General features: G+C 41.8%; 1 protein-coding gene across 1 annotated transcript; it reads left to right on the top strand.

The window, feature by feature from the left end:
- Positions 1-25,871: 25,871 nt before the first annotated feature.
- ATP12A (ATPase, H+/K+ transporting, nongastric, alpha polypeptide) lies at positions 25,872-46,673 on the top strand. Its single transcript, XM_009585794.1, has 23 exons — positions 25,872-26,114; positions 28,118-28,264; positions 29,773-29,832; positions 30,735-30,938; positions 31,527-31,640; positions 31,798-31,932; positions 32,472-32,589; positions 33,220-33,488; positions 34,343-34,541; positions 35,028-35,137; positions 35,884-36,018; positions 36,287-36,479; positions 36,967-37,142; positions 38,199-38,335; positions 39,048-39,198; positions 41,196-41,364; positions 42,043-42,197; positions 42,823-42,946; positions 43,274-43,419; positions 44,059-44,192; positions 45,133-45,234; positions 45,883-45,974; positions 46,156-46,673. The coding sequence occupies exons 1-23, from the start codon at positions 26,106-26,108 to the stop codon at positions 46,182-46,184; spliced, it is 3,108 nt and encodes a 1,035-aa protein (XP_009584089.1). The 5' UTR covers positions 25,872-26,105; the 3' UTR covers positions 46,185-46,673.
- The last annotated feature ends 9,871 nt before the right edge of the window (positions 46,674-56,544 follow it).

Below are 56,544 nucleotides of genomic sequence, written 5' to 3'. Positions count from 1 at the left end.
AAGCCAAGGGGGGAGAGCGGGGGAGGGTTATCCATGCGGGGTCACGGAGAGGCCTCTGCCTCGGATGAGTTTAATACTAATGTTTGCACAGCTCCGAAGGTCACAGTTGGAAATACTGGGAAATCCTCTCTCCTCGTGTTCCAGCCTGATTCCCAGGAGGTTAATGCCAGCAGCAGGCTGGGCTTTCTCTTCTTGGACTGGGGCCACCATGCCCTAAAGGGCTTTTCCAACTCTGAAGGTCACAGTGGACAGAGAGGGGAAAAATGAAGTGCTTGTTAAATGTGCTCCCTCTTTTTAAAGCACCTGCTCTGATGTCAGCTCAATAAACAGCACAATCTATTGAATTAAACCTGCCCTATCCCACCAGAGAACGACAAGCGAGCAACTCACACTGCCAAAACTCAGAGCGCAGACGGCGAGACCCACCCAAACAGGGAAATGCGCAGCCATCAGAACGCACCAGCTTTGAGCCCTTCAGCTGTACACGGACTCTCAGCCGGGCACAACACTGCCGGCAGTGGTCACTACCACAGCCCTATGGCCTCCCGGCACTGCCTGGCGCTGGGGGCTTGGTGCTAAGGGCACACACACACACACACACACGCAGTCTGCTCCCTACAGTGCTCAAGTGAAGCAGGCACAGAACAAAGACAGCCAACGCTTTTCCTAGACATCATCTAATCATGTTTGTATCAGCAAGCTGCATTCATCATCTGCCAATAACCACGTACAGAGCAACTGCCTCCACATCACCCTTTATAGCCTACTGTGACAACTCTAAGTAATTCCTAACTAAGGGCATCTTCCTAATTCCTTGTTCTGCTTCATTTTACTGACTGGACAGGTTACTCTGCCCTGTTCCAACCCACGTCTGGCTGTGACCCCCAAAACCTTTGCATCCCTGAAGTATTACAGCAGGGACTGACCAAAGCCACAACAGTCCATACACGCTGGCCGTCAGGTTTCACTTGCTGCCCCCTCTGCTCCTAGCCTGCTTTGGGTTACTGTGCCCTCCCACCAGCAAACTAATGAAAGAAAACACCTATTTAATGTATCTCCAGGAGCCAGGTGTGACTATGGAGACCAACAGCTTGCGAGTCAGTGGCCTGCAGATGCTAGCAACACACTTCCAATTCCCCCCTTCGAAGCCATCCGTCATGAATATCCAAATCATAAAATCTGACTTTTCTCCACAGGAAGATAAAATGGCAGCCACAATACCCAGAGACAATGGAAGAATGTACCTCCTACATCAAGCCATTTGCTTTTCTCCCACTGCCCCTTGCTATATTCACAACAACTCAGCAAAGGGAAGGGCAGGCTAAGCCACAGGATTTGCTCCTAACTCTTCTGGAACAATCCAGCCTGTGTGTGGCAGATGAGTGCTGATGGTGGGGTTTTTTATAGACACAGGAACTACTGGACAATGTCCTTGGCTATCTCATTTGACAACCACCTGTTTCATGAAATACAGTGGAAATCACATCTGTTCTCAGGAAGCCAGGTGCACTGCCAGAAAACACAGAACATGGATCAGCAGAGCGATACTGTTTGTGCTACGGCTGCTCCAATTACATCTATTATGGAGAATCCTGCCAGGGAGGAGAGAGAGGGTCTGAGAGCATTAAGAGGAAGAAGCAGCTCTACAAGGCTGATTTGGTCAGCAGACGCTGACTGACCCTTCACCCTTTCTACTCCTTTCTTAGCACAGCCCTGCTGTCAGGTGCCTTGGTGCTCCCCCAGGTAGAACCAGAAGCCTTTTTCTCCTCTAACCCCAGGCACTCCCGAACTCACCTGCCAACCCATTTAAATTACAGTGACAAAAATTTATCCTAAAAAAGTAATGAATTGTCCCTCAGAATCGCTCATGCACAGACTTCAAGCACTTCATGCTAGATCGGTGTTCTAGCTGCTATTTAAAGAAGGGAAATTGGGCCCAGAAGTGAAGAAAATCTCTGAGGAAACTGGACTTGGATTTGGGTGGATTGTAACAGAAAAAGCCACAGGTCAGGGAAGCAAATGGAAATCACACCCTCTCCCTCAGCTCTGGAGAAGTTTATTCTTCACCTAGAGCACGCTCCATGTACTACACACAAAACCAAAGGTGATTTGAAATGAATACGTGTAGTCAGTCTAGTTTATTAAACTGCCAGAACCTGTGTTGGGTTTTTTAAAACAAACACGCACACAGAAAAACTTCTCTGACTTATTCAGGGATACTGTACGTTTTTAGAATGAAAGGATAAGATACTTTCATTTTTGCTATGATCTGGGCTTAGCTGGGAACCACTCCAATGTCTCCATGTGCCTGTTTTCAACAGGCAACAAAGACGGCCCAGCCCTCTTCACGAAAACTCACAAATAAACGGGATGCCACATCAGAAGCCTGTTTCAATTTTCAGCCCTGGTGCGTTGCGAAAGAGATGGAGAGTACATACTCTTCAAACCCCATCCAATGCAAGGATGCACAGCTGCTCCTTCTTGCCCTAACACAGCCCTGATGCCTCCAGTGAACAGGCTGGAGGACAGGTGGAACCCTTAGGGCGCAGGATGCTCGGCACCACAAAGCTCTCGGCCATTTTGGCACTCCAGGGGAAATGGTGAAGGGAACTGAATGTTGAGAGAGAGAAATCTTGAATGCTGCAAGAAGCAGCACAACTTATTATGCGGGGGTTGCTATGGCAACCCACCCAGTTAATGCTTCACAGGAAAAAAAAAAAAAAGGAAAAAAGAAAAAAGGCTGGCACTTTTGCACAGGCACAACAAGGCGAGGAGATAAAAATAATGTCAGCCCCCTGCTCCCGCTAATCCCTCACTCTTATGGTCCCCGAGACAGGCTATGGGAGCGGGAACACAAAACCTGCGTGTCTGGCCTCCCTGTGACAGCCATCTCGGCAGCTTCCTCTGCCATCCACAATCACATCAGCTCGCTTCAGTGCAAATATTCTCTTTATTGTGCAGCTAAACATCAGCAAAGGTGTTCCTTGCACAGCCCCTCCTGACTGCCAGGAGCCAATACATACCTACCACTGGGATCAACAACCATCCCAACCCTCAAAGCCGCCAGAGCTGTGCAACAACCAAATAACAGCAGCGCAATCCCCTGATGCACACATGCTGGAAGAAAGAGCACGAAAAGGAAGAGAGCACCCTTTACACTTGCTCACTGCTGCTCTCACAGAGCAACCTCTAGGCGGTATAAAACCAGTAACGGTTTGCAGAAAAGTCACACAGGATAACGTATACCAATTTTAAAATGTTTAATTTAACAGATGCAGGCAACCTTCCCACGCACTTTAAAAACCATTCTACAGAAATCTATAGCAAGGGAAGACTTCTCTAGTTGCCTTTACAGAGTGCCTGGGGGGTTATAAAAGCTCATTCAGTTTTGCCTTTTTCACACTCAAGTTTTAAAATGCATTCTCCATGTACCTGCCAACATCTGGATCCCCGTCATATACACTACAGACAACTCCAGCTATACTCTTCAGACATCTTTCCATCTGTAGACCTACATTTCCAGTTGATGCACATTTCCCAATGCTGGGGACTAGGTCTGCAGCGTTCAGGTGCACCCAGCCCCAGCTGCATGCCCTTCTCATCCCCCGCATATTCAAGAAGGTAAGTCCCCAGAGTGACTGTGCTATCTTACATGTTCTCTCTATTCAAATACCTGCCTGCATTTGCATTGCATCATATTTTGCCAGATCCATTTCCCCATGCACATACCCCTACGATTCCTGAAAACTATGTTCCATACTGAACAACCGCTCTGTTTTCTGTCACATACATGCTGCAGAACCTCTTTCCACTATATACAGACTGTGTGTGTTCTTGATTTACTACTGCTACCTGAGCTTGGCTTAGCTTGCTTCTTACCTGCAGAAGAGGCCAACTGATTTCCAAGGCCTCTGTTCTGGACGGGCAATATTCTGACCCTTTCCTGCTGGCTGCTTTCCCTTTCTGCTTTCACCGAGGACCCACAAGGCACAACTCCTTTGCCATCCTTATCTCCCAGAGAAAACACAGGCTGTTCAACATGCCTCTATTTATCCTTAGCTCTGAGAATTGTTTTCCTTTCAGGACTAAGAATGAGAAGGGACTGGATATTAGAGAGTCCTCCCCTCTGTGAACAACAAGTAACTGCCCTGGCAAGCAGACTACCTGAGCTGTTTGTGAGCCTTTAATGCTTTTCATAGCGGTGCTCCCTGTCAGAGAAATACTCCCTCAAATGCACAACAGTGTTGCATAAGCCAAAGCCTGCGCATGCACAGAGGACTGGCAGGGCCTGGGGACTTGGATCCCTTCGAGCAGCAGGTGCGCTCTGAAGGCTGGGTTGAAAATTCTCCCCTCTGTGTCCAAGAAACACACTGAGCTACATTCCTGCACGCTGCTAACACTTTGTGGTCAGCAACTAAATAAACACGTTTTTTCAGACCTTTAATACTTCAATATTTAGAGGTGTGTTATTGTACACATCCTGGAAATCCTAAGCCCTGGTGTTGGTCCAGGTACTTTTGGGGTACTGTTTTCTGGGACTCAATGCCAATAAAATCAAGTAGTGCATATGCACATAGGCAAGCCTTTGTGTGCTGTAACTGAAACGATGTTTTACAAATCTGCAGTCTATTGAGGTGGCACTTTCATAGACAGGCTTTTAGGTCTCTCCTCAGCTCATTCACTTCAGCAGTGGATGAAAATCCATTAGCGTGTCAGATTGCCACACAGTCATTCACATTTGCCCATTTAATTTCTGAATTCTTACTGCTAGTAAAATACACCAATGCATCAATTATTTTAGCACCATGCAACGATTGAATTTTTGTAAGGAAAAGCTTGTTCAGCAAGCGTTACTGTCTTACCTTGGCTGGATTGAAGTGCCAGCTGCTGCTTTTTTCCTTAAACAAGGCTGAATCTCCTCCCAGCTGTCAATGAACACGGGCATACAGCTTTAAGTTCGTTTCCAAGTCCCCTAGAAGAAAGCTCTGGGCTACTTCTCAAATGTGGTTTGTTTTCACAGGAGTCCAGGAAATACGAAGGATTCCAAGAGACCTTTTTCTTACAGGAGATGTTTGGTTGGATATACTTACTATCTTGCAGAATCAAGTCTCCCATTGTGAAAGAGAAACTTTTTTGGTCTTTGACTATGTTCTACACCTTCCATCTGTGGGTTTCCAACTTTCTGTTCCTAGTAGCACAGCTGTCATCATCTTTCATCTAAAACAAGAAGCACCTATGTAATACATTAGACATCACACGAGAGAAAGGAGAAACAGTTTTTCCAGCTTCAATATGACAGAATTGAAAGGTCTTTTGTCTTCTGACAGTGAGGAACATCTCCCTGGTCAAATTCAAAGGCACTGTGTAAAACAGCAGAAGTTACGCAGAGCTTTGAATCTGTAAAATGTCACTTTATCCTTCAAAACCACCATTTTTCAAAGGGAATTCCTTGCTAGCACTTCACCATCTAAGCAGGCACCTTCTCCTGGCTAGGTATTCTGTTACAGTTTACTTTTAGTAGTTGTTTTATTAACTTCAAGCAAAAAAACAACCAGAAAAAAAACCCAAACAAATTTAGAATAATTGTAGGTATCCATCCAGAGGCCAAATACTGTACAGGAAAGGAGAGATTACATGGAGAAATCCCAAGGGAGGGGCAGGGGGGAAGAGAAAAGAGGGAGAACACGTATGTGCACGCCTATGTGTGTGCGTATGTACGTATGTGTGTACGTGTGTGTTGTGGGCAGGAGGTAAAATATGCCTGGTGCTGTGCAATCCTGGAAAAAACAATGGCACTGTTCCTGCAGATCCGGCAGATAGCGCTGTCCCCTCTGCATCGCCAGAGGTAAAGCCAAGCTCCTCTATTCAGAGACATTTTTCAGGCAATACACATCTTGGAGCTAGAGAAACTGTGCCAACTGTTTCCGTGTTCTCCTCGTCTTTCTAGCTACATCCACTTGTCATCTGATGTTGTTACTGTTAACGATGCACCTCAGAGAGTCCCCAGCACAGACAAGACGCTTTACAAATGCTGGACTAAGAGCTCAGTGTAGCCTTTCTGTCCCATGATTTAATGACCGTGAGTTCTTCAGTGTCCCAGCTGGTGACTGATTAAAATAATTTCTCTGTGAAAATTCTCTTTAGTTATCTACAAATAGATGATGTGTCTGCATCACTTACACCTCTTCCCCAGTTACTGTGAAACCACAGAAGTACATAAATTCTCTTAGGAAAAAATGGGGGTGCAAACCTACATTAAAGTCACACATGGTAACTGAATCAGCTGCAAGACTTAACATTTTGTGTGCAAGTGCAAATACTCCCTTTCACCCCAAAGATCTGAAGTTCTTGATTTAGCAAAACCATGAAAGCCCTGCAACAGAATAGCTCTTCCATTGGTGCCTGTCAAATTCTAAAAGCATTTGGCCATAAAGGACTTAAGTGATGCACAATCTCGATACGGGCTTCAGAATTAGATTTCTGTGACACGATAAAAGCAAGAGGGATGCAGAAATTCCTCTCCAGACCAAACCCTGGAATACCATACCAACTCTGCTCCACTCCACAAGCTTGCCTTGCCTTCCCCCTCCCCCTCACTCCTCCTGCTTCACCTCTTTGCCCTGCCCGATGCCTGCCCTCCCACAGGAACCCTTACTTTCTCTGTCATTCTGCTTTGCCTGTGCCTTGCCAACTCCTGTACTATTATCTGCAAGCCTTACCTGCCCTTTGTCCCCTCTCACTGCCCAGTTAATGGGCACTTACTCTTCGGTCCATGGTGCCTCTAAAGAGCAGGTGGTTTACATTGAGCAGAGAGGATACTACACAAAAATAGACTGTATTTCATGCAGTAACCAATTACAGTGAGTCACTACCTTTTACAAGAAACTACAGACTATATAAAACACCAGCTTTGGCTATAATTAAAAACCCCAATGCTCTGAGAAGAATGAATCCGTAACTGTTGATATCAGGTACAGAACTCAGTGTGTTCCTGCCAGATATCAGCCAGTCCTTTAAGATAAATAAAATAATAAGAAATCAAAAAATGTCTGTGAGATCGGGTAAGGGAATAATTCAGTTCCACCAGCAGCCCTGGAACAGAGCATAACAAAAGCACCCTTAGCTCTGCAGCCAGCTGACAGGATACCCAGCTACCCGAGTCATGTAATTGCTTGAAGGTCAGGTGGGTTGCTTATTTCAAGGTCAGCTGAAACTAGGTCATCAGCTCAACTCTGTGTTTTGGCAAGGACTAAAAATTAGTGCCAACTGCCGGCAATGTATGGAGGATGAATCAAGTTCAAGAGTGTTCTTGGCCCTAATGGTCAGATGCCATTATTACCTGCCCACCCTCAATGCTAAACAAAACCAACCCAACTTTTTGGATGGTACTTGCTTTGGAAACAGAAACAGTTTCCTTCCAGCACTGGAGATGGAGATGTCCAACTCAGGAACAAAGGACACTGTTGACGTACACTCCCCGATCACTCTCACACATGCAGAAATACAGAACGTCGGCACAATGCTTCCAGAAGACCGTTGTTATGACTACCGCTTCCAAAAAAAAAAAAAAAAAAGTATTTGTTATGACTCATAATTGAGAAAGAAGCTTGCTGTTCTGAAGAAGATTAAGTTTTATCTGCAACTTAGATAACGTTTTCCTTATTGTTATTCTAATGCATACATTTGAATAAACAAACCAGAAAACCACTTGGACTATAATCTCTCTTTCTTTCATATTTGTATAGATTCAGCATCATAGGATCCTTGTCCAGGTACAATTATCCAGTGATAATAACTGATTTTTGATAAGGAGTCATGCTGACCGTATCAGAGAGAGAACACGATACAAAAGAACACTATGCACATATATTCCACTTAAAGAGACACATATATATCCCTTTATATAAAAGTGGTTATGTTGGAAGCCATCCACATGGTCACAAATGACCAGTAAGAATGAGGTGAAAGGCTACTTGTGACCCACTAAGCAGTGGAATGATCATTTCCATTCCAATGGCACTACATATGGCCACCAGCCCCTAACAGTACATGAGTTATTAAATTCTGATCATTCATGCACTCAGGATGCTCACGGTACATCTACAGCAGCTAGTTACTACTTTTGTCATGCAATGTAAACAATCCTTGATTAAAAACATTTTTGGAAGTACAGTTTTCATTCTAAAACCCCAAGACATTTTATATTATCAAGGCTGTCTATGGGCTTTTCTGTACAGGATCAGCAGAACTATAGCTGGGAGGCTGAGGGAAGCAAAGATCACTCTGAACCTTCATGTGTTGTGAGCAAACGATGATGGGGTGTCCACTTTTTGTCAAAAGTGTCCTTGAACAAAGCCTTTGGGGAGAGACAAAATTAACTTTTTCTATAAAATACATAAGCTTTATGCCAGAGACTTCATTACATTAAAAACCAAGCTGTGCACTATAAGATAGAGCCCTGACAGACGTTCTCAGTCAGCTGCACTTAAATGTACTCCATTCGCCTGGCAAGGATTACGTTCTCATCCCCTGCATATAACTGTTCTCCCTGCGCAGCTACCCCATGCTCCCGGACAGCCACGGCGCAAGGTGCTCAGTGGGGTTTGGACTGCTCACTACAGAGGGCAACTCCCCGTGCTTTGACAATAGTCTTTCCTCCTCCTCTGCCCTTCCTGATGTAAACCATACAAGGAATGACACTTCCTAACAAAGGAGCTGTTTGTTCTATAAACAGTCTTTTTCTCACACACCACAGATATCACCACCCTTTCCCAGCGCCTAAGAGCAACAACACACAAATAAGTATCAACACTGGTTGCTTCTCTAAGAAGTGAAGAAATAAAGCACATCAGTGCGAAGTACTGAAGGCACAAGCATGAAGCTATTTCTGAGGCAGAAATAAAATTTCACACACCTTCAACAAAAGCTGGAAGCTTACTTCAATTTAGAAAGAAATGTACTTTCTCTAACGTGCCAGAGTGCTCCTAAACTGTAACAGAGAACTAAGTATGATTTTCTTTTCCCAACTACTTTGGGGTCCGTAAACGTAGAATTTGAAAGACGATATAGACAAGCAGGGTCAATTCTGCACCTACTTCTGATTTCAGTGGGTACTGCATACGTATTTATCCATAAACTAATAAAGTTTGACCCCATGAGGGGTCAAGTCCTCCCCCTTCCATGAGAAAGAGTGGAAACAGAGGTAGATCAAGGTGAAGTGATTTGCTCAAGGCCACAGATTAAAACTGGGATTGAGGTGAGGGCCCTTGACTTCCTGTTTCCTGTTTTAATGACCAGGTTATGGAGCCTCCACCCCATCACTGACCCCCATACCTTCATTGTTGTCCCATGATCGCACACGGGCTTGGTTAGCAATATCGGTTGTTCTCCCTCCCTTATGCATCTTGCTCAGCAAAACCTTCTCACCTCATTTCCCTTTCTAGGCAAAGCTTTACAGCCTCTTCTTTTCCCCATCTTGTATCACGCTCTTGGAACATTCAGGTGCCAACACGCAAACAGGAAGCACTTTAGTACTTGGAAGTACTGAAAGCCTTTGCCTCTGTCTGCTGGCGATAGTAGCATCCTCTTAACCTAGATAATTTCACAAGCAGCTGCAGGGCAGACACTGCAGCAGCACAGCACGAGGTCCTCTTCCCTCACAGTTCTTCTGTACGAGGAAGTAGCAAACACCATGAAAAGCAGGTGCAGAAGAGGGCAGTGTACAAGAGCCTTACTCTTTTGACAGAAAAGGTTAGCGACATCAGTACACTCATTTGCAAGAGATAACTGATGACTGCAGAAGGATGGGGGAGAGTAAAATGAACACTAGGCTGGTAAATCCAGACTAAACCACATGTTTCCGTTTTTAACTTCAGAGGGTCCTTGACTGACTGAAATCCAGTAATAAAATCAGCTTTCCCTTTGGCAATATCTCAGAATGAAATGTTTCATGTTTTTTTCCTCCTCTTCGCATACTTTTCCTTCTTGGGGCATTAAGTCATTTGCATTTAATGATTTCCAAATTATTAAATATGCAAATAGCTACAGTTCTCTATAAACTGACTCAATGTTCTGCTAATTTACTGTTTTCCAGAGAAAATAGTCATCAGCCAGCTTGACAGAGATTCCATGCCTCACACTCAAAACAAGCATGAACCGGAGCAACACTGAACACAAGTCTGGGAATCCATGGCACAATTCCAAATGCAGGATGAGATTGATAAGGAAGATCTAATGCAGTCAGGAATATTTCCAGCAGCATATAGATTTTCTTGTGTGTTATTTTAGTCTCAAAGCCAAAATGCTGGCTTGGAAGGTTCAAGTCTTCCGATTCCATATGGAAAATACAACACAGACAAATGCCCCGCTGTGAGAAGGAGCTATCTGCTTGACTTGTTCTAGTTTTGTTCTGAGTATTGGCACTGTCACCAAAAGGGATCTACTTACGCTAACAGTGGCAGCATTTCCTAGTCACATGGAAATGCTATCACAGAAAATAAAAGCGCTTACACTTCAAGGAGCCCACACAAACAGCTCTCGGACAGCAACCTTCTCTGGCTCAGTCTACTTAAGCAGAACTTGGGCTTAGCAATGGGAAGTACTACCTGCCATTTATCGGAGCAGGCAGAAAAGCTCATCAGCTGCATGTTAAGACTGTCAGTTGCTAATTTCTTATTTCCAGCTGTTTTAAAATTAGTTTTAAAAACACTTTGTTAAAAAAAAAAAAAAAAATTTATGCTGATCACCCCCCGCAATGTAATTATTAAGAATCTGGAAAACGTCAGTCAGTTTCGATTCCACCAACTACTATTTCATGGGGTGTCTCTACATTTCTGAAAAATCTCCCTGAACACAAACTGCAAATTCTTTTCAACTCAGAATGTAATAAAATGATAGTATCATCAGATACGTATGTGTTAAACTGCATCAAAGTGCTGAGCAGCAGCCAAAAGCAAACTTCAGAGAGAAAAATCAGCAGAGAGCACAGGGCATCACTGAAGCAGGTTATAGGAGACGATAGCACAATTACAGGATCACAGAAAGTGGCTGGATGCATTGAATAGCAGACCCCAATACTCACCTCAGCAATAAGAAAGGAATCTTGGGAAAGGAGATGTTTTGCTGCCTGTGTCCTGCTCTAATGAGGCCAACCCAGTCTTGGTTTCGACTGGAATTTCCTACTGTAACCAGAACAAAGCTTCCCAGCCCTTGCCTGAAGCGGTCTAGAGTGCAGTTCACATGTGATAGGTTCTTGTTTTCTGGTGCAGTTCTCGGAAGTGGGAAGGAAACAGCATTCCCACAATCCTTGCTCCCATTACCAGCTCCTTGCTACTAGGCATTTTATCATCCACCTGTCTCACGTGGCTTAGAATACTTTCCATAAGGAGGCCGGCAAGTACAAACTGGCAAACAATACTAAAATAGGGCACGCAGTCCTGATGAGCATTAGGATAGAGATGGCAGAAAACTCGCTGTCAGTTGGGACTTCAGATATATAAACTACATACGCTCTGGTTCAGTGTAAACGTTTAACCCTTTTCATACCTACAATTCTGCAGGGAAATTAATAACTTGCTTTTTCTTCCAGCAAATTCTCAAGAGGCATCCTGATACCCCCCAACTCCATCTCCAAAGTTCTTCCAAGCCACTCTTACCATCCCTGTTTAGCCACTCAATTTTCCCATTCCCCAAAGCAGTGCTCTCTGTCACTGCTTGCAGGCAGGTTTTGTCCATGTCCTGAACTTGCAACTAACCTCTTTACCCTTGGGGCGTAACAGCCTGCTCAACCCACCATTTTGTTCAGATCTAGGCATGTTGTTCAGAATTAGTAGGAGACAAATTAGTTGTACGGGGACTATACATGACAAGATTTACGGCACTGAGACAGTGACCAGAGCACTACCCACAGGATCACAGGAGATTTCTGTAAGGCAGCAGAGTATTCAAAGGAAAGCAAACACCTCAGAACTGGGATGAGTTTCCAGGAGCGAGGGAGGGAGGCGAGACACTGAGGAGCACAGGTCAAAGAATCAGGCAGGGAGTTCGAAAATTATGAGGTAGCACGGTGGTTTGGGACATGCTCCAAGGCAGCGTCCTGACATGCCCCATGTTACAGAAATCTCTACTGGAATCAATGCCCGAATCTCATCTCCTCTCACTCCTCAGGAAATAGTCTCAGAAAAAATACAGTGCACATTTTAAGAGGGAATCAGCAACAGAGTACTGAGTAATGACTGTTTGCTGCCATGGCCCTGAGCACAGTCTGAACCTCAGTTCAGGGTGCTGAGAGTCCTGACAAGCCTCAGGGAAGGAATTATGCCATGTAGTCTTCCCAGACATGCACAGACTAGGAGGCCAGGTTTTGCTGTTTATCAACTTACAATGCAAAACCAGAAAGTAGGTCAGCAAGCATGGTATCTCAAAAACGAAGAAAACTATCTTCCAGTCCCTTCTTCCGGGATGGTTTTGATCGATGTCGGTAGGCATGAGCAGAGCTGATTTTTAGAATGAAAAAAACCAGAAAAACTGCTTGAGCCCAAGGCTGTAGTGGACTCCCTCAGACTAAAGTCAAGCAGCAGTGCAAGTAATTCAGTGCACAGGAAAGAAGAGAAAGATGTTCATGCCTAAGGTCCTGGGGGCCCCAGGCAGAGGCACATGACCAGCTCTGGGTGTTGTAACTGCATCAAAAATCAACCCAATGTACAGCAAAGCAGTGATTATAACATCAGATTTAGCACAGGCACACACAGCTTTAAGCTATTCTTCCTGAGTGTCCTACATAATAAACCCAAACAAATTAAGGAATGAGTAATGAAAGGTAGGAGGTGGCAAGGCTTGTTTTGGTTCAGGAAAGGATTCCCATCCCTTGCTTGGAATCTAAATTAGATTCAATTTAGATTAGAGCGAGGCAAGGCCAAATTCCCTTGATGAATGATTTGCTGCAGTATATCACTTGTATTTTGGAGCCATTCCTCAATAAATGTATTTTTCACCTCCTGCTTCTACTTTTGTTTCTCATCTTGTCAGCTTCATGCCATGCCCTCCCCTGTTCCTCTGGGTTAGGATATCTCTTATTATCTGTCTCGGTAAGGAAAGAACTAATTTGTTGTCTAGTAGAGAGAGAACGTGTTCTTGGCCTGATAAATGGACTATCTCCATAAACAGGCTTTCTAATGCAATGACACCTCACATTCTCACAAAACCAAAGGAATTAATCACAACCAATGATGTGACATCTGAAAGTGAAGGCTCCCTTTCCTGACCAATATGCTAGTATTACAGCCAGTTTTTTTGCTAAAGGAAAAATCCAGGAAAAATGGATTCCATGTTTACCATGACTGCAAAAAGATCTCTGTCCACCTAATAGACTTTGTGTGGTCACAGCGCTCACATGTCCAAGGCAGATACACAACTGCAAGCAACATGTTTTACACAGGCATTATTTTCCACGGTTTTGACAATCAAATTACATGACGGGCAGTTTCAAAGATTCAGAACCTACCTTCAGATTGTAAATAACTACTGAAAGACCAGTATATATTGCATTGCATGAACGGAGCACTATACAAAGCAAAACCTCCAGCTAAAGAGTGTTTAATAGGCTAGAAATATAAAAAGAGAAACGATGGGGGAAGTGCAGTGCAGAGAACACCAAAGGGATGGGAACAGTGCCAGCCACAGGGGAAGCGGGTTCCATCTACCCCCAGCAACTGGGGAATGTTTAGCCATTATCTGGTTGCCGTGCTGCAGTCTAGGCTTGTGATTTTTACTCTCCCGATACTCTCCATCCCACGGATTATCATTTGAGATATCAGTGATATCAGCTAAGATGATGCTCTCTCCCTGTCAGGAGAAATCAAGAATCTATAGCAACTTAAAATAGATACTCAGTTCCTCACTGGACTCTTTAGCCTCTGACTCATCTCCATGGGGAAGATAAGCATATGTAAATCATATTGATCCAGAACAGTGTACCTGATAGACCTTTACGTGTCACCTGCTTCAACAGAAAACGAATTAATTTAGTACCTCTCAAGAACTGATTTACAACTTGTTCTTCCTGGGTAGTAGCGTTTGTGTAAATCAAAAGGCCATCACTGGCATGCCCTGCAGGACGCTGGAGTGCTGAAAAGCATCTGTGTGACTTAAAAGCACTACCTACAGCAAAGCTAATGGGAATTGGGTTGATTCACCTAGGAACTCTGGACACACGTCTGGCTTTCCTCTCTCATACACTGAACATTTTAGCAGTGACGTATGCCAAAGGGGAATCGGCCTTCAGAATTTTTAACTGGCAAACACTACGTCCAAATATTGGGTAGGACAAATTATTTCCAGCTGACAAACTAGATATTGTACTAGATTAAAGCTTTTTTGCAACCGGCACAATCATACAGCAAGTTATCACAAAAGCACGTGAGGCAGCTGATAACAAACAGGGACATGTCCGAAAGCAGACAGCATTTTTGTCAGAAGAAATGGGTACTGACCAGCAGCGTCTTCAAGCCACCATGAGAGATAAACTTACCCTGTTGCTGTATGAGGTTTCATAGAGCCCATGGAGAAAGACAAAACCTTACGGGGCAATTCAGAACAGGAGACTGAATCCAGTAGGTCAAATCTGTGCTTAGAAGGAAAACCTGCAGTGGCTAGGCTCCTAATTTTAATTCCACAGTCAAGTGACTAAGGTAGCTGAGATGATTTTGGGGGAGAGGGCATAAGCAAGGAACTTATCTGGGGATAATATATCTTTCTGATGTGCTTCCAGTTTCCTCTGATGGATCAAAATTAAAATGCTTTATTTCATTGGTCCAGCTTCCTTTGCAAGTATTCTAATTTTTGCCCCTTCCTTAGAGAACCCAATTTCACTGTGGGCAGCTGCAAAAATACTAAACTTTCATTTTTAGTGCTTACGTTTTGCTTAAACATGCTACCTTTGGCAGAATCAGTCCATTAATCATTCTGGTAAGAAAAAAAACCACAGAACTACTTTTCAGAGTACAAGACAATTCCCACAGGACTGGTAATTTATTAAGACTGATTTTCTTTATGATGCTATTTGCCCTTCCTGAACTTTGGTGGCCTTTGCAAAACTGTTTCACTATTGTATTTTAGTCTTTGTTTCCTACTAGCATAGCATATAATTCTTCCTTTCTGATGTTTGGTTTCACATGAATTCACTTTGTGATAAAATGATACTCATTTTGTAGTATCACTTCAAGAGCCGAATAACATACTTTAGGATGATACTGCAAGACAGTAATATTTGAATGCAGTGCTGATTTCGTGCAATAACCTGATAAAAATAGACATTGTTCCAAGGAGCTGCTCTCTTGAATGGATGCTCAGAAACTTCTGAAATTATTAATCTTAAAGTACATTTCGTTAAAGAGTAGTCTATTGCCAAATGATGCAGTAGCTTAAACTCCTACACACTATGAATACAAAGCCTCATTTTGCCAAGTAGTGTAAATTTTCAGGGTTCTGAAATAGCTAAAAAGAAAGTATTATTATGTGCATATGAAATATCAAAGCATCTGACTTCACTTCCAAGGAAGAAAATACTAACTCATGTATTTTAATTTGCCATGATTACAGTTTCCATAGGAGAGAGGAACAATACACCTTTTGGAACTTTTCTAGTCATCCCAAATGCATTATCTCTGTATACTGTGCTGCCTGCCCAAATTGCTCTACAATTTAAAACAATTACATGAGAAGACAAAGATGGAGTTTACTATTACTAAAAAGCACATGGCTAGCGTCCAATAAAGCTCCAAGCCAGTAACTAAGCTATGCACATTCCCGAATTCAAATTCACATCGACACCATCCAAGAAGGATGAAAACTTCTCAAGTTAAGTTAGCATTATGGCACTAAGCACTATAAATCTCATCACACAGCAGCTCACATTAAGTAAACCAGAGCACGGCTGTTTCCATGGCTTTTAGGGCACCTCATGGAATCAAGATCCCAAAATGCTGCACATTCCTTTACTAACAGTTCTCTAAGCTCAAATGGTTTCACAGCCCATCTACACATTTGAAAAGGAATAAGCCCATCTAGCCAGAGCCAAACTGCAAAAAAGACATTTGATTCAATCCTTTATTTTACATTCATACCGAGTGCCTAGCTGCCTAATTAGCTGAGAGGGCAAGCTATACAGGCAGGCTGGAAGCCAACCTATTTATCATTTGCATTTAAGCAATGCTTTCATATTTGCAAAGTGCTGTGCAAATACCAATTACCGCCATGATGCAGCAGAGCTTATTAACACAAGCACAGTGCTGATGTGATTATGCTGCTTCCAGCTCTGGAGCTAGCTCATTTGCCAGCAGTCCAGCGGTCTCTGCCCTGCCTGCCTCCTGTTGCAGGGTATAGTTATGCTATGACACCCCCATTTCCCTCACACTATCCTGGAAAGTGCCTGGAATAAGAGTATCACAATACATCAAAATTGACTTCCAAAGCATGAAGCTCAGGTTCAACACTTTGCATGCCCCAATACTTGTGCTGCAAGGACAGCTCTGCAGACAGGCTACACAGCAGCAAGGAAGAAATAAAAAGCTCATTTGACAGGATGTCCCAGTTATACCCTGCTTTATCCATCTTTTCACAGGGTTATCAAGAGCATGAGCATGTGTTGCACTTCACAGTCCTTTGGCCTTACTAAATTCAGAGCACCTCCTATAAATGTGATCACTTTTTATTCCTTTCTTCCACTTTCAGAGAAAGACATGGAGCACATGGCATTTGTCCCAGGAGAGGAACAACCTCCTGTGTCCTGAGAACCACCTGGGTCAAATCCACTACCGAAAGGACTCAATTTGTTTTCCCTCTGGTCAAAAGCACAGGCTTTTGCCCAGCTATTTAAGCTCATTTGCTTGCTTATACTAACATTGCGCTTACCTGCAGGTAACTTACGATAGACCTCAGCCACCACCTACTTACTCATCATAAAACTTTGCATACTGAACATGAATTTGGTGACATAGGGAGCCTTTCATTCATGGTTAGCTTTTTCACAAATCATCTCACACCAGATGCATTCAAAATAATTGACTCTTGAAGCAAAACTTGATGGGACTTGCAAGATCCTCTTTTGGTAAAAATCAGCATTAATAGCAAATATTTCTCCACGGCAAATCAGTGTGACTGGCTGAAGCTCAACTCCTAGCAAAATGTGTTAAAAGGAAGCCCAAGGACTACACATACTCACATCTGTGACTAGTTCAGACATGTCTGTACACAAAAGCCAAATCCAAACAGTGCAAGCTTGGGAAATGCTTGTTTTAATATTTAAAGCATGTCACCTGGACTCTTCTATATGCATTTGTTTCTAAGGACAAGATTCATCTCCTCTAAAAGCTAGCTATTTCATCTGAGGTATTCTTCCAGGCTGCTCCTTTACACAGGCAGAGAACAGCATGCCTCTACAGGGTAATTATTATCTCGTATACGCCTAACACGAATGAGACGAATTGTTGTCTGGAGGTGCTGCTTTCTTCCTTTTGGCTATAAAGACAACCTGAGTGACTAGTGTAGCCTCAGAGTTAAATTAGATGAGCTGCATCCCATCCTAGGCAATTTTGTACTAGGAGATCTTATGATGTTTTGCAGCTATCAAGCAAATTACACAGGGAAGGAACACACACAAATAAAGAAAGCAGAAAACTCAGGTCTCATCCTTTCACTGGGACCTTACTGCTACTATTGATTTTACTATGGAAGCACTCAGATTGTGGGGACCGCCAGCTGTATAAGCCCTAGAAAAGACTGATGCCCCCAGCATACAGTGGTCCTCTCTGCACCACTTTACACAATAATGCTGCGAGTCTACCCTATTCCACCAGCGCTTGAGGTGGCAGTCAGAAAACTGAATAGGCAAAAACACTTAGTAGGGGGCTGTAACATCGTACCAAGTTGACACAATACTCAACTAAGACCCCAGATTTACTGGTTGATCTTGTACAAGTTACTGCCTCTCCATGACTCAGTTTCTCAATCTGTAAAGTGGAGATGATGCTCCTGACCTCCTTTGCCAATTATGAGATTTACTGACGAAAAAAACCCAACCCTAACACATAGGTGTTACTACTCACTTACTAGGGGCATTTTACAAATGCCTTTAAGTATGATATTAAAAAGGCCCAGTTCTGCGACCTTCCTCAAGCTGAGCACAGTAAAAACAGATACCACAGACACAACTTATTAAAAGGAGAAGAGCTACAGGGAAAAATCTAAACTTGGCTAACATTTTCTATTTAAGGTAACATTTCAAAACTGTTAAATACAAATGCTCCCCTAAAACAAGACTACAAACCACTTAAGTACATCTTGCATCTAACAAAACTTTGCATTCTTTGTGGATAGAATATCTATTAAACATTATCCTTGCTATCCTGAGCCATTTTCAAAGTCAAACAGACTGAGAAAACTACTGAATTCATTGCTAGCCAAGCCCCAACTCCATAGCTTTCTATATTTCTTACTTAACTGACTTTATTCTAATTTGCATCGAACGAGCGGTTGGACTGGTTCTCAGCAGCAGTCAAACAATATCCAGTGTAAATCAAAGTCAAGGGCATTTTCCCAAGAGGAAAGTAGGTGAAAGGTAAGGATTTTCCTACAGCATTAACTGCCCCAAGACTGAAAGCGCAACGTGAAACTCTGCCCACATACAGGGACACGCTCAGCGTTGGTGTATGGGGAGGTGATGGCATCGGTGCAGGCAGAGGTACAGCACCTCACTCATGTTGGCTTCGGGGGAAGGCTCTGAAGAGAGTGCAAAGGCTCCTTCCCCTCTTTACGGCCATTGCTCCCTTCAAGGCCACCACTCCACGTGTACAGACCTACAGCACGTAAACCTTTCTCCTTCTCTGGATGGAGCTAAGTGGCAGGGGAGTTTTTTCATCGTGATGTTCTGTATCATGGCAGAAGCACAGGGAACTTATGTTAGCAGTGCACAACCAAAATAGCTGGGCTTTTAGAAACTGATGAGAATAGGCACTGTGAATTTCTTATGCTCATTGTGCAAAGGCCCTACGGCATGGCACTGGCACTTTCTCTAGTTCTGCATTTTACCTTTCCAATTGCTCATCTCCGACCTGTAACATCTCAGACTGCCTGTGCGACTCTGAAGTGAGACACTGAGTTACAAGTACAAAGGATGGTGTGCAGCCAAAGCAGAGGCACTGGCGGTGAGGGCATGGAGACTCGGCCAAGCCCCTTCACGTGGCTTTGACAAATATGAAACAAGTTTTTCTTGACCCCAAGTATTTTCTGTACAAGGCCGAGTGCAAGGTCTGTACGGGTAAGATTTCACACTGCTCTGGGCTGCATACAAACCCATGTGATTTTCAAATTCCACAGGTAAAATGCTGTTTGCAACTTCATATCACAGCTCAAACATCCCAGTTGTGTAACACCTTGAACTATTTCAAGACCATTTTCTCTCACCCCAGAAGCCTTCTTTGAGTTTTACTCGAGGACACAAATGTGACCATTATTGCTAGAGGACAGTTTCAGAAGGAAATACAAATAAAAAATGAAATACATACAGATTCTCTGAAATATCTCAAAAGGTATGAGGAATTGAATAGAGAATGCTCTCCCGCCGTCTTCACCTTTTAAAGCAGCCAACAGAATTCCACTGCAATGGTATCACATGTAAATGAAAAAAAAAAAGAAAAAAAGAAAGAAGAGAGGGACACAGCATTCTCCACTAAATGCTTCAACAAATGCCTACCACCTTGCCTGCTCTGGTAGCAGTTCTATACAATCCACCCACTTTTCTGGGAATGCAAGAGTGCAAAGGCAAAATGAAACAATAGTTTAAAAACAGGCATTTTTAAAACATAGTTTACTCTTTTCTTCCACTAAGCCACTGAAGCCCACAGCTTTCAATATCCTTTTCAACTATGGGCCATTTAAACTTTGCTTCCAGCCTGCAAATCTGCTAGCATTGTTACAGATGGGAATACCAAACACAGAGGTCAATGGACACTGGCTCTCAGCTCTTGTGAACCATGAGCCATCACTTTGTCAGTCTCAGCCTTCGGCTTTGCAAGCTCTGACTAAAGATCCTGACTTGCTCTGCTAGCAGCTGTTGCAAGCTGTGAGCCAGCATCTTGGCATTCTCAGCTGAAACACTCACCGCTCCTGTGCTCACAAACTGTCATTTTCAGTTAGCAGAACTCTCGGGTGACATGGCAGCAATGCAAGGACATCACAGGGTGAAAAAAGGATCATCTGTTTGAACGACCCACGTTGAACCAACTGACTCATTTTTAATCACTTTCCAATAGAGGTCATCCGGACAGTAAACATCTGGCTGTGCACCGCAGCCATCTTCCAATGAGAATTATCTTGCTAGTCAACATCTAGTCCTGCTGTATCAGTTGTCAATTACTTGTGCAGTCACACTAGTCCAATGATCTGCTTTTCGTCATTAAAAAAACCCAAAAGCCACAGGTCCGAAATTTTCTAAGCAAAAGAGCATCTTTGCCAAATAACGCTGAATTTGTTTCCACATGAAATTACGAAATAATTCTTGCCCATTCAAAGTGACTTTTGACAACGGACAACATCCTTCCAGAGGATGTGTATGGAAACCTTTGCTGATCAAAGACTGCCTTTTCCAAACAGCATTACTTACAAACATATAGCACACATACCATATATTTTACAAACAAGTCTACCCCAAAGCTTCCTTGCCTACATTTGCATAGGTGCTTTGGGGTAAACATGCCTCTGCATTACTATCCATTTTCTCTTCCCATGTGTCCAGCTTTAGCTACACACATACCCATACTCGCATCCCTCTTTTAACTGTCCCTTTTTCATCCTGTCTTCATCCTGAAGAATTAGCTTGCCTCTGACACTTGACAGACTGTGATATCTGTCAGGAATGATGCTGGGCATGTTGTTCCAGAGGAGCAGATTCAGACTGCAAACTACAGGTTGGCTCTGCAAGTTCTAGATGCACTGGTTTGGCACATGAACCAGCACATCAGATAACATTTTAAAAGGAAAAATGTATTGTTTTGCCTGAGAATGATGAAAGCATCAAGACAGCAGCTGTTTGAAAGACAGACTAGAATTTATAAATTCCTATAAATCATTTATGATTGCAAATGAAATGTTAGAAATATCACCGCATTTAAAGAAGAAAGTTATACTGTGTTTCCACACCAACTTCCAGTCCTGACTGTACCTTTGCACAGCCCCAGGAAGCTGCAAAGAGGAAGATGATCAATTTTCCTTATTGTTTTTATACCACGTTCAATATGAATTCAGTAATGGTTCATATTTATAGCACTAGGAAGCAGGAAGATAAAATACCAAGAAGAATAAGAAAGTCCTAGAGACTATGTCTCACTTGTGGCTTCTGTTTTCTTCCTCAGAGACAGAAAATTTCAACATAAGATTGGTTTAAGTAATATCCCCCACCCCCCCAAGAAAGTTTTACTTCTTCTCTTTTTGAACTTTCCTTAGGCAGGGAGCAGCTAGCTCAGCAGTTGATAGCACGCCCTGACAGACACACCTCTGTATCTCACTATTTCAAGTCACCCAGGATTACTTTAGATATATTAGACACGGTCATGTCTTCTTGATGACCCATGTGAAAATGAATGAGCAGTTCTCCACATCAGAAAGTGACAGAATACAAATGACTCTATTGTTCTAGAAATCTAAGCAGAAACTCTGTAAACAAGGACTAGCAATGGAAAGACCAGTCACTTCCCCCACGCCTAACTAGCTCTTCTTCAGATGATGTGAAGAAATAAATGATACGTTAAAATATATATATGAAATGACACATTTCATCCATGTTATTTCTTTGTGGATATACAAAACTCACCTCAGCAGTATATTAGCTTCAAAAGGGTGAGGGTAGGCCAAATCCTTTTGTAAAATCGAGCTAAACCTTTCACTGAAACAGACTACAGCTGTGGTGACTGTGCCAAGTCCCTAGGGATATCAAGTCAGCATGGTACTTATAGTGAGGCACACTATAGTTCCCCATTTAAAATGCTGTCTTAAAAGCTAAGAAATAAGCTTATTGCTCCTCATAATTTCCTACTCACCTTTGGTTAACAGGAAAGGAAAATTAGAAAAAAAGCACCAAAATATAGCTTTCCATGAACTTTGTACAGTACTACGTAAAACAGAATGTGCAACTCCCCGATCACGGGAAGGTGAATGCTGTAGGCACTCAGACAAGGAGTGGTTTACAACCAATGCCTAAAATACCAGTGTCAAAATACCACCTAAGCTTTTGTTTTAATTTGGCTCCTGAGAGCTCTATACAAGTGCTTGGTTCATCACTTGTGGCCTGTGAATTACGGTTTAACATCTTTGGGTTAAATTATGAAGGAACAAAGGTAAGATTTAGCAACAGCTTTTCCCTCTTCTGCTGAGAGGGGAGTTTCTCCTCTTCACTGAATAAGGAAACAAGGAATCCTCAAAACTTCCCACCTTTGCTAAGAGATGGACCCAGAATACATTGTCAGTCCCTTCTACTTGCCTTCCCTAACAAGTTGCCTGTTACTGGAGATAGCTGGCTGCAAAGCCTTGTTTTAAAGGCTACTTAAAACACAAGGAAATCATACAGCTCATGTACGTGCCTAGCTCATCCGCAGTTCTATCCCACCTTTGAAAGATGATTTCAGCACCACGAAACTATCACCTGAAGTTCAGGTTTTGTTTTGCACTTGGCCTCGAAGGAAGAAAAACAAAACGCTTCTTTATCACTGGAGACAGGCCTGTGCGAGGACACCAAGACAGACACACATTCTGCTCTCTGAAATCTTATTTTTGCTGGTGTGAAAGCAATGAATGGACAAGTAAAGCACTAAGCACAGAGGCTGCTGTGCTCCCTCTGCTGGCTTCTCCCCGAGGAAAGGCAGCAAGCCTGCACCACGCCTTGTAAAAACAAGTTTAAGCATAGATCTACCACCCGCTCCTGCTTCCAGGTACTTCTCAAGCTGCATGCCGCCATTTTTGCTAATGCAGGCCCCACTTCGTACAAGATAGGAGATATATAAATAACACAGCAAAGTTCAACAGCCAAATCGCAGGCAAATGCATTACATTCTCCTTACTCCAAAAGCCCTTACAAACATTTACACCTTTGCTTCACAACCTGAATGAATTTGAGAATCTGAGCACGGGTATCAGCAACCCGCAGTCTTCACGCACTACAAGAAATGTGGTCTCTGTGTGTTAAATAACAGCAAAGCATTCTTCTGGCTGTCTTTTTACAGGACTTGCATACAGAAATAGGAACTTAGAATAGGATCAAAATATGTCTTAATTCTGGTGAAGAAGTGCGAGACATAGTAATTCAGAAGGCACGCATTATTTTTCTAGACTGATATTTAGAAATCAGAACAATACTCATTCATTTTACCTTCTAAACAGGGCTCAGCTATGAATGTTGAGACACAGGAGAAACACACGTGACGATTACAGCTCTCTGGCACAGACCCAAGTATATTCCTCCTATACATGCCATGTCTTGCCAAACCAAGGCACAAGTGCTTCACTGGCAGGATTCAGTCGTGTATAAGCACTTGTCCAGAACTGCAGCCCGCGTTTTCACGTGGGCTCTATTTCTGGCATCTTTTCAGCAGGCAAATGACAAACACAAGACCAGTTGCAAGTGACTACTGTTAACAAGGATAATTCCTCCTAGCAGTGGGATGTTACACTGTCCAACCACGGTATGTTGGTTCATGGGGAACAAGAGATTTGTCTTTTTACAGTGCTTCTTGTCTTTATTTTGTAACTCACAAGAAAACAACCCCATCAGTGGACAAAATTAATGAAATTTCTGCCACAGAACATTCTGACCATCTATTTTGCACTTTCAACTTAGCAGCTCAACGCAGATCATTTGTCAGCAGCAAACCCGGCTCAATACTTTGTAAATATTGGTAAGCTATGGTACTGTCTAGAGGGCTTTCCCAGTTTAATTAATTTGCTACAAAACATACCCTTAAGAAGACTAGGGTGTATGGGGTACTTTTCTAATTTGAATTTCTCACATTTGTCCCGAGGCAAAAGTACTCATGATTTATAGAAGACAAATGCAAAAACTGCCAAATGACCCAGATAACATCTCAATCACAATCAATTACTAAAAAGTAGAGAGTAGTTATTTTTGTAAATCTGTGAATAGCAGTATATAATGATTCACATTCTTGTTTTCCATCTACCAGCTATTCCTCGCCACTGGATTAGAAATCCCAGTTCCCAGTTAAAAATTGTAAATGAACAAGATAAAGTGTGCTAGTCCTGTTTTCACATTTTCCAGCCCACTGTCCTTACCAACAGATCTGATGGACAACACAACTGCATTCCTGGAAGGCATTTCCCTATTTGCAAGTCCATGTTTCCTTTCACATATCCCCCCACTTCCAGCCTCAGTAGTATAGTTTGACGTCAAATATGCTCACTGTACCTCTTGATCTTCTTGCTCTAGTATCTTTTCCAGCAATAGAGAGGACAATCTCAGTAATGGGTAAGACATGACACATGCAGATTCACTGGATACAGTCAATGTATTACTGCTCTTGCGTATGGCACATATTGTGAAATCTCCAATACTTATATACATATGAAAAGGTTCTCTATTCAAGCCCCAGGATGCAATCCAGTTCTCAATACAACAGCCAGCAGAAACTGAACGTGAAACCTTTCCAGATACACTTCTCTGTATCTTGCATAACATTCTAAGATTAGAGAATGCCATGGAAAAAGACAAACACACATAAACTGAGAAGTGGAAAATAAGCAATGTTTAAGGAGGTATGACTCTTGAGTCACTGGAAATAGAGTTCATTCATGCTCCTGTTGAAGTAGTAAAGGATGTTTCTTGGTTGTCCTCCCTACACTAACAGCTTATACATATGGCTTGAAACAGTCAACATTAGTTATCTCGATTAACATGTTGTATCTCTTACCACAATTTGAGTCATCTGCTAGTGACTGTGGTACCTCACAGAATCTCAAATGATGCAATTTGAAGGTCATTAATTATATAACATAAAAGACCAACTGCTGAAATGCTATGTTGTTCAGTGAGACCAGTTCTGTCAGACAGATCAAAGACAGTCTTCCCCCAAATAACGTTGAAGTATAGAAAATCTTTCACCGTATTTGACTTAGTTTTTCTCAGTTAAATTTCAGAGGTGAAGAAGTAGTTAACTTACTTGTAAGTGATGAGATATGCCAGGTATCAAAAGTGTCATAAATCTCATTATCACTCCTGTATGGAAGCTGGTAATTGGTACAAGACAAACAATTTAAATAAGCCGTTCAGGTAAGTGCCCTTGCTGAAAATGCACTGGGAAGTGCTTTTTTCAGCTAAGCATGAAGGTTAAAACCACAACAAATGCAATACAAGAATTAAAAGTGAAGTCCAAGCTAAGAGGCTTGAAGGAGCACCACTCCACTAAATCCCTGTTAGTACCTAAACAGGGCAGGGATCTGACTTTTAGGGACCCTAGGCAGGCAAACAGAACATCATGTAAACAAGCAAGACAAAACGTGCACAGACTTCTTCCTTTACCCCACCGTATGTTGTCACGACAGCTGGAAATCGTAAGGGGAGTCCAGTGCTGGAAAGTCTCCGAAGGAAACTCTTTGCTTCTAGCAAGATGAATAATACACCTGTTCCCTAGTTGTGAGCAAACACTACAAAGGAATAATTAGAAACTATCTGACCTGAAACCCACATGCCCATTACTGTGGTATTTTTCCACCTACTACAGGTGAAACAGAAGATGGGCTGGACCTGGAAGGGGAGGGGTGGAGTGGCAGCACAAGATGCTGATTTATAAAGCACTAGCAAACAGTGCTCTTCCTCCACAGGCTTTGGACAACGAACTCGTCCTGCCTGAAGGATGCCAAAGTGCAAGCAGGATTCCAGCTAATGTCTGCTTGCCAGCCGAGAGGGAACTACAACCTCTGTGAGCTTTTGCACTCCAATAGCCAAAACTGCTCTGAGCCACTTCACTCTCCAGTTGGGCTTTTGCTTTTCATCCAGAGACTTTAGCTTGGCTGTTTCATTCCATCAGGAAAGAAATAAACTCACCAAGATGGTAAAGGTGAGTACACTGTTCACAGAATTGCTGCTACTGCATATGTGTTTCTTCTCAAGAACAAGCATTAATTTAAGTTTTAATATACATATCTATACTATAAATACAAGCTAAGTGAGAAACGGAGCTAATACTAGGCACTGTTGGGCATCCAGTGTAATGACTAAAATTTTCACTGTAGACTGGTATGCAACTCTAATCCTAAACAGTAAAGAGATCAGATTGGATAGGGAAGAATTCTAGGACTGGCTAGTTTCATAATCAATAGTTTCACGAACACTATCCCTTTTGCAAATGCCAAAATCTGAGATTTTATGAAAATTTGCAGCTTAAAAGTTAAACATAGATTATGCATAGAAGTGATCAATAGATTTTGCTATCTTCATTAATTTTCTTTATTATTCTCCTCCATCTGCTAAGTTCTCACAATAGATAGCTGTTTTCTCTCTCTCCTGGTCTCTCTACTTTATGGGGATTTGAAAAGCTGAACAGATTTTTGTGTGGGATAGTTAAAGAGAGGAGGAGGAGAAGGAAGAAGGTGAAGGAAAAATCCCAATAGATAAACCAGATTGTGAATCTTCAGCAAGGTATAAAAAATAGAACTTCTTATAACAGACATCCTTTATCTGGGATATGTATCACCAAGCAAATTCAAGTGCTTTAGGAAAAGGATTCCATACTTTTAACTCCCCAAACTACTCACCAGTTCTTAGCTTTTCGCTTCCTCAGGATACAACGTCAAGACTTCAATATTCCTCTAATTAAAGGGCATCTGAGGATAAGATGCCACTTTTGAGTTCAGAATAGTATTAAGTAATAAGATGTCCCACTCCTTTTTTTTTTTTTTCTTGTTGTTTCCATTACTTGAGCTCTCTGGTTTAGTCTGTATGTAATTAAGATGTCTACTCTCAACTCATCTGCAATATTACCTCTGCAGGAGTCCAAACATTGACAAATGCCCTGCAGAGTGCGTATGTACTCATTAGACAGACAACAGCAGCAGCAGTCTACAAGCTCATCTGTCCCACTAGTAAAGCACACCATCAGATAAGATCCAGTATGACTCTTATGAAGGTCTGATGGTTAATCTGTAAGGAAGCCTCTGAAATGGGGTCAACCAATAGTTCTTCCAAGGCATGGCATGTAGTTTACAAGATAATTAGGATCTGGAACGTTATGGTTATGATTATAACCTGGTAAATTAGCAACACAGGAAGTTTGCCCTTCAGACTACCGTATTAACTTAAAGTTAGGAAACAGCACAACCCCTGAGTTATCAATAAAAGCAAAACATTGTCAGAGGTTTAGCAGCTTCCCTAGGTTAACAGTTTCCTGTACCTGATACTAGATTGGCAAAAATGTGTGAAGAGTTTGCTAACTCCCCATCAGTTCTGAGCTCTACGTGAAAAGAAAGACTTGCTTCTCCTTGGCTACCAGCATGGTGTTTGCCTCCATTTTCTTGCTACGTGATTGAGTGTAAATGTGTAAATATAAATGTGTAAATGTTAATTTTAATTAAAAAAGAAAAGTAAATCTTGAAGTCATGTATCTAAAAAGCTCCAGGAACAGGCAAGTTCTCAATGAATATTCCCCCCACCCCCCTTCCTTTCAAAAATCTTTTGCTTTTACACTGATCTCTTCTTGGAGCTGATTTATGACTTAATAGTTTTCACCAGCAATGCTGAGATCCTGGGTAGTATTCCTACGCTTTGTGTTAGACCATAAACTACTAAAAGTGTTGCACATCTCTAAAGGAATCACTGTAATTTACATCTGCTGAAGACCTGACCATGATTACTGTAACTGGAGAGATCTCAGCTGGAGAGATCTCAGGATAAGACAGGAACTAGCACTCTAAGTTACCAGGAGAAAGAGACAGTAGCAATCTGTAGCTTGTCTAAAAAAAAGTAGATTTGTCAGAGTTTGACTTGTTTGTGGTATTTTTTTACTGCTTCCTTCAAGTCCCAGCAGATGTTCACAACAATGCCAAAACCTTATTTCTTTTACAGAAAAAGTCTGATGTTTACTCGGTTGAGATCTATGGGACAAAAGATCTAGAAAAAACAGATATTGGAGATGAAGGGGAGAAGTACAAAGACTTGAAAGGCAACAAGAAAAAAAAGAAGGCAGAAGAGCTTAAGAAAGAACTGGACCTGGTGAGTGTTGCTAAGCTCCCATTACACTTGGTAGAACAGCCTCTACCCACTGTCTGAATGAAGTCCAGTGAAGGGGAGTGAAATGCCAATGCACTATCATTTTAACAGAAGACCTGCTGCACTGAAAACCCTAACACAGGGAAGGATTCGCTTCCTCATGCTCCTGAAGTGTGCCAGAAAAAGGTTGTGCAGGATTAATTCCTATAATGAAAGAATGATTCTGGCTTAATTAAGCCATCAATGGTACAGAACATTATCTCCCCAAAGAGGAGTTATTCCCCAGATGGAATAACTGCAATCAGTATTTCCTCTGAACTGCCACGTGCACAGTCAAGCAGGAAACAGAGGGAAAGGTAAAAGCACAACATTTTGCTCCAGAGATTTCTAGTAGATCTAAAAGCATGCCTCAGCTTTAAGCACAGGTTTTTTTCCCCAAACTAAACGCACCGCACTTCAAGGACAGAGCACTAAGCTCAAGAAACCTGTATTTTGCTTCTGGCTTGCTACTGACCTGCTGGCTGATCTTGGAAAAGTTGCTTCCTCTCTATACGTTTCAGTTTCCCAATCTGAAAAATGAAGGTAATTATACTGACCTCTTTTCTGAATTGCTTTGAGAGCAACTCAAAGGAGAGGCTATTTATGGGCTAGATGGTATTTCAAAGGTAAGGAAACCCCAAAATGGGCCATCATTTTACCCATCACGTTTCCAAGATCTACCCAGTACTAGCTAAATAATTCTCAATGTATCTTATCTTTGCCACCAGGGGATGTATCATTACTCTCATGTTTCTAAAGAGAAACAAAAGCACAGACAAGTTAATTGACTCATCCAAGTACCAATGAATCACTCTGTAAAAACAATTGTGAGATCTCTCAAATTCTTGGCTTCTAAATCTCAGTTTGTTCGGCACAAGATATAATTAGGTCAATGATACCACAGAGGTATCACTGCAGGGAAAGGAGAAGAGCTTTGAGATTTCCCTGTCCCACACCCCCTTTTTAGCTGTGGTTAGAACCTGCTGCTTCTTTCCACAAGACTGTGGCGAATAATTTCACATACCCTACCTTGTCAATCAAGTGCAAAGATTGTTGTCACACATATTCTGAGACCACACCCTTTCTCCTATCAACATATTGCCTATGGTACTGAATGCTTGAGTCCTGTAGCATGTAGAAAGGAACTATTTATCTAAAAGAAGCACAGACCTTTGGCAAGCAGTATTAACATGAAAACACCATTCTGTTCTTGTGACAGATTTGCTGGAGGAGGGAGCTATTTACAAAAGTACTCTCAAAATCAAAAGAAAATACCATTTTCCGGCAGAAGATATTTTGCTTATCAATATACAAATTGCATATTGTCTATTCATGAAAGTGGGATGTCACACTAGCAACTGGATCCATGGTCCCAGATCCAGGCTGTCTGAACATTCTCCAGATCCTGAAATAAAAATTTCAAAAGGCTGACATTCTGCTCACTATTATTTTCTCTTTCTTTTGGAATCCAGGATGACCACAAACTCAGCACTTCAGAACTGGAGGAAAAGTATGGTACAAGCATCGATAAAGTAAGTCCATAGGGCATCATTAAGAAACTGCCTGAATCAGTTGCCTTACTTTGCTTTTGAATTACCCAAAGCTTCCTAGAAGCAGTAGGAGAACTTTCAGATCAACAGACTCGTACATAGATGTATGTGTGGATGCATGCATGCACGAGTATGATGCACTAACTCCCAATAAAGCCTAAACCAGCAAGTCAACGTGCAGCACTGACCTGGATTTAGACTGGAGTTTCTCTCAAGTCTGAAGAAGTCTGATCTATGATTTTGAAATCAAAATCCCTGCACAAAACGTGACCTCAAAGTTTGCACCAGGACCTCAGCTTTTCTGAAGTTTTTATCTGATATTTCAATTTCACTACAATTTATTTTTCACTGGCAGCGTCTGTAACAATCTATAGCAAGAGAGTGCACTGGAAATTATTTTACCTTGAAGGAAACACTAGATTTGAGAAACTATACACCTGAGTCCCTTTGACACCTAACATTTGAACACCAAAGCATTGCAACCTGGCCAGAATACAGACAAAAATTTCAAGGAACCCATGAACTACAAACAACTTGGTGGAAATGCAGAAACAGCAGCAAAAGAACCGATGTCTGTTTTTCCCCAGCTCTCCAAACAGTTAGTACAGGTATACTTGACAGATAACCGACAGAATAAAAACTCCTAATGGACACAGCCCAAGATTCAATGCTCCAGTAAAGAAATAATCTATTTCTTCATAGCAGATAACTAACAGTAGCCACCCTGAAATTGGAAAGTTTGGAAATCAAAGATGCAGGCTACTGCAGCTGATCTGTGACACAAACAACATTTAAGAAAAAAACTGCATGCAAATTTTGTTCTGAGTTGAGACAAAAATCTGTTTTCTGTGACTTCATTTTAAACATGTCATTTACTTTTGCAGGGTCTCTCTAGTGCAAGAGCAGCAGAGATTTTGGCTCGGGATGGTCCCAACTCACTCACTCCTCCCAAAGCCACTCCTGAAATTGTTAAGTTCCTCAAGCAGATGGTGGGAGGGTTTTCCATCCTTTTATGGATAGGAGCTGTCTTCTCCTGGATTTCATTTGGCATTCAGCTTGCTCAGGGAGCTGAATCACCCTTTGACAATGTAAGTATTTGAATAACCAGAAAGTGAGTATTTGACCCTTTAACAATCTAAGTAATTTAAATATTACTTTACAGTTATTCAGTAACTACAAGGAGGCCTTTTATTCTTTCAGGACCCTCCCTCTGCTACCAAACATTTCTGATAAATGCTCAAATACCTGACATACCGCTTCTGTCTAAGAGTGCCTATTCAAAGGTTTTATAACCACTACTCATAATCGTAATACTTGAGTACTCATAAGAGCAATACTGAAGTCCACAAAGTACTCTGGAGTCTTTGACTCCGGTTCCCTTATGAGTTACACTCTGCTAGGAATATAATTTGTTGGGGTTTGTGTCAGGTTTAGTTTAGAGAAGGCTTTTAGAGAGGTGGGAAACTTGCTATTAAAAGCCCTTTTCATACTCAAAAAGCTTTACTTGATCATTAGCAGGGCAAAACTTGAAAGTTCTTTTCTTAAACTGTCTTTTAACCTGACCAATACTTCATTTTAAGAGTCTCCTGAAACAATATAGAACTCTGATTTATTCTAGCAGAGGAATTGCTGAACACTTGTCTTAAATTAACTAGATTATGTTTTTTATTTATTAGCTCTACCTTGGAGTAGTCCTGGCACTGGTTGTCATCCTCACTGGTATCTTCGCTTACTATCAAGAAGCTAAAAGCACAAACATCATGGCCAGCTTCAGTAAAATGATTCCACAGGTGAGAATAACCAAGGCATTTCATTTGAGATAAAAGTTCATTCTAATAATGCACCTCAAAATGACAAAAGCACAATAAGCCCAACCTGAATTTACCTCTTGGTAGGAGGTTTAGAGGATGGTACAATGCTAATTTTTGTCACACTTCTGTCTTTAAGCAAGCTCTTGTCATCCGAGATGCAGAAAAGAAGGAACTGCCAGCAGACCAGCTGGTGGTTGGAGACATCGTGGAAATAAAGGGCGGAGATAGGATCCCAGCGGACATTCGGCTGATCTTTACTCAGGGTTGTAAGGTAAACAGTACTTTGTAGAGCATGGGGAAAAAGGAAAAACATGGTTTAGAGACTTCTATTACATATAAAGAATTTCTGCGCACCCCATATGAGTTATTAACGCTTTAATTAGACATAATCATAGAGTGCAGAAGCTATACTGCGATGCTCAGCTCATCTAGGACTACCATCTCCACTCCCTGAACATTAGAAGAAGCCATTAGGTCCACACCATGTTTTAGCAATGATCTTTGCTAGGACAGGGGCAGAAATACCAATACAGTATTACGAGTTCCCACAGACCTGAAGGCAGATCTTCAAACCATGTTTTCTTTCAGGCTGCTACTGAAAATCCCACTGACAGACACACAACATTGACTGAACTGAATTCCCACAGGAATAGATTCTCTCAGTGACAAGAGCAACTCCCTCAGAGAAAAGGCACCAAGAGATAATGGCCCTGGTTGCTGGTTATTAAATGTGCTGCCACCTTACCTTCTGGGCTAGACATAACTGCATATTACTAACTTTAATATGGGCATGTCTCCGTTTCATTAAAGGTGGACAATTCTTCACTCACAGGGGAATCAGAACCACAGTCTCGTTCCTGTGACTTCACCCACGAGAACCCCTTGGAGACCAGGAACATTGCATTCTACTCCACCACCTGTGTGGAAGGTGTGTACAGGCAGAGAGAAGGGCCTCCAGAAATGGCACCTGTACAGGGTGCTACATAATACTGCTAACTCATTTTAAACAATTCTGCTTCAAGGAATTCCAGAAAGGTTTAGCTGCTCACGTGAAACTATTGTCCCAAGCACCTTAAGTGCTGGGCTGGTCATACTTAATATCAACCAGTGAGACATTTAACACCTAGCCTGGTTATGGGTGCAACAATCAACTAATTACGGTTTCTTTCCATCACTATCTTTAGGAATGTCAAGTTGCAGATGCCTCTAAGTACTTGTGAATGCTTCTGTGTAAGGGCTCTGCACACATAAAGGTGTTGTTCCTAGTCTCAGGGCTAAAAGGTATGTGTGTCATACCTAACAGACTATCTGCTATGAGACTGTACAGTGCCCAGGATAACACTACATTCCTACTGCAATGCAACCAAAAAAGACTCTAATTAATGAAAATAGCTTACGTTTTTCTCTTCAGAGCTATAAGATTTCCAACGGGAAGAATGTAATTCTGGGGTGATCTCTCAGTCACATGAAGGCTGAGAAGGGTCTTTGTCAATCAGTACTGGGTACAGAAGACAGGATTAGTCTCTCCTGGAGCTGACAGTCTTTTATTTCTTTGCAGGCACTGCTACTGGCATTGTAATCAACACTGGGGATCGCACTATCATCGGGCGGATTGCCTCTCTTGCATCGGGAGTAGGAAATGAGAAAACACCCATTGCTATTGAGATAGAACATTTCGTCTACCTGGTGGCAGGAGTGGCCATTTCCATTGGTGTTCTCTTCTTCATTATATCTGTTTCTATGCGGTACAAGATTCTGGACTCCATCATCTTTCTCATTGGCATCATTGTGGCAAACGTGCCAGAGGGACTGCTAGCCACGGTAACGGTGAGTCTATGTTTGAATTCACTGGTTGCCACTGTAGTTCTTCAGTCACTACCACAATTCGTCACTCGTAAGTTCATTACAGTGCAACAGTAACCAGTGAAAAACAGGTTATCTATTAAGTGATTTGGATGAGTTGAGTTTTTTCCATGAAACTGAAAGGACAAGCATTTCATTTGGGAATTCTGGCATAACTGAGCCATTAATCTTAAAAGCTTCAGCACAACAATCCAGTTTGAAATAAGGTTCTTCAAGTACTGTTCTCCCTCAATTGCTAACCAGTAGAATGATGTGACTCATTTCCCCACAACCTGTTCCTATTTGGAAATGAGGATATTGTACCCTAAAAGGCGCATGAAAATTCCACTTACTGACACATATAAAGCATCACTAAAATCCCTGGCTGTGAAGCAGCACACCTGCTAAGCACTGTTAGCCCTAAAGTATACCAACAACAAACAACCAGCAGTACTGCAGTAACAAAGAGAATCATTTCAGGATTCATTAAGTTGGTGATTAGGAGCCCCCTGCATTGTAGGTTCTTCCATCTAAAACAGCCTCTTAACATATATGACATTCTTATTTCTATCACCAGGAAAGCAGCTTCTATCAGCAGGAAAGCAGCTTCCTCTCAGCAGCAAATGTACTTGTGCTAGTTACAGCCAAACCTCTGACCTTAATAATGCTATTAAAAAAGAAAAAAAATGCACTGCAGTCAACCAAAAGATAAATTTTTTAAAATGTTCTCTTCTTAAAAAAAATAAACACAAAAACCCTAGCAGACGTATGTAACGTCATTGCATCATTCTGTAACTGTACCTCACTAACAGTGAGCTGAACTTCTTTACTTCTGCCAGGTGAGTCTGTCTCTGACAGCCAAGCGGATGGCGAAGAAGAACTGTTTGGTGAAGAACTTGGAAGCTGTAGAAACACTCGGTTCTACCTCCATCATCTGTTCCGACAAGACAGGGACCCTCACACAAAACAGAATGACTGTTGCTCACCTCTGGTTTGATAATCAGATCTACTCAGCTGACACCAGTGAAGATCAAACAAGTAAATAGGGCAATGGGGGATCTGGGAAGGGGCAACTACTTGGATCAAACCTGTGGTGTTTCACACTTACCGGCTGTCAAACTGATGTCAATGAGAGTATCTTTTGGTAGCTAAACCAGACATGTTTTCCTTGCACATAGAAGTGTCATGTGCATCAGGAAAGTCCCTTCTTAGCCATGTAGAGATGTGAAAAACAGAATTAATATTTGAACTCCACTCACAGAAAGTAAGTCTGGAGGAGGTTCTAACCCAGATCCTTTTGCCGACAGGAAACTTAGTAGGGAAATAAACAGAGAAATATCATATAAGCCAGAACTGCTAACTGACAGATGTAACGGTTTGTGTCAAATTGTTTTTCTGTAACAGAACCTCTCAAAAGAGCAATTTTCTTCTGCAAATAATTCAGTCCTGTTGTTTCAAACTTCACCTTCTACTTCCATCACGTAATATGCTAAGGGATGCAATATTTATTTTCCTTCCTCTCAGCCCAGCCTTTTGATCAAAGTTCTCCGTCATGGACAGCATTATCAAAAATTGTAACCCTCTGCAACCGGGCAGAATTCAGACCAGGACAGGAGAATCTCCCAATAATGAAGGTACTGCCTACTTCATATCAGCTTATTTCTCTTCCTCTGAAAGAACAATACATATAAGTTGTTCTGTTTGGCTTTAGTAATCTCCCCTTCATTTTACCACAGCTATCTTCTAAGTTACTATTTATAGTAGCATTACTGCTATAGACGCGCAAAAAGTTTAAGTCGGGGAAAAAAACCCACAAAGCCAAGAGCAACTGTCCCCATAAAGAAAAAGACAATTCAGGTAGAAAGAATTTCTATGCTAGTAATTGCTACACTATTAATTTAATATAGCAAGATAGAAAAGGTAAACATGCCTTAATTAATGTCTTTACACATGACTTCTGAAGGTAGAAAATTCTGGTGATAGACCACCAGATCAAATCCCCGATTTCTACTGTTTCCTCCATCAATGCTTTCCTCAAAGTCACTTGATTTTGTCCATCAGTCAGCTCACCCATACATGCCTGCTGCTACCCCAGAACTGCATTACAAAGCTTCCACACAAACATGAAAGTGATCACAAATCTTGCGCTTTTGCAGAATCAAGCACTAATTTAATCTCTTTGCTGTACCTTAGTTCGAGCAGCAAGTGCAAACCAGATGTCCCAAATTTTTACTGTAATAATTTTACAGGAGAACCTGGATGTAGCAACGTAGCTTCATTGCTGCTTAAGCATACAACATGTTATAGAAGCACGCAAGCTCTCCTGATGGAAGTGCAGAAGTATACGTGCTATAAACTGTTTCTTCTTTTGTGCATACAGAGAGTTGTGGTAGGTGATGCCTCCGAAACAGCTCTGCTAAAATTTGCAGAAGTCATTTTGGGTGACGTCATGAATATTAGAGCGCGAAACAAGAAAGTGGCTGAAATTCCTTTCAACTCTACCAACAAATTCCAGGTGTGTTTCATTTGTGGAAGTTATGCCAGATTTAAACCGTTTCTATCACTGGGTCTAATGCAACTACTTGTGACCTCGAAGTCTTAATGGGGTAATTCAGTGACAGAGGAAATCTAAGCTATAATAAATGTAGTTCATTCCATTTGACGGAATGCATTATATTGTCATGGACAAGAAGAAACATTATTTCCATGCAAAGCGATCAAAACTAGAAACAAATGAGGATCAAGTATGCTCTTTCAAATCATTTCATATTTGCGGTACACAGCTTTCCATTCATGAGACTGATGATCCCAACGACAAACGCTTTCTGCTGGTGATGAAAGGTGCCCCAGAGAGGATTTTAGAGAGATGTAGCACCATCATGATCAACGGCAAAGAGGAACCACTGGACAGTGAAAAGGCAGAAGCTTTCCAAACAGCATACATGGAGCTGGGGGGCATGGGAGAGAGAGTGCTGGGTGAGTCCAACCAGAGGGACTATCAGAGAACTGCGGTGTAAAATGGGGTTTTAAATCTTGGTACAATCCAGTGTGTCTGGACTTCATTCCTCTTGCAGCGGAGGGAAAAAAGGAAAGTGCACAGCTCCTAAGCAGAGTGTTAAAACCACACTGATGTGCTATAGACTCTCTGTGGCAGGGATGCTCTTACTGCTCCATACTGATGTTGATCTGCCACATTGCGCAGTCAAAAAAACCCGTAAGTAATCCACAAAAGACAAGACTCTTCTCTGCTGGCAGTATCACTAGCTTTGCCATGTGAAACACTGAGTCTACATGAACTTTGATGTGAAGGTTACAATAACAGGTTAAAAAATTCTCCATGAAAATCTAATGGTTAAATGCACTGGAATTCTACGGACAAGAGCAAAGCCTGATGCTATATAGCAAGCTCCCTTCTTTCTCCCACTATTTCCTGTACATTACATCAACTTAAGTTTCTTTTCAGGTTTCTGTCATTTGTACCTGCCTGAAAACGAGTTTCCAGACACCTACCCATTTGACACAGATTCCATGAACTTCCCAACCTCCAACCTGTGCTTTGTTGGGCTCTTATCTATGATTGACCCACCTCGTTCCACAGTGCCAGATGCTGTCTCAAAATGCCGCAGTGCTGGGATCAAGGTAGGGATTTTACAATGAAAAATACAGTGATTCTACAGAAAGACTCATGATAATACAACTTTTAAGATCTTCCACCACATTGTCATTAAGTATCTTTCTAGCAACAACCACCAAAAATCTAAATGTTCGTTAATACCATTCTACAATTGTAACTTAAAGAAACTACTTGAAGGCCCCGAGAGGCAAAACAGTTTAATTTAACGTTGGGAATCAGACTATAGGAAGTGCACAGAACCCCAAAATTGGAAATCCAAATTTAGAAAAGCTCAGATACTATCTCATCAGATCCATTTCTAGAATATAGGAACCATGCTGGCTAAAATTACTTGCTTGTGAACAGCATCAGGTAACAGAAACAATTCTTGAGAAGGCATTAGGACACAGGGCTACACCTGTTATGAACTTCTATGCATAGGAATCACTAATCTCAAAACTGTTCAAGTTGAACCTGAAGCAGTAATTCTCCTAATTTCACTGCCAGGGGACCCACAAGTAAACTTTCAGCTCTAGGCAGAGAGGCAACCTAGCTAAAGAAAGGAAAAATCAGTATCCGGAATTACTGATCTCAGATGAGATGAATCCCAAGTCCCAATCCTGACGAAATTTTCTGTGGTCTGAAGGCAGATCTGGCAACTGGCAACTTTTCTTTAAGGAAAACAAGAAAAAACTGTGTCTTTTCTGTCAGGACACCTCAGTCACGAGGATCCATTTTAAGATGCAACATTCTAACGAACTCTCACCTTTCAGTATACCTAATATAAATTCTTACATAAAGGCGTCTTTATTTTGCATTATTCTAACCTTGCTGCCCGTGACAAGTTCTTCCTTTACAGGCCTGATAAAATAGCGCTAATAAACAAAAGGTAGGGACCAGATGTCAATATAGAGCTAATTAAGTGACAGTGATAATCTGTCATTGTTATGTACATAGCACAGCTTTCCAAGTTCAGATTCTAAACTGCTTCCTGTTCTACAACAATAGATATTTCACCTTATCTCACTCCAGCCATTGCACGTTCATTTGTCACTCATGCTGAGTGCTTGTCCCTTCCCCAGGTTATCATGGTCACTGGCGACCATCCAATCACGGCTAAGGCCATTGCCAAGAGCGTAGGCATCATTTCAGCCACCAGCGAGACTGTGGAAGATATTGCCAAGCGCCTCAACATTCCTGTCGAGCAAGTCAATAGACGGTAAGAGCAAACAGATTATAGGGGATACCTATGCGTTCATATTCTGAAAGCTATGCCTTCTCCCTCCACAATGCTTTTATGGCCTATTTCTACATCACGGCTGCTTTTTGCTTTTCTGTTTCTGGATACATTCCCAGCCATTGTGTCCATCCAACTTGTCATCTCTACCTAAGTAACTATGTGTCTAGGTCAGTGGCTCTCATCTTCACTGGCCCTTGAAAAAAACCCAGCAAATTATACTTCGCAGATCACGTTGGACTTTGCTGTCACTGCCCACTTGACAAAACATATGAAAAGCAAAATTCAGAATCACATGACCTAAGGACCATCAGTCCAAATTCCTCTTTCACCCATTAAATGCGAAAAAAAAAAAAAAAAAAAAGAACGATAAAAGCTCTTTACAGAAAAGATGTCTTCCTCCTCCACTGTCCCACCCTCCCACTCAGAGCCCTCTTTAAAATGCATTTTCTGCTGTTATGTCTGCTCAGGAGGAAGCTTCAATTAGTCCCCTCTGTATCTAGGTAACTGTAATTCACTCTGGATTTCTACAGTGGCTTTCATTCAACACCTGCTGATTAACAGCTAATGCTTCTGAAATTAACTCAATTTGCTGCTTTCCTTACTATCAAGCCTTACACATTCTATGAGTGCACTATTTTTATCTAAGCCTTTGGATTTGAAAATTTACCCAGCTTTCCCATGGCTCTTACAGAGAAGCTACAGCAGCAGTAGTTAATGGGATGGAGCTGAAGGATATGAGCTTGCAGCAGCTGGATGAAATCTTGTGTAACCACTCAGAGATAGTCTTTGCTCGGACATCGCCCCAACAGAAACTGATTATAGTTGAAGGCTGCCAAAGGCAGGTGAGCAAGAGGCGTAAAAGGTTATACACAGATATGGCTATAGGGCATTCATGAGGCAGTAGCTTTCCCCAGATATCATCCCCGAGGTGAGAGGGTGGAAGCCAACTTCCAATGCTCTCTAAGCGCTGTTTATACTTTTTTCACTGTGCAAGAACATGATCTAACAGATTGCCACAAACACTGTCTGGACAGAATCCAAGCTACTCAAATTCCTGTTACAGACGCCGAACTCCTATTGACAAAACGAGCTTGGAGCTGTACCGAGGGTCTGTCTTTTGCATGTAATTCTGAGAAGCTGCTGCTGTGCTGCACATAAAGCCTCCTGGGCAGAGACTGTACACTGTTTGGGAAGGAGCCTTCCCTCAGGAATTCTTTAAACCCAGATAAAAGCAACATGTTACCACATCCTCTCATCTTATCTATTGTGGCCACTTAGACCTATGCACTTCCCGCCCACAGGAATGTTTAGAAGCAAAATAAGGCATGAATCCCGCAAAATGTCATAGCATGATTTATGTAGGACCAAGCCCTATCTATGTTACTTTCAAAGACTGTAAAACAACCCACAGAAAGCAGGATTTAAAGAGAGCTTGTCTCATCCACGCGCAATACTATGTAAAGGAGCATGGAGGGCAGCCAGCACAACAGGCAGAAGGGAAAGAAATGCCAAGTATAGAGCTCTGAAAAAGATGCAAGTTGTCATCAGAAGACTCTCCCCTCAGATATGACATCTTCCAAGTACATGCTGCAGATTGAAAGCCCCACTACTGCTGTGCCTGAACTTTGCAGAGAAGGAGATGTGGCACAAGACATTATTTTATTTTTGTAATTATGCCAGAGCTAAGCTTTCCAATCAGAATTATCAGCTCTTCGGGTTTAAGCCTGAACAGCTTTCAGGACAGTAAAAAAAAAAAAAAAAACCAAAAAAACCCAAAAACCCCACAAAACCATAAAATCTTTCAATTTCATCTCTTTTTTATTTTCTTTTTGAATGGCCTTTGGCAGGCAGGGTGTAAACGTGTTCCGCATTGCTTAGGCACCCACAGTCCTAGTAGATTTGCCTCTTTAAAGGATGAAAAGGAACACCCTCCCGCCCTCAGCTCAAGCCAGCCAGTCTACATGCTATGTTTAGTACTTAGAGCTTATAAGCCCTTCTGTACATAGCATTATTTATAGGTAGTGACACTGTGCTAAATCCCCACAGGGACAGGACATTCAGTATTTGTATTAATCAGTTTGTCAGGCTTTTTCCTACTCGGAACACTCTGTATTGCTATCAAACTATGAACTTTTGCATCAACTAGAACAGGACCTTTAGCTGCAGTAGATGGTTTCATTGGAAGATAACAAAGAAGCTGAGCTGAATAATCAGAGTTTTCCATCTTTTGGATTACTAGGGCAATTCTAGCATAGACTGGCAATGACCAGAAGTTGTTGGGATAGGATAAGAATGGTCTCTAACCAAACAGTTACATAATTTACAATTATGATGAAAACTGACTGATTCTATAAGCACTTCACAAAAAAAAAAAAGACAAGGACAGAACATGTTGTGTCAGCTCAATCTCCCACAGATGCCAGAGATGAGCCTGGGTCTGCTTAGACAAGGACAGACGTCTAAATGTTTAAGCCCTCTTATATTCCAAAGAAATGATCAGATTAATTGCATTTTAAGTGCATCTAATTTAAATGGCTAATCTTTAGAATATAGTAAACCATATCCCTAAATTTCCCGTTTCTCTCTACTATGAAGGGAGTCTAGATGACAAACTCAGATACAGACATCTATCACACAAAAGTCTGAGGTTGCTGTATTAATCCTACCTAGCGTCTTTCTGATCACTGGCTATGTTTTATGTGGGTGCGAGGGATTCAGAACTTCATATCAGCATCTTTCTTCTAGAGATTTAAAGACAGGGAGCGTGCTCAGAGCAGATTGTTTTTTTCAGCACCATCTCCTCAAAAAACCCACACCTGGATCCTTTTGTGTGTTTCAGGGAGCAGTTGTTGCCGTGACTGGAGATGGAGTCAATGACTCCCCAGCTCTTAAAAAAGCAGATATTGGAATCGCTATGGGTATTGCTGGTTCTGATGCAGCTAAAAATGCAGCTGATATGGTACTGCTGGATGATAACTTTGCTTCTATTGTCACAGGAGTGGAGGAAGGTAAAAATACAAGTTGCTATCCACTTTCTTAGCTGAAAGCTGCTGACAGCCACACAGCACTGGCGGGTCCTCCTGATCCTTCCCTCCTGCGCTCACCCCACCACCCCTTTATTCTTTCTGGATTTGGAAATGTGATTTTGAGATTTGGAAAAACTGGGAATTAATTCCATTTATAGACACATGACGGACAATAAGGAAATCATTCCCCTCTCTCACACATAGCATCAGTCTGCTATCACTGCTTGTTCAAGCTCCAGATAAAAGCACAGACAAAATGCAGTTCTGAGCCTCACAAAGATACAAATTGTTTTCTCTACGTTTTCACTCTATTACTTGCTCACACATCACCTTCACCATGCTCCACAGACTCCACTCTTCTTTCACTGTAAAGAGCTTGTAGTTTCCATTAAAACTACAGCGTACTGTGGAATGGGACTTTTTCCTCAATCTTTCTCATTGAAAGAGATTTTTTATTTTTGCTTGAATTTTCAGAAGGCTCTAAGGGAAAGTAGGTTAGTAGTTTAAAAAAAAAAACAACAAAATGCATGAGGAAACGTATGAGGAAAGTAGACATAAGCATTAAATGTTTTCACTTCACATTTAGTTAAAAATTGAATTTTTTTTCTGGAAAACACTGTTGACAATTAGCTTTTACAGAAGTGTTTGCTTTTCCTCCAGGCCGCCTGATCTTTGACAATCTAAAGAAAACAATTGCCTACACCCTGACTAAGAATATTGCTGAGCTCTGTCCCTTTCTCATCTACATTATTGCCAGCATTCCAATGCCAATTGGCACTATCACCATCCTGTTCATTGACCTGGGCACAGACATTGTAAGTTGGGGTCTTTTAAGTTATTTTCTGCTGAAATACCATGACAAGTGAGAGGGGTTGGGTGCAAAGGGACATGCAGAACACTGGAAGATTTAGTTGCCTTACCCTGCAGCTGAATAACAAGCTACTGAAAGAGTAGAGGGCTAGATTAAAAGCAGCCAGGTATAGAGGAAGAAGAGAAGAAAAAAAAAAAAAACTGCAGAGGGGGAGCAGAAAGAAAAGACTTCTGATCCATGCTGACAAGCAAAACTCAGCAGTGTGCAAAATAACTGTGTTTCAATCAAGAGATCATACAGATTGCTGCAGTTACTACAGGGGATGAATACCAGACATCTCATCAGAGCCCAGTCCAAGGGATCTGAAAGACCCTGTAATGTTTTCAGTATCCTCTAGCCCTTTGTATTGGCACATGATCACCAGACCTATGAAAGAGTTTCAGCCTTCCCTCAAATCCCTTATACATGTCAAGAGAATGCTACATGGATCCATCTTTCATTTGCTCTGTGTATAGTGAAAAGGCAGGGTATGTCAACAGAACCACTTGAGAAGTGAAACTTTTCTGTTAAGCATCTGAGAAGTAGACAAATGTTGCCACCAAAACTCTGATGGTTTATTTCTGTTATAGATTCCCTCTGTTGCATTAGCCTACGAAAAAGCTGAAAGCGATATTATGAACAGGAGACCTCGTAACAAAAGGAAAGACAGGCTGGTGAATGAGCAGCTCGCTGTATACTCCTATCTGCAGATTGGTAGGTTGGCATGTTCTCTGAAACACTACCTTGTATCAGCAAACCAAGACAGAGTCAAGTTGATTCATTTTTTAGAAAAGGGGGAGCTGAAACTCAATTCCTTCCTAGGCAAACATACTAACTCTCTTCTGTTGCTCATTATTCTACAATACAATAGGTTTTTATCAACAGAGGTCACGAACCTTAGAGCACTAAGAGCTCTAAAACTACCTGTAGACTTGTGGCAAGTTTCACGCCATAGGAGATAGATCAACACTGATATCCAGCACATTCCCAAGTGCTCCTAAGTTTTGCTTCTTCTTCATTTCTGCCTCTCTGATTTTGCAGGTATCATGCAGTCAGTGGGAGCCTTTGTAACCTATTTTACCGTGTATGCTGAACAAGGTTTCCTCCCTTCCACGCTGCTTGGTGTGCGAGTCAACTGGGAAAACAATGCCATTAATGACTTTGAGGATTCATATGGACAGGAATGGGTAAAGAAGCACTGAAACATCCTTGCACTGTCTCTCACTCAACAGTTTCTTAAAAATTCTATACTCTCCTCCAAAATAAAGGATTAAGGAGAGAGAGAGATTTAAATGCAAAAATAGTTTTCATCTAACGGTCCCTCAGGATAGACCCTTTAGAGCTTCCTGCCACCTAGCTCTTTCATTCAGACTCCATTCTTTCATTCATTCCTCTACAATTTGCCTTCTTCCAGTTCAAAGCCTCTGGAGATGTACCTTCTTCTCTGGACTTTATGTTCAGACCCATCATAATCTTTCAGCCCTGCTTCTGAACAGCACTACTTTAAAGTACTTTGCAGACTCTCCCTCCCCCTTTCACTCTCCACTCCCCCTCACTCATTCTGCAGAAATCACAAGACACAGAAGCCATTAATAAATCAACATAAATACCTCCTTACACCAAGCTCATGCTTCAGCCTCATGACTCATCCACAGTAACTAGCAGACTAGAACAACTGGCCAAAATCTGATCATTATGTATCTAAATCTGGAATAACTCTGCATTTACACCTTAGTAACTGAAATCCTACTATCAAGATTTGCAATCGCTGGCACAAGATATGAGTGTCTGATGTAACACTATTTGATTTTTCCTTCGCTTTGCAGACTAAATACCAGAGGATGTACCTACAGTGGACTGGTTACACTGCCTTTTTTGTCAGCATCACAATTCAGCAAGTTGCTGATTTGATCATCAGGAAAACACGAAGAAATTCCATTTTCCAGCAGGGTCTTTTCAGGTAAGTTTTCCAGATTCTTTACGTGACATATGAGAGGATAATTTAGCCTATTACTAATTTTAGAAGAAGGTTAGCTCAGTGATTTAGCCCACTCACATTCAGTCTTTGAACAAAGACTAAATCTGGCTTCAAGCAAACAAATCTCAGACAAAAATTTTATTACACCTCCCCCGACCCCGTTTCCTACTTCATGATAGGGGTTTTCTTTAAAGAAAGACATTGTACTGTTTCTCTGAAAATGCACCGGCTTAAAACTAACTCTCCATTCATTAAAATGTTTACTACAAAAAAGGGAGTTTCCTCTCCAGATTATTTTCTTAAGTTCTTTATGTATTTATCAATAGATAGCACATTTAGACTTCTCTGAGATAACTTTAGCCTCTGAGAAATGGAGATACCAGCTGGTCAAACTACCTAAGATGAGTGCTGGCTGCCCTCTGCACCCTTCAATCCCATGGAAGCCAGGGATTAAAAGTATCTATTGGGTCGGAGGCCACACGTAAAAGCTGGCATTTAGTCAGAGTATTTCTGATAGGAAAGCAAATTGTTTTCCTTTCTTTATCTGCAGGTACAGAGCCTACACCTATGTATATTTCCTTCTTACATTTACATTTGAGTCACAATGTGCACATTCACAGTGCAACTAGAAGACATGACTAATGCACGCTGCATGTCTATCTAAAGGTTGCTTTAATCTAGGCAGGTCAGGAATGCTACCAGGAAAGACACGGGCATACGCGATGTAAGACAGTGCTACAGAGTCTACCACTTGCCTCATGCTACTGTGTCTGCAGTGCTCATCATCTGATGCTGATCATTCAAGCTAGCTACCAAAGCACAACCACAACTCTGAAAGTGGCACAGTCTTTGCATTATGCTGTGGCATCAGGTTTTTACGCATGGACAGAGGCATGTAACCCTTCCTCTTTGCTTTTTGCAGGAACAAAGTCATCTGGGTGGGTATATTTTCCCAGATAGGAATTGCTCTGATTCTTACCTATGGTCTTGGACATGTTACAGCCCTGAACTTCACACCGCTGAGGTGAGTTTTGATGCTAGCGTACTTCCCTTGCCCTCCACATATAAACAGACATGGACTTACCATTCTGCCAGAATCAGACAAATGGGAGCAGGATGCCCATGCAGCACAATTCAAGGATGAGTATTTCAGAATCTTCATTATGAAGAACAGGGTGGACAATTTCTTGACCAAAAAAGGCATTATTTTCATAGTTTCCACAAAAAAAACCCCACTACTTTTTCTACTAGATTTGCTACCGAGGATCCAGAAACCTACTTGTGTAGAACAAACATTTTAATATTTTTTCCAGGATCCCCAATATTTTGGTGAGATTAGATAGCATTTTACTTAATTTTACGCAAGCAACTTTTATTTTAAATATATCACTGTCAGAATTTTTCTGCCATCTTCAGAGACTGTAATACCACCAGGCAATAGTTCCTTCTGAATAGTATCTGGAATAAATTAATTCAGTAACTACTTAAGTTTGGGGGGCTTACATGCACATCATCTTATTTCTAACCATTTCAGTGCTTAAATTAAGGGGAAAAAAAAAGCCAAAAAGGCCAGATTCTCTTTTAGTGACATCAAATAGCATAGACAGAGACCCCAGAAATTCAGCTGAGTGGTTAGATGCTTCTGAATGAGAACCTCTTCTCCCACTCCCAGGTTTCAGTATTGGTTTGTGGCTGTACCATTTGCCATCTTAATATGGGTGTATGATGAAGTCCGCAAGCTGTTTATCAGGAGATACCCAGGAAGTAAGTAGATTTTTCTAGTTTAGTATTTTAATATAAGGTGTCCTCTCCTACCCTTTCACTCATACACCTACCTTAGCTGCTGCTGACAGGTGGACTGCTTAAAAATGGACCATTTGTTCCTAATGATTACTTTTGGTTTCTGAGGACAAAATAACTGATCCCCGCCCTTCTCCTACTGCAGGCTGGTGGGACAAGAACATGTATTATTGAAACAGTCCTTATCACTGGTCGTCTTCCTCCTTGTGGAGAGCTTCTTCCCCACCTGACACAGCCTCTGCTGCTTTAATGTCCTGTCTGTGCAATATCAAGCATGGGTTCGCCCCATGAAGGGGTGAAGAAATTTCATGAATTTCATGAAGAAATAAGGACTTTAGAGGTTGATAAATTACCTCCCACTGTACTGTAAAGCTGACACTTGTCTAGAAATTGAAATGCTACCTATTTTTGTAACAAGCACCATTTTCCCTCATTCAAAGATGAACTTGGAGAGCACTCTGAGAGGAAAACATGCATAAAGGAAAAAAAGACAGAAAATCCATATAATCTAAGGCATTAATTTGCACTAAAGGTGGTGTTTGCTGATTTTCTTTTTTTGGTGGAATTGAATTCCAAGTGAGTACATACATAGATCTGCATTACCTTACCAAGGGTAAAAATGCTGTACAGGAATAATTTGATAATAAAACTTTTTCCAGAAAATGGTTCTCCGTCTTATTTTCCTATAAAGACTACGAGAAACTGAGTGGAACAGGAAAGGACCTAACCTCTGCCAGGTCAAAGAGGAAAGTAGTGCACACCTGCTTTTTTTGCACCCATTAACAGACTAACATACTTCAAATACCTGTTCAGTTTTGATAAATGCATCTTGAAAACCAAGGCACAACCAGTCAATTTCAACACTTCTAGATACCAAATTCAATACCCACTTTCCAAATGCCACAATCTCTATGGCAAAATAGACCTTAGTATGCATTAGATAGGTACAGTTAAAATTCTATTTGAAACCACATCTTTAATATGGTCATTTTAGCAAGAACCAGTGGGTACCACATCTTGTTTAGACAAAGGCTTTACCAATTTTAAAGCAAACGATAAATAATGTATGTTGATATTTCACATTTAAATACAAGTCTAGTCAAGCTTTAGAGAAGAAACAGGGGCAGAAAGAGAACTCCTGTTGCAGCAAACAGCAAGAGGGATTACCAACGAGAAAAAAACCAAGAGAAAAACTGAGGGAGGGGAAAAATAAGAGTGCTTACCAGCCTAACGCCTGCCTGTTCCCAAAAGTCCAAACCCTTATGTGCTAGAAGCTACTTTGCATTTTGTGAGCCTCCCGCCTCAAAACTCCTTTCCTTAATAGCTGGCTGGGTATTACACTGAGTATCGATTATACTGGATATCAGTGTTTTTCACATATAGACAAGAAGAAGAGGAATTACAAAGGAAGAAGGAAGACCTACAAAAAATAAGCATGTAAACAATGGGTGAGTCCAAATTCCAGGCATATGTGCTGCTTATCACTTGGTAATGCAACCCTGCAACACACCAACAAGAAGTATGTGAGGTGCCAAGCTGACTCATTTCAGCACCTGGTCATCTGTCAGTTGTCAGGACCAATTTGTTTTGTCTTCTGCTTAAAAGACAGGAAAAATATGAGAAGAAGCTATATGGGTGAGCAACATAACCCGCTTTCCACCATCTATAGATTTGCAGTACTTAGCCAAAACAACATGTTCAAATATAGACAGGAAGAGGAAAGAAAAAGGGGGGGCAGTTTTTGCACAATGTGGAGGCAGTTACTGCACAGAACCAGGAAAGAATATAGCTACATTTGTTTTACTTCAAAAACAAAACACATTTTCTTGAAAAAACTCGTGGGAAAGATAACTGGACAGGTTGTTAACTCATAGAATATACAAGACTCTAAAAGCACTGAGAAATGCAGTGGTTGCTTTGCAAAACCATCTAAAGAGCAAAGAGTCTGTTTTCTCCTGCTGGTAAAAGACCAAATCTACTACGCATTCTTACAAAAAGAAATTTCTCTCCTTGTGCTCTAACTCCTGATAGTTACCACCTCATAAACACGTCACTCTGGAAGAATAGGAGGGTACTATCTCTAACACTGCCAGCCCAACTGCAGTCTTGTTTCTGGCCTCCCTTTGTTACTTGGAGTACCTCAGCACCTCTGACGACATTCACAGTCAACATGTCATTTTGCTGCTAATGCAAAACAAAAACATACTCATGAAATCGTATACACAGAATCTCAGAATCTTGCCACACAGCAAAAGAGAGCTATAGAAGAGGAATTTTCCAGGATTTCAAGGCCAAGTGACAGTGTTACAACTGTAACACTGCAAGCTAATTTTGCCGTATCACAAGCCATTCAGTCTTTGTCTGACAAATGCATCCTCCCCAGTATCAGAGAGAACTTTGACACATGGATGTCCTTGGCTTGAAGAAGAGTCAAACAAAGAAATCGGGAGGAAACAAAGTAATGCAAGCTGGAAAAAACTCAACAGCAGAGGGGAAGGAAAAAAAAGTAGTTCTGAGAGGAAAACTTAAAAGATGGATGTTGTGCACCCATTTTAGCATCAACATATGCTTCTGAGAGAAGAGCAAAAGAATTCTGTCATAGTAATATCTAGAAAACTAACAAACGTCTGTCTCCATGTCCCCTCTGTGCAAAAGTGACTGAGGAGGAATTGCAGCATCACATTTCCTGCATGTATAATCATTTTAGGGGAAAAAAAGCCACCTAGAAGATCAGCAAATAGCAAAAAAAAAAAAAAAAGGCAGCTGATGGTCTGGAGCAAAAACCTCAAAACCAGCAAATGATTCTGAAATAGTCTGCTCTCATACCTGTAGGGTCAGTTTTGCTTTTAATAAGACCTGCCAACAAGTGCTCCTTTGCATTTCAAATGTTCAAAGCCCTCTTCAGAGACTAAGAGTAGTATGCAACCTAGCAGCTCTATAGTTTGGCTGCCTGTGACTCCATCACACCAACATTTTGTTTGAGAGGACAAGATGTACTTTGCAATCTGTTTCACTGTAGCAATGCCTGAGCAGAAAGTCCAAATCAGAGGTTTGCAAAGCAACTGAAAAGACAGGTTAGGAAATGAGAAGATTAACATTATCTCTAAGAACGGCAAAGCCCATAAACACCTAAAGACAGATTCACTATTTCTAAATCTAAGAGACTTTCCAGTATTACAAAAGATCTCAGAAACATTACGGCAAAATGGACAAAGAGGCCATAGGCGTAGAAAGAATGAATCCCACATTCACCCACTGGCATGCATAATGTTTGTTAGAACTAGTAAGTCTGGGAATTAGTGCATAAGACAAGACAGGTCATTGCATAACGGCATGTGTGCAAAAACAGCAAGTAGGACCTCCCGGTCCAGTACAACCGTCCTCTGCTGACATCTAACTAAGGCATGAGGTTATGGTATCTGATGCAAGTGAATGTGGAACTGCCCTCAAACACAGGCCTCATTTAACCCAATAAACTCAGAGAACGTTGCTATACCCATCAATGTTAAGACTATTCACAAGGAAAAGTGCGAAGAAGGTGGTACAATCCAGTTGCAAACTGAAGCAACTCAAATACACACACAGGCATCCTCCCTCCAACCTCGTAATTGGTTTTTAAGTGGCAATATCACACATCAATTCTTACGCTTACTGCTGCATCATTCGTTTCATTTAATCTCTTTTGTATCCCATTTGTGAGCAGGTTAAAAATATTCACCATAGCATGGAATGGCATCTTCATGTTCTAGTACCAAAATGTTATAAACATTCAGTTAAATTCCAAATCTGGGCAGAATGCACACACTGTAATCCAGAATCTGAAAAACTGAGCCGGCAGGCTTTTTGTAATATAGCTGGGAAGGAAGATAATTTACTTTCCTGATCAGGACTATGTACTGCTTTTTCATTTAGCCTTGCACGGTCTTTATCACAAGAAGCCTTCAACCTTGCATAGGTTTCTTACTACTACATACATACCACCATTATTATTATTATCATTTGAGGGGTGAGAAAACATGTAGGAACCATAGCCATGGACCATGAGAAATACTCCTGTGCTAAATACTAAACCAAAACGAAAATGCAATTCCTCCAACCAGTTCTTACTTGTAAATTCCTTTAGTCAGTTCTGCAGCCTCAACAGGAATAAATATTGCTCTCCCTTAATCAAGTAAGTAGCAATAACTCAAAGATACGCAATGGAGAGAAGCAGATTTTGAACTGTAAGTTAATAAACCTTAAAGCAACTATGTTGCAAGCATGCCAAGAGTTAATTTACAAGCTCATAAACTGAGAAATCTTTCTTCAACACAAAACTGTGCTTTCTTGCTCCAGCCTCAGCCAGACCAGACAGGTCAGATGTCCCTACTGATTATGCTGAACTTCCCAGCTTTCCTTTACCTCCTTTTCCTTCTTTTAACAACAGCTTCTTTGCACAGTTTTCTCTAGTTTAAACTAGCTCTCACCATCTCCCCCTCCCACCTCCAAAAAACCCTAACACCTTTCCCCTTTCACCTGCTATGTTACTAGACAATTCCTACGTTCTGGTCAAGAGGCAAGCAAGATGAAAAGGGAGAGTTGGCTTAAGGCAAAGTGCTACTCCGCAGCAAAGGAGAAAGAGAGAATTTAAGGATGGCAAAAACTGCTGTGCAATGCAGTATGTAAAAAGCCATGTAGGCAGGCAAATTGTACTATTTTCTCTGTCGTGAGGTCTGTCTTTTGGCCCTCAAAAATTTATTTATAACAAAACTTCATTCTAGAGTTAGACAGGGGGATACTTCCTAACACACAGATTTTGAACAAGTCAGAGTTATGAGCAATTTATCTTGGGGTTAGTCAAGCTTCAAGATGGTAACAAATAATAATACCTACCTTCTACTATAACTGTGTAAGAGCTAAAGTTCTTATGTGTGGCAGGTCTGAATTTTCCGTTATGCTCAAATACAAAACCGATTTTGGCAGTAGCAGAAGAGACACATGTCATGTCTAAGCATAGTATGTAGACTTTTCAGTGACAACCATATAGAGCTCATTCCCCTCCCTGTAAATCAGTTTTGTAGACCTCATGTAGGATACTCATCCCCTCTCAAAATGATTAACAACTAGGAATTCTCAGTATTGCATTTTTAACCACATAATATGATGCAAGAGCTGAAGAATTGTTTGAGATTTCAACATGTGATGTTGAGATTTCAGTGAAGACTGGAGGGATACAGTGAAGACTTGTATTCCTATGAGGTGGAGAGTGCCTTCACTGTCATTAACTCATAGGCAGAGTTCACATTTTGAAACAAAAACTGTAGTCAAATTACACAGTGAACATTGTTCTTATTACCTTTCCTGGCAGCACCGCCTCTAGTGCAAGGAACCTCTTCAGCAGACACCATGACACTGCTGGCCCGTGTGTATCTCCACTAGAAGAGGAAGGAAAACACAAAAATTAATCTTCTCCTGCAAACATTTGCAGACAACTACTGTTCTCACTACAGTATCAACACTTACTGAAAACAGAAATGACCACAACAATGCTAGAAAAACACACCCAACTCACAGTCCGTTTATTCTTGTAATTCAAGACATTACTGCTCGTGCACCACCACACAAAGAACTCGGGGCTGGCTACTCATGAGGGTAACAAATTCTCAAGAGCGTTACTGAAGATACGTGATGTAGCAAAGTAAATTCACGTAAACACATATGTAAGCCATAAGGAGAGAGACGACATTGCACTAACAGAGTATGATTACAGTGCCTCTCTTGGGCCTTGACATAGTCTCAGAAATTTGTTTAGCATTACTCACTCCAGGGCACCCTGATTTACAGAGACCCCAATGATTTGCTCCAGCCGCATCCTCTGACAAAAACTCTCAGACATTGTTAAGCTAGATGCATTAACTTCTTCTGATACTAGAGATTTTCACAGAGGAAAACCACCTTCTCCTAAGTCATGCCTTATTACACCTGCTTTAACCAGGTCAGTTCATGAACTTTTTCCAAAACATTATTTTGCAATGACTGAAAAACTAGTCCAGACCCACCAGTGTGAAAGACCCCCTGGGAGCAGATATTTTCTAGCAGCACTGCACGCCCCATAATCACTCAATCCATCTAATTCCAGGTAACAGCACCAGAAAGCACAATGTAGTTTGCATTCATAATGACACTCAATTTCTTGCTCAGATTGTAATTGAGTTTCCTTCAACTCCACATTGTGAAGTGAAGTTTATTTTTAAGCTGAAAGAAAAGTTTTAATTTGAAGGTGCAAAATTTGAAGCCATAAATGAAAACCAAATCAACACAGAAATGCTAGATGCAAAGGTATTTACCCCCAGCACTTGTCCACCTAGCAGATTCTCTAGGCTAACCATAATCACCACAGCAACATGAACTACCATTTGTTACCTGCGAGATGCTATCTTCAAACCTCATTTGGCATCATTTAAATGCTCACATTACAAAGCATGCTATTTAGGAAACAAAGCTCAACCGGAATCAACTTTAGCTGGTTTGGTGCTGCTAAAGCCTTGTAGTGTTTTGGTAGGAATTTCAAGCAGAAAGCCTACTAGCCCAGTCAGAGCAACACAGTATGTTGGATTTAAGGACAAACATGAATTTTCTAGCAGACCCGTATAGCAAAGCACAGTCTAGAACTATGTCTTTTATTAAACAATCTACTCTAAAACACCACTATGTTTTTCAACTAATGCCACTTCAATTGGAAAATGAATTGCAACAGGCCATGATTCTTTCTGAAAAGACTAGTAGACTAATTCCTTCCGTCCTGTGTTTCATAAAAATTTCAAGCAAAAATCTAAAACAAATGAGAGAAAGCGTTGTTCTATTTCTCAAAAAACAGAATGATAACAAGACCTCCAACAAGACCTCTGTGAAAGAGAGCTTGAAAGCATAACTGCTAAAGGTTTAAGAACTTTTAAGCAAGGTACCCCACCTCCAGCAGCTGAGCCTGAGGCTACCTGTGCCTCAGGGAGCCACTGGGGACCCTAGCAAAGCCACAGCTCTTCCAAGGAAAATATCCCAACCCCAGGACCACCACGGGTACAGCTGGCTGGTGGCTGCCCACGGAAGGTGTTAGTCACGGGTGAAGACAACTCGTGCTCCATTTTCCCCTACGTTCATGGGTAGGCAGCAAAACCAGGGCCCCAAGCTCACAGGAGCCACAGACACAGCCGGTCTCTCAGCAAGCCTTCCCGGAGGCGAAGCGCAGCCTCAGCTCACCACAGGAGGCTCTGCCACCGGTCCCTCCCAAACCCTCCAAGTGCTGCCTGAGGACTTACCGCAACCACAGCCCAAAAAGCACAACTTCAGCAGCACGGCCGAACGTTCCTTGCCTACTCAGACGTACAGCACAAGCGAGGCCACGCAGGGGCACCGCACATGCCTGGACAACAGCCCCGCACAGCTGTGCCCAGTGCCTGCCAACGAGAGGGTGCACAGCTGCTCGTTAGGGTGGGCTGCCCTGCCCACCCAGGGCCACCCCAGCCGGGGAGGCACCTGCGCATACCACCTGTGCACTCCCGCACACCCCCGACGCAGGCAAGTTTCTCAGTGACGTGTTTTGCTAAATAAATACACTTTGGAACAGATACATTTCAGTCGTTATACTCCTAAAATGTCCAGGTTATTAACTGGAGAAAGATAGGCTTTTATATCCAGCACGAACAAAGAACTTCCTAGAAGGAGGGAGCAAGTATACCGAAGCCCATTCCCCATCGGTAGTAAGAAGGCAGCAAGATGTGCAAATGCTGCAGAGATGGGCTTAAGCAAATGCAGCCTCCAGTTCTGCAGGGGATATGTTTAACTCCCCGCAGGCAGACAGCCCTGCTGAAGCTGTCTGCGAGCACAAAACCAGAGTACGAGTACCAGCAAGACTTACAGCCACGGAGTAGAAGCTTTTCTCTGTTCCCAAGAGCTTCTAAGAGGAACGTAATAAATATTCTTTAGGACAAGAAACATGTAGTTAGGTGTAAAATAGGCAGAAAACCAGGATAAAACCCAGTAAAAATAGTAACAGATTTCTCTGCCGAATGAAGCGGGTTTGACAACTATGAAATCTTTCCCCTGCAAGTCGACAAACGCATGTGCTGTCATGGTACCTCAGTTCTGTTCAACTTAACTGATCCTTTTTTAAACACCAAGAAAACCAGCGATTTTATAACTATGATACAAATAGCATGGCCTTGAGGCTTCACACAGAACTCAACTATAGCTAAGCCTCTGTTCCTCCAAATTTCATCCCAATAAAGAGTCTGTAACTGGCCCTTTTGTACATTGTAGTGGAACCCCACTATTAGATCAATAACCATTTGGCCCAATCTCATTCCAATCTCAATGGGAAAAGCAGAAGGTACTTTATCAGTCACCTACTGCCAGCAGGCAAGAAATGTCCTAACCTGGAACTATCTTGACAATAAAAATATTGGAAGTGATTGCATTATTTATTTTTCCAACCTATGAATTCTTCAGTCATTCAGCACTTCTGTTCTGACCCACTGGTTCCAGCCCTACATAGTCTCCATTCTTCCCCAGCCACCACTCTTGTAAAACTGGAAAGCAGAAAACTTTTTGGGCTATGCAACTGAGAAACTACAGGAAAAACCACATTGTTCTGTACAAGCCTGGCCTCTTAAGTAGAAATTCCTACGCTGTCAAGTCTGCCAGGTCTGAAGCCCTGTAAGACTGCTTCACCATCCCAGACCAGGCTTTCCAATGGAGCAGCTGATACCTACACATATTGCTTCCTACACTGTTGCAATAACCTTGGCTGCTGGCCTTATTTAGACCAGTACACCAGTTTGCTTTACATACTCAGAAACCATTCGAATTTTCTTTCATAGGTAGCACTAACGCCTTCAGGGCCACATCCCTCTGGAATCTCTGCTTGGCCTCGCATGAAGCATCACTGTATGCTATTTTGTGAATTCAAGAAGATACCTGAAAACTGTCAAGATCTGCCACAGATCTGCAGTTCGGAGGCAAAAAAATTGCACAGCAGAGTTTTGAAAATCTTGCATGAGTACAATACCTACTTGTCTGCCTTGAACAAAGGATTTACAGCATCAGGCTGCTATACAAGTGATTGAATAGGAAGAAAATACATCATATCTATTTTTGTGAAAAGATCTGAACACCTAGAATAGTCCCTGGCTGAAAGGAAAACACACTTCCAAACAAGAATTAATTTCATAGATAAGAAACTTCTCTCTTTTCCTCAAGAATCTCTCACTTAGCTCCTCTTTTCCCTAGATACACTGGCCTTCTGTTAAGTCTGCATTATGTGAGGCAGGCTGGCGTCAATAATATACTGGTCAGCAGCATACTGAAAGACTCCCCTGTAACTTGTCCCTTCTGGCCTTTCTGTGACAGGGACAGAATGGGGACACAGCTCAAAGCCATGCCTTTGAAAAGGCTCCCACTAACAGGTGTCCCTCAGCTGTAAGAGCTGATACGACCTTTGTTTTAACAAATTATTTTGTGTGAAACAAAAAAAAAAAAAAAGAAACTACGCTGGCACCAGCCTGAACCTGAGTAAGGAGAATGCGCTGGTACCAGCAGGGAAGGAGAAGAGACTGCATGCACAAATAGGTTGTGCTCTCTCTTCTCTGCTGGTACCAGCAGATCCTCTCACCTCCATGTAGCACTGCTGCCCCAGACTCTGACATCTCTCTGGTCCCTTCCTGTCACGCAGGCTGAGTCAGCAGAGGTGAAGTTCCAGCAGCATAGAAGAATCCTTCGCAGCTACCGCTGGCAGACATGAAGACTCTGTGCACTAAGAGGGGAAGTAAACGAAGCAAAATGGCTCAGGCAAGTCCGTGACACTTAATTGTCTGCCTCCTATATTACAATCAGAGGCTTAGGGAGAGAATATGGAACATCAGTTTTATCACACCAGACTGACACTAATGATTCACAGATTTTAAATGCCTGAAAGGATCACTCAGAAACTAAGATAACTACAGTAAGAAGCTGAAAAACAGAACTGAATTAGGAAAATGCAGAACAAAGGAGGGAGATATGAATACATGGCAAGTGACAGGAACTGCGGGGAGACAGAAGAAAATGAAAGTAAGGAAAGAACTGAGTTATCCTTTTGTAACTTCTCTGAAGGGTTCACTGCCAATGAAAATCCCATGAACAGTACCATTTATCAGGTGAGTAAACTTACTTCTGGTAGTATTCCTGGCATATCTCACCCGGTCTCTAGGCCTGTTTTCCAGGCATTAATTCAAAATCTCAGTTACTTCCCTGGCAGTCTGAGTGGTCTGCAAATCAAAGAGTGTGCACTTAAACAGGAACAGTGCTGCTCTGTGAATCCTAAACAGAACGTAGAAATGCACTTAGCAGAGTCATGGTAGCAATAAAGATGGGGAGAAAGATGGACAGAGGGAGGAATGCAAAGGTGTGCTGAATGGATGGACTATGTGAAACAGCTCAGCAGTGTATGAGAAGTGCTGCACAAATGAAAAACAGAGTATGTTGAGTAAGAGTGTACATAAGATCCACAAGACAAAGTGTA

Source organism: Fulmarus glacialis, unplaced genomic scaffold (genome assembly GCF_000690835.1).
Source record: "Fulmarus glacialis isolate BGI_N327 unplaced genomic scaffold, ASM69083v1 scaffold349, whole genome shotgun sequence".
In the NCBI taxonomy this organism is placed as follows: Eukaryota; Metazoa; Chordata; class Aves; order Procellariiformes; family Procellariidae; genus Fulmarus; species Fulmarus glacialis.
The sequence above is the reverse complement of the archived record's forward strand: the minus strand, read 5'-3'. Positions and strand labels throughout refer to the sequence as shown.

Excerpts from the sequence above, each read along its gene's own strand:
- ATP12A (XM_009585794.1), top strand. Across the intron at positions 33,489-34,342 it reads GACTGCTAGCCACGGTAACG|GTGAGTCTGTCTCTGACAGC; the intron begins GTGAGTCTATGT and ends TACTTCTGCCAG. Across the intron at positions 42,947-43,273 it reads ATACTCCTATCTGCAGATTG|GTATCATGCAGTCAGTGGGA; the intron begins GTAGGTTGGCAT and ends CTGATTTTGCAG.